This window comes from Salvia hispanica, chromosome 2 (assembly GCF_029641045.1).
Source record: "Salvia hispanica isolate PSC_SH4W2 chromosome 2, Shi_PSC_v1, whole genome shotgun sequence".
Classification (NCBI taxonomy): Eukaryota; Viridiplantae; Streptophyta; class Magnoliopsida; order Lamiales; family Lamiaceae; genus Salvia; species Salvia hispanica.
In genome coordinates, this window is record NC_142693.1 from 44,903,742 (window position 1) to 44,975,830 (window position 72,089).

The 72,089-nt window shown below is 36.6% G+C and overlaps 2 protein-coding genes, 1 long non-coding RNA gene and 2 pseudogenes across 8 annotated transcripts; 2 read left to right on the forward strand and 3 right to left on the reverse strand.

Annotated features, from left to right (window-relative positions):
• The first annotated feature begins 20,483 nt into the window (after nt 1–20,483).
• On the forward strand, nt 20,484–26,586 carry LOC125200786 (rab escort protein 1-like; annotated as a pseudogene). The gene is made up of 9 exons (XR_016135679.1): nt 20,484–21,243; nt 21,689–21,811; nt 23,142–23,241; nt 24,112–24,150; nt 24,276–24,514; nt 24,597–24,672; nt 24,869–25,064; nt 25,766–25,852; nt 26,019–26,586. The product of XR_016135679.1 is annotated as a rab escort protein 1-like (transcript).
• A 3,151-nt stretch (nt 26,587–29,737) lies between these two features.
• Nucleotides 29,738–30,962, forward strand: LOC125202673 (dehydrodolichyl diphosphate synthase 6 pseudogene; annotated as a pseudogene). The gene is made up of 2 exons (XR_016135653.1): nt 29,738–29,863; nt 30,003–30,962. The product of XR_016135653.1 is annotated as a dehydrodolichyl diphosphate synthase 6 pseudogene (transcript).
• LOC148932502 (phosphoinositide phosphatase SAC6-like) lies at nt 30,426–32,595 on the reverse strand. Of its 2 annotated transcripts, none has more exons than XM_089065448.1 (5): nt 32,491–32,595; nt 32,001–32,094; nt 31,535–31,627; nt 31,401–31,467; nt 30,426–31,154 (listed from the first exon to the last, which is right to left on the reverse strand). In XM_089065448.1, the coding sequence occupies exons 1-5, from the start codon at nt 32,499–32,501 to the stop codon at nt 31,024–31,026; spliced, it is 396 nt and encodes a 131-aa protein (XP_088921574.1). In that variant the 5' UTR covers nt 32,502–32,595; the 3' UTR covers nt 30,426–31,023. The 2 variants fall into 2 exon arrangements, with proteins under 2 accessions (XP_088921574.1, XP_088921575.1); XM_089065449.1 differs by lacking the exon at nt 32,491–32,595 and adding an exon at nt 32,182–32,201.
• An 18,322-nt stretch (nt 32,596–50,917) lies between these two features.
• On the reverse strand, nt 50,918–54,960 carry LOC125196023 (phosphoinositide phosphatase SAC7-like). 3 transcript variants are annotated; one of them, XM_089065445.1, is made up of 12 exons: nt 54,697–54,960; nt 54,353–54,521; nt 53,946–54,274; nt 53,131–53,258; nt 52,959–53,050; nt 52,635–52,692; nt 52,448–52,504; nt 52,311–52,343; nt 52,127–52,207; nt 51,559–51,665; nt 51,197–51,283; nt 50,918–51,106 (listed from the first exon to the last, which is right to left on the reverse strand). In XM_089065445.1, exons 3-9 carry the CDS (start codon nt 53,980–53,982, stop codon nt 52,154–52,156), a joined length of 459 nt encoding a protein of 152 aa, XP_088921571.1. In that variant the 5' UTR covers nt 53,983–54,274; nt 54,353–54,521; nt 54,697–54,960; the 3' UTR covers nt 50,918–51,106; nt 51,197–51,283; nt 51,559–51,665; nt 52,127–52,153. The 3 variants fall into 3 exon arrangements, with proteins under 3 accessions (XP_088921571.1, XP_088921572.1, XP_088921573.1); XM_089065446.1 differs by having other exon boundaries at nt 50,918–51,101; nt 54,353–54,960; XM_089065447.1 differs by having other exon boundaries at nt 52,423–52,504; nt 54,353–54,960.
• A 9,944-nt stretch (nt 54,961–64,904) lies between these two features.
• On the reverse strand, nt 64,905–66,757 carry LOC125202214 (uncharacterized). The gene is made up of 2 exons (XR_007173060.2): nt 65,307–66,757; nt 64,905–65,229 (listed from the first exon to the last, which is right to left on the reverse strand). It is a non-coding gene; the product is annotated as an uncharacterized LOC125202214 (long non-coding RNA).
• Between the last annotated feature and the right edge of the window lie 5,332 nt (nt 66,758–72,089).

The window sequence follows — 72,089 nt, forward strand, 5'->3', positions numbered from 1 at the left end:
CTCCCTCGGGCTCCGATACTCCAGTTGTAGGTAGATCTGATTCCTCTAAAAGCTTTTCTGGGGTTTCCCCCTCACCAACCAACATTGGGGTTGCCCCCTCAATATAAATGGGGTTCTCCCCCCTGACATCTCCTGGGGTTGCCCCCTCTTCCACGAACTCAGGGGTCGCACCCCTGAAATCAACCGGGGTCTCATCCCCCGTCTCCATAGGGGTTTCCCCCTCTGCAACCTTTTATGAAATAGGGGTTTCCCCCTCAGCAACCTTTTCAAACACAAGGGTTTCCCCCTCCGCAACTTTTTCTAACACAGGGGTTTCCCCCTCAACCACATTATCCACAATAGGGGTTACCCCCTCCGCAACTTCATCTAACACAGGAGTTTCCCCCTTACGAACTTCATCAAAAATAGGGGTTTCCCCCTCACAAACTTCCCTACCCTCAAGATTAGGGTTCTCAGTTTCTTGCCTTTCTGTCTCCACCATGGTCTCGTCGTGAGCCGGTTCATCACCCTCCGCCCGTTCGTGTGGTGCCCCCTCTTCCTCCGCTTTTTGTGAAGCGGTTTCTGCATGTGGAGATGTAGAATCTCGCGGTCCTTTTTCAGGAAGATTCGCCGGTTGTGCAGCCGAATCTGCCGGAATCGTCAGTGGTGGTGCGACCGGCGCAGACGGCATTAGGCTAGCGGCGAATAGGGCATACACCTCCTTTGCTTTCTCAACGCTCCCCACCTTCTGCGTCAACTCTGCCAGCAAGGTCGGGTCGTACACAGCGCTTTGGGTAGAATCCATCGGTGTAGATCTGAAAAATGAGAGAAAAACTGGTCGAATTTGGTTAGGGTTTAGTTTTTTAGAGAGAGAACGAAATTAGAGAGAAGGGAGAGTAAATCAGATTTTCGTCGATTTGGGGATAATTGGAAAGAGAAGGACAATGGTTGCTATTCTGGTGAAAAGATGGTGCGGTTTGCAGGCATGATGTAAGCAACCGTACAACTTCCATAATTATCGGCCAGAATTTGAAATTCAAAATATCTTTTTCCCTCCTCGACTCTTTCCTCCAGCCCTTGACTTCTTCCCTCAGGTTCTTCTCTAGCTAATTCCCTCGACCATGTCCTACAAAACAAATAAATGAAGGCTCCAGACTCCTAGGTCAAGGTTAGAGCATAAAATATCGGTTCCCTTTGGAGTCTGGTGCTTCGAAAATATTTTTAGATTTTCTAAGTTCAAAAAGCAATTAAACTATTTACACACTTTTTGTATTTCCGAGATTCCCTAGTTCAGTTTGTATTTTCAAAATTGTTAACTTACTCCTTGACCCAGGAATTCATCGGAAATTTCCCCCATCCGTGTTAGGCGATAGTAGGGAGTGCATGTAGTGGAACTTCGTCCACAACACACAACTCGGAATTATCCCTATAGACTTTCACTCTATGACCGTTAACAAGGAAAGGAATAGAGTTTGGAGCACTTCCCTGGATCTCCACTGCTCCATTTGCTCGGATGCCGATGATGGTATATGGACCGATCCATTTAGACTTCAGTTTCCCTGGCATTAGCTTGAGCCGAGACTAAAAAAGGAGCACCTTCTGTCCCACATGAAGTTCCTAGACCCGGAGATTTTTATCATGCCATAACTTCGTTCTTTCTTTGTACCACATGGCAGACTCAAACGACTTCAGCCGAAGTTCCTCCAATTCTTGCAATTGTAACTTCCTTTCTTCTTCGCAAGCTATCGGCTTCATGTTCATTTCTTTCACTGCCCAGTACGCCTTGTGCTCAATACCAACAGGTAAGTGACACGTCTTGCCAAACACAAGTCTGTAAGGCGACATTCCAATAGGCGTTTTAAAAGCAGTTCTGTAAGCCCACAATGCGTCCCCGAGTATCTTGCTCCAGTCCTTCCTTGACGGATTAACTGTTTTCTCCAATATCGCCTTGATCTCGTGATTAGAAATCTCTGCCTGGCCATTAGACTGAGGATGGTAAGGAGTCGACACTCTATGGTGAACACCACATTTCTTCATCAAAGCCTCGATGGTGCGATTACAGAAATGAGTCCCTTGATCCGAGACAATGGCCCGAGGAACTCCATATCTGTTAAAAATATTGGCCTTCAAAAATTTTGCCACCTCCTTCGATTCACATGTTATGGTGGCCTTATCTTCTATCCATTTAGACACATATTCTACTGCAACCAATATATATGTATTCCCACAAGACGATGGGAACGGTCCCATAAAGTCCATTCCCCACACATCAAAAATTTCACACACTATCACTGGGACCTGAGGCATCTCGTCTATTCTCGAAATTCCCCCCGTCTGCTGGCACCTCTCGCGACATTGGCAGAAATCAAAAGCATCCCTATTCAGCGTCGGCCAATAAAAACCGCTGTCTAAGACCTTCCTCGCTGTCTTCCTTGGTCCAAAGTGACCTCCACATGCTAACGTGTGGCAATGAATCAACACATCTCTTTGTTCCCATTCGGGAATGCAGCGTCTAATCACTTGATCTGAGCACATTTTCCACAGGTAAGGATCGTCCCAAAAGTAATATTTAGCTTCGCTTCTAATCTTCATCCTCTGGGCCCGGGAAATCTCGTCTGAACTTGGCATCTCTCCCGTGACTAAGTAGTTGGCTAAATCGGCAAACCATGATTCTGCATTCAGTGTGCGCTTCCCTTTATCTGATTCTCCTAGACCGGTCAAAGCCAAAACTGCTTCCCAGTTAGGTGGTCTAGGAAATTTCTCCAGAAGGTACAAATGCTCCTCGGGGAAGGCATCGGGTATGGCCTCTTCTGTTTCCCCCTGATGTATTCTGCTCAAGTGATCAGTCACTCTATTTTCCGTTCCCTTCTTGTCTCTTACTTCCCAATCAAACTCCTGCAAGAGTAACACCCAACGGATTAATCTCGGCTTAGACTCTCTCTTAGCCAGCAAGTACTTAATCGCCGCGTGATTCGTGAAGACTATAACTCTCGACCCAAGGAGATAGGGTCGGAATTTTTCAAACGCATATACGACAGCCAACATTTCCTTCTCCATGGTGTCATAATTTTTCTGAGCCTGATTCAGCGTCTTGGAAGCATAGAAGATCACATAACTTTTTCCATCAATTTTCTGTCCTAGGACAGCTCCCACAGCGAAATCGCCCGCATCACACATTATCTCGAAAGGATGGCTCCAGTCTGGTGCCCTGATAATTGGCGCTGATATTAACCTATCTTTAAGCAACTGGAACGCCCTTTCGCATCCTTCGTCAAAGACGAACTCCACATCATTATGTAATAACCGAGTGAGTGGCTGCGCGATTTTTGCAAAATCCTTGATGAACCTCCTATAGAACCCTGCATGGCCTAGGAAACCTCTCACCTCTTTTTGATTCGTAGGGTATGGTAATTTTGATATCACATCCACCTTTGCTTTGTCTACCTGAATACCCCTCTCAGAAACCACGTGACCCAGGACAATGCCTTCAGTCACCATGAAGTGGCACTTCTCGAAGTTCAATACTAAATGCTTCTCCTGGCATCTCTATAACACTAGATCAAGGCTAGCTAAACAAGTATCAAATGAGTTCTCATATATAGTGAAATCGTCCATGAATATCTCAATGCATACTTCCAACAGATCCGAGAAAATGCTCATCATACACCGTTGGAAAGTTCCCGGTGCATTACACAATCCAAACGGCATTCTTCGGTATGCATATGTACCAAAGGGGCACGTGAATGTGGTTTTCCCTTGGTCCTCTGGGTTAACGTAGATTTGGAAGTAGCCGCTGTATCCATCAAGGAACAAAAGTACTGTTTGCCTGCCAGTCTTTCCAGCATCTGATCAATGAAAGGTAAGGGAAAATGATCTTTCTTTGTGGCTTCGTTCAACTTCCTGTAGTTGATGCACATCCTCCATCCTGTCACTAATCTGGTGGGTACCAACTCATTCTTCTCATTCTTGACAACCTGTATTCCTGATTTTTTTGGTAACCCACTCGCTGTCAGGAATGGAGTAAATGATCCCTAGAGCAAGCAATTTTAATACCTCCTTCAGGACCTCCTCTCGCATATTCGGGTTCAGCTTCCGTTGTGCATCTCGATGAGCCTTTGCACTTTCTTCTAAACAAATGTGGTGCATACAAAGATCCGGACTTATTCCCACCAAATCTGAGAGAGTCCATCCTATTGCTTTCTTGTTTCTTTCGATGACTTCCAATAACTCCTTCTCTTGCCCCTTGGCCAAGTTGCTGTTGACTATTACCGGAAATGTCTCATCCTCCTCCAAGTAAGCGTACTTGCGGCCCGGTGGAAGTGTCTTCAGCTCTTTTTTTGTTCCATTCGTCTCCTGGGGCAAGGGATTTTTGTCTGTAATTTCTGGTAAAGTCTCCTTCCCAGACCCAGGAGATTTTTCCAGACTAGCCACATAAGCTGATCCCTTAGATCTAGCTGATTCAGGGCTTCTGCAGAATTCCATAATAGCCTTTGTGAGTTCTTCATCTGTTAATTCTGCTGTGTTCATTGCTGCACACCATCCCACAACTTCTTTGTCAATCGAATGGCTCAACTTCGAGTTGTCGATTTGTTCCTGCATCAATTCCGTCTCAAGATATTCTTGGACCAAAGGGTTAATAACATCGATAGCATAGAGATTCTCAACATCTAAAGGCCTTTTCATCCCCTCATCTATGCTAAAGGTATACTTTTCCCCATTATATTCCAACCAAATTGTTCCATCAAAAACATCGATAATGGTCTTAGCAGTACGCAAAAATGGTCTCCCTAAAAGTACCCCACTGGACTCAGCAGACTCATTATCATTCATCTTGATCACATAAAAATCAGCAGGATATAGAAAATCATGCACCTTGACTATAACATTTTCCAACACTCCTTCAGGGCAAATGCAAGTTCTATATGCTAATTGGATCACTACTTTGGTAGCAACCATTCTCACCCCAGTCAACTTCTTATAGATCGAAAGTGGTAAAACATTTATTGACGCCCCTAGATCACACATAGCATGCTCAACCTTGATATCCCCAAGAGAGATGGGTAATGTGAACATACCTGGGTCGGTGCATTTTGAGGGCATCCTTCTTTTTTGTATCACAGCAGACACAGTCTCCCCGATCACAATCTTCTCATCTGGCTTGGTCTTCCCTGTAATAAACTCCTTGATAAACTTACTGAAGGCGGGCATTTTCAAGGCTTGCAAGAATGGCATGTTGATTTCCAACTTGCTGAAAATCTCCATGAGATCCTCTGTATCATCCTTTTTCTTCTTCGCCTCCCCACGATATGGAAATGGTTTTGCTCGCTTTACTGCAATTGTGGAAGTCCCAGCCTGGGTTTCATCAACTCCCTTGTTTCCTTCCTTACTCACTTCCTCAAGTTCGGGGTCTGGGAAGAACGGGTCCCTCGATCGAGGTAGGGATCCCCCTAAATCTCCCTTCTGGAGGTCTCTCTGATCAAGGATCTCCCTCGGTCTAGCGCCTTCCTCTTGGTGTTGCTGACTCTGTTTCCCTTCACTCGCTTGCATAGGCACTTCCTCATCAATTTCCAACGTCGGCCCTTCATAACCCCGCCCAGACCTCAAGGTGATTTGACTAATGTTTGCTCGGTCCGACGGTTTGACGGTGGCAGGAAGTTTGCCTTCATTCCCTCGCATCTCATTCAAGGAAACTGCGATTTGGGAAAGTTGTTTTGCCATCATGTCCATGGCAGCTTTATGTTCAGACTGAGCATCTTGTAACTTGTGCACCATGTCATTGTTGGAGTGTAGGTTACCTTGCATGAACTGCTGTGAATTCACTAGATCATGGACCATGTCATCCAAACTCCGCTGTGGTCTGGAGTTGAATTGACCCGAATTTGGTCCTTGACCTTGGTTCTGACGATAGTTGCCTTGATGATTGTTGTATTGGTTATTCGACCCTTGATTTCCCTCATGGTTATTGTACTGGCTACCAGACCCTTGATTCCCTTGATGATTTAGTTGGGAATTCTGGTAGTGTCCTTGATTATTTCTCTGATGAGGTGGCACATAGGAACTCCCTGGATTGTTCTTATTTCGGTTTCCCCAATTAGTCTGGTCCTGATTCCTGTACCCCAGCTGCAATTGTCCCTCTTGACCTTTCCCTGACCAGTTGGACTGCCTCTCCGGAGGGTGTGCATAATTCGTGAGCTGAAGTGGAGGTGGCTGGCCTTGATCATGGTCAGTCCATCTGAAGTTTGGGTGAGTCCTCCATGGAGCGTCCCTCTGTCTTCCTTGATTCCAACTTCCATCGGGATTCCAACTTCCCATCGAATTTGCTTGAGCTTGACACTCCCCTTCGCAGGGCTGACTGTAGTATGGTTGAAGTTGCCTTTCCTCTTGACCAGGGGGTTTCTCAATTTCCACTGGAGCATGCGGATTGTATTTCTAAATTGCATTTAGCAAGGCCTTTTCCAGTTTATCGATCCTATCTTCCACCTTCTTGTCTTCTTGATCTATCACTGCATTAGCTGATCCTCTCCTCAATATGCTTCGCGGGTTATCATAGGCCTTCTTTGCCTCGATCAGTCTCCCCAAGGTTTCCAGAGCTTCACTTGCCTTATTCTTGGTAAAATTTCCCCCGCTCGAGGAGTTCATCAAGTCCTTTGATTCAGGGTTTGCACCTTCGTAGAACAGATAGAAAGTCTCCGCTTCTATCATCCTGTGGTTCGGACAAGCATCCAGCAGCCCCTTGAAACGGGACCAATAAGAACTCAGAGACTCATCGTATTCTTGTTTGCACTCCTGAATCTCCTCAAGAAATTCCAGTTTAAAATCTTTCCACGTGTTAATCGAGTCCGGTGGAACCCTTAGCACCCAAGTGTTCGCCTCCCCTTTGAGAGCAAACGGAATTGCTCGAAGACGGTAGTCCTCCTCTGTTGCCTCGTTGGATCGCTTTTGAATGCTGCATAGTTTACTGAACTCGTTCAAAAATTCATAGGGGCATTCGTTCCTACGCCCAGAGAAAGTAGGCAGAACTCCAAGTACATTTGTCTTGATATCGATCGACCTCCGTCGTTGGTTCGAGACTATAGCATGAGCGGGTTCACCGTCAAGATGTGCGGTGAGCGATCCTATTTCCGGATCGGGATCTAGCAGATGAGCCATATCTGGGTCCTTCTCCTCCTCGGTCTCGGAATGCTCTGGTTCTGTTGATGACCCTGGGTTCTCCTCTGTCGACGAATTCCACTCCTTTTCACTTTCTGACTCGAACGGGAATGGATCCTCCGTCCTCAATCCTGATCTGGTGGTGATGGTAGATGTAGATTCCTTGACTCGCCACTTGTATTGGCCACTCCCTGATCCAGATGAGCTTGCCCAACTTCCAGATTGGAAGCCTGCTTTCATAAACTGTCAAGGAGAAAGAAAATAACAGAAATTAAAATATTTACTCCAAATCCTTAAATGAAATAACAACAAACGCCATCCATTCCCGGCAACGGCGCCATTTGAAAGGTCTCTCTTGTGCGTACAGTGTGTTCAAAAGGAAATAACAGGTTCCCTAGGTCCAGCAAATCCACTAGATCACGCGGTCTAGGAACTCGTTGGTCGCAGGAAATCCCGATCGTCGGACACACAGAGCACTTCTTTCAAAAACCCTCAACCACTTTACTAAACCTAGTATAGGGAAGTAGGGATCGATCCCACAGAGAAGGATGCGTAATACTCATGTTCAAGGATTTGGGTGTGTTTTTAGTGTTGGCTGCTGCCACGCATTTTTTGGGTTGAGGAAAACAAATTAAACTTGACTTGGGAATCTTTAAAACTCCTAAGCTAACAGCTAGACCTAGGCGGAATTATAAGAGAACGTTGCAAAGGAAATTAACTGCTCAACACTTGATCTAAGAGACTACTTCACCACTAGACCTAAGAAACAAACCGACTGTGGGGACCATGACTGAAAAAGCAGAATTCGTACAAAAAGCTGGCAGAATAACTAACTCTAGTACTAACTAACAGCGACATCGTCTTCTACAACCAAATTGCATAAAACTCATAAGAAATTCAACATGAACAAAATCAAACAGAGCAAACTAATATTAAATCAAATTTATGCATAAACAACGAAGAACTAAACAGATCTGCAGACACTAGACGAAGCAAAACAGAAAACAAGAAGAAAACTCGAATCCATCTAACAACTTTCTTTTCTCACGTCGAATCCAACCACAGACGCTAAATCCACTCCGGATCCAAGCGTCCAACTTGAACTCCAACCAACAGAAACACTTCATCACTTCAGATTCGAAAAAAAAAAACTCCAAACAGTCAATAAACACAGATCTATCACTAAATTCCCATATCAAACACCACAATATCAAAATAAAATAGAGATTGACATAATACTTGTAAAAATAAACTTCCAACAGAGAGATCTACGTGAATCGACTTGAAATTCAACATCTAAATGCAAATCAACAATAGCGAAAAGACAATAAGTATCATCAACAACCAGGTCGACTCCCAAAAGTGATGTTCGACAACAAAAACGAGCAAAACGACTGAAATTAAAAGGAATTGTATCTTCGTCTACACTCGGACGGTGTTGCCAACCACGAAACTTCTAAAGAAAGTAACCTTCCGTACCCAACTACCCCAGATCTCCCATTCCCAAGTGTGTGTAATGTGTGTGAGCTAAGAAGAGAGTGAAAAAAGTGATATGATGTGCGTTGCATGCTCTTCTATATATAGGCGTTGGAGTGGGGCCCAGCGAGGTATAGATAAGACTTTGTTGCCCTCAGCTATTGACTCCTCTGTCACGCCTTCTTTTCTTTTAAATTCTGCTCACTTCGTTTCTTTCCTTCGCTAGACCATCTCCTTCAGCACTTCCTTGATCTAGCGATTTTTCTTCACACACCTGGCTTAGGAAACGTGTTAGACCCAGCAAATTATAACATTTTTCACATATAACCGATGCATGAAATTAGCCTTATCAGTGTGGCTGACTAAGGAACTGCTGGAGTCAATGAGGCACTTCGACGATCAGAAACGGGCCACAACGTATAAAGAGAGATGCAGTGCTGGAAAGATGGCTAAGTCTGGCAAGCAGTACAGCTCCGAAGAACTTATGACGATTGCATGTGATGAAGACTTCCGCGCATGTATCTACGCAATCGGATTTGAGTGGTTACTGAGGCACATCCAGGAGAAGGTGCCTGTAGATTTAGCCCGGGAGTTTTTCTCAACGTTCCAACTAAAGAACACTTCTGACCTCGACGCGGATTCCATCACATTCAGGCTTTTCAATGAAGAACATGAAATGAGCATCAGAGAATGGTCATTAAGGATGTGGTTGTTTACCAAGGCTGAAGATGACGAAGGTATCTGGAACGAGAGGATGGTCGGCGTACTGAAGAACACGCCAGGATTTAAAGTGCAGGCCGCATGGGAGCTGGTTACCCACTCCAAGGCGGGGGCGTTCAAGTCCGGCTACTCCAAGGCCTCTCACATTGAAGACCGCATCCTCCGATTCGCCCAGACGTTTATCAGCTACAACCTAATGGGAACTGCGAATTCAGCTCTGACAACGACCGACCTCTACTTCACTTGGTGCATGGCGAAAGGTGTAAAGGTGCATCTAGGCTACTGGTTGGCTCAAGCATGTCATCAAATGACAAGCAACCCTGCTCGACATATTATACATGCCATCTCCTAGGCGCCTACCTCCAGCGGAATATTGACATAAAGATAGCCAAAACCGCTCCTTTGGTCGAGATGTGCGAGCCCCCGGAGACTTTCAGTGTTGAATACTTTTTCAACAAAGGGTTGCTCCAAGCTCACGGCAAACAGACTTTCTTCTACGAGGTAGGATACAAGGTGAAAACGGAGACGGGGGCGGTGGAGCCTGTGCCCAGTGAAGAGGTCGAGGAGCTGAGGAAGGATGTGCAGGAGATGAGGAAGGAAATGCAAGTGATGAGAAAGGAGATGGTGAGAGAGCTCGGAGGGATAAGGAAATAATTGAGCGGGAACCGTGAAGAGGTGAAGACACTGCGGGGGAACATTGCAGACTTGGCGGTGAAGTCCTCCAAGCAGAATGAACGGATGACGGTGGCTGTGGAGCTGATAATGAAAATGTTGAAATGGTTGGAAAAGACACTCCCCTTGACCCAGTCGAAGGTGCTTCCTGGGTCCAGCAGCGAGGTCAAGCAACCCGTCCAAGGCAGTTCTTCCCTCCAGCAACCCCCACACAAGCTCAAACAAGTGGTTACCCCATCCGCGTCTAAGCCAGTGTTATTCCCATCCAAATCAAAGTCCCTGATGTTAAAGACACCAGTATCTGTTCAGCAAGAGAAGGAAGAAGAGGAGCCCGAGCTGCCGGCGAAAAAGAAAGTGAAGATAACTCGACCCAGAATCCCACCCCATTCTGGCTCTCGAGGGAGCCAGACCCAGAAGTGAATCACCCCCATGACCAAGTAACTTTTATTTTCTGCTTTACGTTAATTTTGTTTTTTTATGTCTTTGTTATTGTCTGTGTCTCTGCTAATAATTGCTATATGTGTTTACCTTCTCCCACTTAGCCCAATGCTTGGTCTAAGTTTATGTTTTCTGTTTTATTGTGTCTTCTCCCACTTAGCCCGATGCTCGGTCTAAGTGTGAGAAGTTTTATATGGTTATTATTTGTTTCTTGTGTGTGGAATTGACTACCCTATTTCCCCCCTTCACGGCGATGGCTTGAGGACAAGCTTGAGTGAAGTGGGAGGGGGAGGGGAGTCAATGCGTGTATTTGTTCAGCATGTTAGGAGTCGTAAGTCTAGGTTTTGTTTGTGTCGCATGAGCTGGTGAATATAATACGGCATGATCTCCTTAGTGAGAGTAATTGAAGATAGGATGTATTTCAACTTAGAAGCCTTTTCCCTTAATAAGCCGAGGTCAATCTGGATGAAGTAAGAATGATAGAAGATGCCTTAGCTGACTTAGTTGTGAAGCCCCACTATAAGAGCGAGTTACAAGCCTAAAACAATTTTGAGCTAACACATGTAAATGGGGCCGCCACTGAATGCTTAGGGAGAAGAGTCATGAAGGAGAAAAATAGGGAAATTGGGTTATGAAGGTATAAGCTGGACGAAGTCCAGGTAAAGGAGTTATAAGCTGGACAAAGTCCAGAGAAAAAAATAAAATGGAGGAATAAGCTGGACAAAGTCCAGAGAGGAAAAAAAGAAAAAAATGAATGAAAAAGAGGAGATATAAGCTGGACGAAGTCCAGGAGAAAAATGTCTAAGGGCAGGAAGCAATAGTAACCTGACCCAATAAAAAAGGGGGGAACGAAGTGTAGAAAGGAGAAAACTTTCATAACACGACGCTTCAGTGGTATGGCAATAACTTATGAGAGAATCGATCCTAACATCCCTGGTGAGGAATGAGTGATCGAGTGATTCCAATAATTAGGGAAGTAAAGGCTATCTTGACGAACTGACAGATTGGTTAGGTAGAAGAGGGGAAGGGGTCAATTTGGAGAAGTGCAGCCTATTGGATTGACCTTAATCTTGTAGGGACGGTTGCCTAAAGGTTGAAGCTAGCTCATGCATATGTGTCTATGTGTTTTCATTTATTTTAAGTGTTTGTTATTTGTGCGTCAGTTATGTCTAGGTCTAGGAGTCTGTGTTAAGTTAGAATCTAGGGAGTCGGTCAGGGGATAACCATGCGTTGAAATTCGCCTTATTCCTTTTTCTTGTCTTTATACTTGAGGACAAGTATGGTTTAAGTGTGAGCAGTTTGATAAGGCTAATTTCATGCATCGGTTATGTGGTGAAAAATCACCTTTTTACTGGGTCTAACACAATTTTTAAGCCAGGTGGCTAATTTCATGCATCGGTTATGTGGTGAAAAATCACCTTTTTACTGGGTCTAACACAATTTTTAAGCCAGGTGTGTGAAGGAAATCGCTAGGTCCAGGAAGAGCTCAATGCAGTGGACCGGCGAAGGAAAGCGAAGGGAAGTGAGCAGAATTTAAGAGAAAAAAAAAGGGCTAGATGAAGGAAGTCCAAGCTAAGGGTAACGAAGACTATTCACACCCTGCTAGACCTACTTTCATGCCTATATAAAGAGGAGCATGCAGCGCACGAAATATACATGATTTTGCTCTCAGCTCACACACTCATACACACTTGGGGAAAATGGGAATTCTGGGGTAGTTAGGGGTTTCATCTTCGGAAAAAGTCAGTGGTAACACCGTCCTCATGGAAGGCGAAGATACAATCAGTTTACATTCAGTTTTTGCACTGTTATTCCGTCGAACTTCAACGTTTCTGAAGTCGATTGGTTGTTTGCTACTTACCGTTATCTATACATTTAGTTTACGTCATGATGGTGTTTATTTTGTGTTGATTTACGTTGATTCTGTGTTTTTGAGGTTTTATTTCAGAAGTTGAATGTTATTCTCTGTTTTGGATGTTTTTGTGCTTGATCTGGGAAATAGGTTGTGGATCTGTGCTGTTGTTGTTGATCTATGGTGGATCGGCGAATCTTTAGTTATGGATATAATTTTGGTCGGAGTTTGTTTCGGATGCTTGGATCCGAAGTGGATTTAGCATCTGAAGTGTGGATCTGAACAAGGGAAACCGAGTTGTGCATGGATTTTGAACTTTCTGCTCTCTTTAAATTTTACTTCGTCTGGTAGCCGTAGAGATGCCTTAGTTTTAACTGTTCTTCGTTTTATTGCTTTAAATTCAGCCTGCTTCGTTTCGATTCACGTCCTACCTCTGTTTTTACTGTTTTCTTTTATGCAAATTGTTGGAGAAGATGATGTCGCTGTTAGTTAGTACTTTAGTTAGTTGTTTTCCAGCTTTTCATTCGTACTTTACCTTTTCAGCAAATGGTCCCCACCGTCAGTTGTTTTCCCAGGTCTAGGTAAATTTAGGAAGTAGTTCTTTCGATCCAGTTGCCAGAATAGCATATCTCAGTTACCAAGTCTAGTTTAATTTCCTCAACCCAAATTGCATGGCAGCAGCCAACCTAAAAATAGTTTCCGAGTCCTTGAACATGTTTATTGCGCATTCATCTCTGTGGGATCGATCCCTACTTCCCTGTGCTAATTTTAGTATATGTGGTTGAGGGTTTTGAAGAGGTATTTTGGTGTCCGACGACTGAGATCTTCCAACGTTCCGTGAGTTCCTAGACCCCGTGATCTAGTGGATTCGCTGGACCCAGAAAGCTTGTTATTCCTTACTGTGCACACAGTCTAACCAGAAAGCACACTTCACACATCTTAATCTTCTTCATACCAATGAATAGATGTTTGTTAGAAGGCTGCAAGACCATCTTAGTCCTACAGCTAACCAAGAACGATCCTCTACCACAACAGCTCAAGAACTATGCCACGGGTGAACTATGCCACGGGTGCTTCCACACTAATGAAAGTATCATTTAAGATCATATTTCACCATCTTTAATTTTATTTTTCTTTTATTTTATCTATCTTTTACAGGGAGTGGATCCCCTGCTGTGGTGGGAACACAACAAGGGATGTTGTGCTATTAAACGGCAGCATCTTACTAATCTAAAGTGACAGTTTGGTGAAAAGACAATTTTATCCTTTTTGGAGGGAAAATGTGAAGCTATTTTGTATATCCTTTTGGTCATTTTGAGAAATGATAACCATTGGATAGAAAAAAGGCAGCTCCTATTGAGCAATAGTGGCTTCTCAAATAAGAATAAACAGTAATATATACCCACACCATTAATTGAATCTCCATTTTAGAAGACTAATTGTCTGGTTTTTTTATTGCAGTCGGCGACAGCTCCAAGTCGCAACTATCATCGCCGGCGTCAAAGCAAACGGCAGTCGTGGTTGTGGCGTAAAAAGAGAGAGAGAGATGAGGGAGAAAGGTGAGAAGAGAGGAAAGAGATAGAGCAAGCGCCGGCGTCGCTCGCCGACGACGCTACTGTGCAGGCTAGGGAGGAAGGCAGCGAGCGAGAGACGGGTGTTTAGTGGGTATGCGGAACTGAGGTGGTGTCCGGCGGCGGCGTTCAGCTATTCCACCGATTAGAGGGAAGAGAAAAGGAAATGAGGGAAGGAGGGAAAGGAGGGAAGCGCCGAGATCACTTGCCGGCGACGCGGCTGTGCAGGCGGGTGAGGGGAGGCGGCGAGAGAGAAGGAAATGAAATAAGGAATCCGGTTAAAACCATAGTCATTTATTAGGGTTTGATGAGTATTGGTTTTTGTTGCTATTTGGGCTATTGGGCTTATGTTAGATTCTATGATTTAGATTTTAGTAGTATATAATTTTGGAAATTTGATAATCTTTCAATCGAATAGAGTTTAATTTCAGTGCTATATTTTATATATCATAAAATTATAATTTAGTAGAGTTACGAGAGAGAGGGGCTGATGACCAGCGACGTCGGTTGGGTAGCGTGGAGGAGTCCTCAAGCCGGTGGCCGAGAGGTGGAACCGCGAGAAGAAGAGAAAGAGATATGATAGGCGGCCGACAACGCCATTGCCAGCGGAAAACAGTGAGACCAATAGTGACAGAGGCGCCGCTGCCCTATCTAATCTTAAACGTGATTTTGAAATAATAGGTTTTCACGCCTATTTAGTTGTTGGGCTCATTGTTTGGGCTATAAATTATTTAATTGTTTTACTTCTGTTTAGACATTTAGGAAGCATACTCATACGAATTCGTTCTGCATGTCCAAGTACAAATACTAACTAATTTATAACCCATATTTTATTTAATTAAAAATAAATAACTAAGAAAAATATATTGCAAAAGGTTAGATACAAAAAAATTATAATGTGTCTCACTCCATTTAATTGTTCTATACTTAGATTGTATAGGAATCTAAATCATAGTGTAATTATATTAAGTGTTGTATAGATTGAATTGTTTTTTATTTACTCATATTTCTATTCTTTTTACTTCTCATAATTTTGAAATATGTTTATATTGAATTCAAATGTGGCTAAATTAAGTAATTATGAAACACCAACAAATAATGATATCAAATGAAACTAAATTAATATCATTATCAAACAAAGAACAATATTGCATAACATTAATTGTTGTTGCGTATAGTAATATACAATTTTATATATAATATATTAGTTTAATTAAATATGTTGAAATTACTTATAAATGTATATTTATATTCAAGATATATAATTTATAAATATATTTATATTCAATATATATAATTTATAAATATATTTATATTTGAATTACTAGAAGTACACATAGTTATAATTGAGTTGATTTTGTTAATCGAAACTGGTGAACTATTTATTCGTTCAAATAGTTTGCTTTTTTTTATTCTTTTGTAAATAGTGGTATTACATTTTTCTTTATTTGTATGACTTATTCTATTTCATCCACACATCTCCTCTTTTGTTATTTCTTTTATTTTATACTACACTCATATCAAATATTAAAATAAAATACAATTAATGGTGTGATAATATGAAATGTTTCATTGAGAATGGCTTGAGAGAAGTACAATTGTACAAATATTTTTTTGTTGTTGTTTATAATATTACAAATACTTATTTTGATTAGTCCTAAATATATTTTTATACTTATTTACTCCATATTTTTTATTTAAATTAATATATCTTCATAATTTAAAAATCTTTTACCCTATCTTTTATATCTTGTGCATAGCACAGGTGTTAACGCTAGTTTTACCTCAATTGCCACTTCACTTATTTTATTCTTTAAGCTATTACCACTTGTAAACGTTAAGTATCCATGACTTATTTGCTACTTCCCCTTATTTAATTACTTAAGCTAGCATTTTGTCTCAACATCTTAAAAACTTACAAATCTTTTGTATAGGTTTATACTAGCTCTGCTCCGTTAAGCAGTTAACTAATCCGTACTTTAAGTGATTAATGTTGAATCAGGTTTTATTCAAATAACAAATTCATTAAATTTATGGATTATTTATTTAGTTATTAACCTTTCATACTTTTATAGTATTCACTTGTATGCTTATTTCAATTTTATGTATTTAATTACTAATATTCGGTCTGATAATTCCTTATTTCAATTTTATGTATTTAATTATTAATATTCGGTTTGATAATTCCTGACGCGATAATCCAACTTAAATTCCTAGGTAATTAATAAGTTTAGCTCAAGCTTTATTAAGTTTGGGTCATAACCTGACGAGTTGCATCGGATTAAGTTTGGGTTACCCTATAAGAAACAACATTATTCTTTTAATTATTTTATTAATTAAAAATATTACTCCCCCGTCCTATAAATTTGTCACACTTTAATCGGACACAAATTTTAAGAAATGTAATGAAAAGTGAGTTGAAAAACTTAGTAGAATATGAGTCTTACTTTTATATAGTCCATCCGTCCTTGAAAATTTTGCCCTTATTTCCATTTTCGTCTATTCCTAAAAATTTGTCACCTCTCACTACTTTTGATTGTGGACCCCACATTCCACTAACTCATTCACACTCACATTTTATTATAAAACTAATTTATAAAAGTAAGACCCACACTAACTTTTTCAACCCGCTTTCTATTACATTTTTTAAAATTCGTGCCGGGTTAAATGATGAAAAATTATAAGGAACGGAGAGAGTTTTAGTTTTATTAATAAAATGTTAGTGAGAATGAGTTAGTGGAATATAGAGTTCAACTTTCAATAGTAAAAATTGAAATGTGATAAATTTTATTGGACAGACAAAAATGGATAAACGTGACAAATTTTATAGGAGAACGGAGTATACTTTAATGAGGAATGTTCCGTTGAGCGCTCAAAATGAGCGCAAGCATGAGCGCCCCCGTAATCATTTATTTTTTCTTCTGTTTATATAATATGGGTAAAGCTATGCAGCCACATTATGGCTGGCCATAATAGGGTATTATGGTCTTTATATGTAATAAATAGATCAGAAATTAAGTAACACTATTTAATGTTTATGTACTTTTACTAAACAACCCTTTACCAATATTAAAATTCTTTAATATACTTTTTGGAAATGGCGTGAAATACTGAAACGGCAAAATGAAGATATAAAGTTAGTTTTACTTAAAGTTTTAATTTATCATAATTTATTTATTTTAGATACTTTCATACTAGCATTTAAAATCTTTGCAATATACAATATTTAATTCACGCAATATAAAACAAATTACTAAAAGTCAAAAAACATAAACGCATTATTCCAATCTCTATTGGCATATTAACTAAAACAAAAACAAAACTTCAAGAAAACCACACTTTCCTCTTATTTATCTCTCTTGGTAAGTAGTTTTGTTTTAAGCAAAAATATATGCCAAAATATTAGAGCTTACAATGTACTGTACTTCATATATTTGATGCTTTTATTCGGTGCTTTTATTTAAAAAACTTATTTTAAATTTAACATTAAGTTTTTATCTACTTCAGATGTTTTTTAAATTATATGTATGTGGAGTATGATAGTACATTGTTTCGTGATAATATTTTTTTTAATGTTTTACTGTAATATTTAGTTTTTAAAATTAATTAAATGAATTTATTAATTCAATTTAAGATTAATTGAAACATTCAATTTTTTTCAAAACATTATTTGAAACGTGTAATTCCAAAATTTTCAGTTAAATATAATATTAAATAATAAAATTAATAATTCCAAATTTATTCAATGAAAGATCAATCGGAAACAATAATGACAATGCAATTATTTTTGTAAGGAGAGATAACATTACTATGCTAGTAGTATACTACTATCTTATGCGAGTATCACCCGTGAACACCATTCTCATTTAGTCTATCTTAAAATTAGTCGTTCTTTTATTTTTATTCTTTTAAATCATCATTAACTCATTAATTTTACAAGTTACTTAAAGATCAAAATTTAATTCCCTATTATTTTAAAAAAAATAAATAGCAATAAAAGAAATACATTTTTTAAATTGTAGCATTACATTTCCTTATTACTTATTAGTAAGCATGCTGTGATACAATGCCAAGGTTAAATGGAGTATAAATTCCTTATTTAAATTGTAGCATTACATTTCCTGAAAAAATAATTTTCCCTTCACTTTTTCAATGACTTTTTAGTGTGACATATACTCAAAAATGAATTTGACCTTTGGAGATGCCTTTATAGATTTTAATTTTCAAGTTGTGTAATTTTTGTTTAATAAATGATAGTACTGTGTATATATATTAATAAGTAAATTTCATTATATTATTTAATTTTGTATACATTATTGATAAAGTCTTGTGAAATCAAAGATTTTAATACTCCTATATTTTAGAAATAATAATTAATTTTATGTTCCAGAACATGTGGGAAGGCTGTGATATAGTAACACCAAGGTTAAATATATATTATATTTAAAATTAGTTATAAAATTCAAAATATACTCTAGTAAATAATTAAATTTGAATTATATTGACAAATTATTATTATTACTATTATATTATAGTATCAATTTCACTATAATTAAACAGTAAATTAATCTGTAGTATAACATTTGAATTGTTTTTTATTCACAAGTTACTTTAATAATAGGATAAGTTATAGTATAAATTAAATTAGTTTAAATTAAATAAGTGGAGCTAAACATAAGTAATCACTAATAATAGATTTGAAATATCAAGAGCATATTTTATTATGACTTCAAAATTAATTATACAATATATAGTATTAAATAATCTGAATAACTTTTATTGCCTCGTTTTGCAAATTAAAATATGTACGTGCTTGCTTACAAATAAGTGCATGTTAATTACTAAATAATTTTATAATAATTAAAGATTAGTATAGTTAAAATTGATCAAAATTATTAAATTACGTAACTAAAGCGTATGGTTCAATGTTTTTTTAAATATAGGCATTGGAAAATAACTAGGAAAAAGTATTTTTTTTTTTCATTAGAGTTGGATTTATTGATTTTAAAGTGCCTTAGAATTGGATTTATTGATTTTCCAATCTCAAGAATGAAGAATGGAATTTGAAGTCCAAATTGCCGTATTATTGGTTGAATACAAATATACGAGTACTACTTATATAAGATACAAATACAATATATTCTACTACACAAGTAAATATATTCTACTAGTATTACTCCACTATTGTATTTGAGGATATATTAGTCTTTAAAAAATTGTTACTCTCCAGAGGCATAGATTTCAACAATTGAGCATTAACTACACAGAATTTTAATAATATTTTAAAATTATGGCCGGTCATAATGTGACCATCACTCTTATAATATTCTCGCTTTCCTTCTTCAATTCTCTACACTACCCTTCTTTTTTTCTTTCTACAATTCTCTATGCCTCACTCTCCAATTATCTATGCCCACCTTCGGTTTTTTTTCTTCTCCAATCTAATCCATTCTCTCTTTTTCTTTTCCTCTCTTTCTGCAATTCCCTCTTCCAATTTTGTGCCTAAATTTTCTTGCTCAATTCTTGTTTTCAATTGCCAATTACAGACAACCTTGAATGCCCTAGTTAGATTAGTTCTCAAATTTTGAATCTCCATTTTTGGAAATCATTATCCCCAAATCTGAATTTGATATTCCACCTAGATTTGTATTTGGAGAGAAAAACGTTGGGGAATTTCAATTTTTCTGGGTGTGATTTACATTTCTCTGCAAAATATGAGATTATTGATATTAGAAGTGAGAAATTACAATATGAGATGCGTAGTGGAATTTGATTTTGGAAAAAAAATGTTATGGAATCTCAATTTGGAGAAATTATTGATAGAAAGAGTGAAGTGAATTAATTGAGCAGATGAAATTGGGATAAAAAAAAACTGTGCGTATGGTTTTTGACTTAATATGATCTGTGTAGAAAAATGAATTAATTCACAATGTAAAAGGAATTTAAAATAATTTAAAACTAAAAAAATCCAAAGAAAAAATGAAAAAAAGAATGAAAGAAACCGTCGCTCATGCCGGCGCTCGTTCTGAGCGCTCAACATAGCATTCCTCTACTTTAATTTTATTATTTAAATTTAAATGATGATAAAGTTTTAATCATATTATAACAAGCTTTAACTGTGGAGTGTCATATTTAAAATAATTTTGAAGGATAAATTTTAGTTAACAAAGTTAATAGTGTTTAACAAACATTATTACTATCTCCGTCTCCCAAATATTGACACCCTTTGACCCGATACAAGTTTTAAGAAATATAATGGAAAGTGAGTTGAAAAAGTTGGTGAGATGTAAATCTTATTTTTAAAGTATTAGTTTTATAATAAAATGTGAATAGGAATGAATTGGTGGAATATGAGATCCACTATCAAAAATAATAAAAAAATGAAATGTATCAAATTTTTAGAGACCGACTAAAATGGTAAACTGTGTCAAATTTTCAGGGGCGGAGGTAGTAATATTTAAGTAAATTCCCTTTTCAACCACGGAATAAATAATTCTGATTTGATATGTGTGGAGTGTAGATAGATTAGTGCAGTAAATAAATACACTGTATTAACCAAGATTATACTATAATAAAATAAGGGAAGTGGCAATTGATGCGGAACGCTGCCGTTTAATAGCACAACATGTGCTGCTGTGTTCCCACCATAAAGAAGAAATTCGTCCTACAAACTGGCAGGCGTGTTTTTAGCTTGCTGAGGCAAATTCTCAACTCAACCTCACTTATGGACGAAACTATGTTGTATCCGCTTATCGAACCCTCCAATTTCGACCTTATTGTTGTCGACACCAGCCTCCCGGAGTCCATCATCGCCGCCGCTGCCTCCGCCGCCGGAAAGACTGTCCTCCACCTCGATCCCAATCCCTTCTACGGCACTCACTCGGCTTCGCTCCCCCTCGATGACTTCATCTCCTTCCTCCGATCCCAATCCCAATCTCCATCTCAACCACCTCTTCAAACCTCCGATGATGACGCTTCTGTCCCTCTTGGAACTCGCCGCCTCTACTCCGACCTCGAAATCAAATCACTCTCCTCCGAGCCACTCGACAATTCCAGAAAATTCAGCGTCGACTTGGTTGCCCCTCGCGCATTCCTCTGCGCTGATTCCATGATCGAATTGATTTTAAAGACGGGAATCAATCAGTACATGGAGTTCAAGAGCGTGGATACGAGCTTCGTCAGCAGCGGAGAGGGAAAATTGGAGAGTGTGCCTGATTCCCGGAGCGCAATTTTTAAGAGTCGGAGCTTGCTGGGGCCGGAGAAGTATCAGTTGATGAACTTCTTTAAGCATGTGCAGGGAATTTTCGCGAACGGGTCCGAGGAGGATTTGGAGATTCCATTTGTGGTGTTCTTAACCAAAAGGGGTTTGTCGCAGAAACTCAAATCGTATACATCAATTCCTCAGTTATCTCTTTATTTTTCCTCTTTTACTGATAGATTCTCTGTTTATGGTCAAGTTTTTGAAATTATATGGTGTACTTGTTTTCTTATTGTGTATGTTTATTTTGATTGCTCTGATTATAGGCAAAATTGAATCCTCAATTAACTGCCCGAATTTGCTTTCGATATTCTCACCTCTTTCTAGATCGTTATGTTTTACAGCATTGCTTGATATAGGTAGCGGATTGTACTCTCCAGTCTCCATGTGACAAGAAAGTTCTGCTTTATTAGTTCAACCAAATCCAAAACATTACGTAGTGGTTAAATTTAATTGTGATTGTTTTGCTTAAAAACAGGATAGTTTGATAAGTCTTTATCAGCCGTTCAGAATTCCCTCTGTTGGCTACTGAATTGGTTTGTAGTCTTCTTAACTTGCCATAACTTTGTCCAGGATTATATTGTACACTATAGCCTGGGCTGATCATGATCAGGAAAACTTGGAGTTGTGTAAAGATGTTATCAGTACTAAGAGTGGGATAAATCGGCTCGCTCTTTACCACTCATCCATTGGAAGGTCAGTTCTTGCCTTTTCGCTTAGGGCTTTCAAGAGCAATCTTGCAATCATTGAAGAACAGTTCATATTCCAGAAAGCTAATTCTCGTGTATAAACTCTTTTTCTTACCTCATGACATAATCATTTAATCTGAATACGATCTATAAAGCATACCTCAAAGTAAGACAAAGAGTTAGTGCTTGACATCTTATCTGCAAAATATTTTTTTGTTTACCTCTTTGTGCTTTTGCCTTTTTGTAGGAATTTAGTGTGCAAGCAGTTTAAAGTGCAACAGTTGTATTAATGGCATGGTAGATGATCCAGCTAGTTTTCACTTAACCTGTCATTCATTGTCAAGTTGTAGATAAGTGTCTGATATTTGGTCTTATTAACTCAGCCTAAGATTCGGGATGTTTAGTATGAGAAATTTGTTTCTTTAGAAGGCTGTAAATTCCCTAGTGGACCTTGTAATCATACCCATATTGTTCAAGCAGATTCCATATTCCTAAATTATAATTTATGAACTTGTCTTTTGTTATCCAGTTGTAGGCATTGCCAATTAGATAGAGGGAAAATCCAAGGTAGCTATTTTCAATCTGCAGCGCACTTCCAGATGTTTTTCCATATGAAAATTCTGAAATGTAGAGAAAGTGGGGTCTGTAGAGTGCAGACTATAATAAACTATATAGTCAAGTCCTCAAGATATAAACAGGCTAACTTGCTTGTCGTGCATTCCTGAGAACATATGTAAATGATCTTTTCCCATGACACAAACCCTTTGCATGTGGGATAACTATTGTTTTAAGGCTAATGTCTCCTTTAAAAATTGCAATTTGACATTGTTTAGAGTTCTTGTTTAGCATCCGTCAAGTAGTTGTTTGAACTGCTTTGAAATAGAACTTGATACTTGATAGTAAGACAAGCCCTTTTTATGCGAGACCTCGTGTTCGTTTTACAGTGTCTTTGGCTGCATTGTTGTTTTGCATTTAACTTCATGCCCAAAGAAGACCTGATTTCCACCTCTCCATATGCTATATTCTTATTTCATTGCCCTGTCTGCCCCTCTTTATTATCATTCTTTTTCCAATTCGCTGTGTAGTTCTTTGCTTTCTGACGTCTTGTCATCATTCAATAAACAACCAGATAGCGTAATTAACGAATTAATTGGTAGTCAGTAGTCACTATATATGCTCATTATTTGTACTGAGGGAGTTAGGGTGCGTCTTTACCAATATAAGCTAACTATTAGGTTACTTTGCAACTTCAGATGATATAGTTAAAATAAGCATTAGCTCAAAGAATCAAAGGATGTGAAGGCCTTAATTAGACAGTTTTTGCTCGACCTTTTTAGGTTTCCTAATGCAAATGGTGCCATAATATACCCCATTTATGGCCAAGGGGAACTTTCTCAAGCTTTTTGTCGTTGTGCTGCTGTCAAGGGGTGCATTTATGTAAGTATAGTTACCTCTGTTTGTCATAGTTGATTGTTGCCATTTGGTATGCGTTTTCTTCGGTTGCTTGCTGATATTTTCTATGTGCTGCAGACTGTCTCTATTGCCGTATTTTCTGATTCTGTTATTTGCAGCAAAATCTTTTGTGCACTAGCTAGTCTAGCTTTTATTTGGTGCATTTTTTATTAAGTTTCATGATATTGGATACTTCAATACTTTCTCTGCTCATTTGGTGGTGTACAAAGGTAGAAGACTAACACGCATAAGAGTTTGTCGAATTGGTAATGTCGGATAGTATTGATGGAGCGGTAAAAGTTAATCTAAGTTACATGTGATTTATCAATAATAAGTATCTATAAAGTTATTTTGTACTCTTAAGTTTCCTTCAAAGGCTTGACAAACAATGACACAGTTTTTGGCTTTTAGACATCTTAATATTTTTTCTCCACGCATCTGTTATTCTCAGCTTAGCTGTCCTCAAGCTAATTTTAGGTCCTCTGATTGCCAATTTATGAGCCATGTTTCCGTGAGATTCTTCGTTCACTGCAGTGTAGTTTGAATTTTCTAAATCAAGTGTGTTCTGTGATGCTGCTATTTACTGAAATTTTACTAAAACATCTATCTGTATATTGCCATTTTCTTTTTTGGCATATTTCCCTTAATCTTCAGAAGGTTTTGTTATTTTATTTTCAAGACCCCCATTTTACTTTTATCAGGATTTATGTTGAAGTTGAAGTTAAAATTGCAATTCATGAACAATTCCTTTATTTGCTTACACTATTGAGTCAGCGACCAATGTTAGACCTTTTATTTATTTTGCACTTTTTAGATAGCCTAATTTTTTTTCCATCTCTTTAATTTATTGTACAGGTTTTAAGGATGCCTGTAATTGCTCTGCTCATGGATAAGGTTCGATTGATATCTGTTTGGTTTAATATGTGAAAATCAGAATTTTCACTGATGGGCAATTCCATATTATGATATTATGAGCACATGTATGTTTATTCCCTTTTAGTAATGTGATTCTTTAACAGGATGGGCGTACCTATCAAGGTGTTAGATTAGCATCTGGCCAGGAGCTAACCAGTCCTCAGCTGATTCTTGCTCCTTCTTTCGCGATTCCAACAACTTCACCTCGTGTTGTAGAGGTGAAAATTTCTAATGATAAAAGCCCCTCAGATGCCGAAGGGAAGGTTGCCCGGGGAATTTGCATTGCCAAGAAATTCTATAAAGCCAGAAGCTGCTAATTGCCTGGTGTTCTTTCCTCCAAGATGTGAGCTTATTATATTCAGTTGCGCTGACAATTGTCATTGTCAAACGAAACATGTCATGAGCTAATTTTTTTTAATGTGTAGCTCTGTACCCAGAACAGATAACATCAGTCCGTGTATTGCAGCTGAGCAGTAATGTGGGATATGAAAAAATGACCCAGTCCCGAACATAATATGCTGTTATTCTCGATTGACTCAGAGTTACTTTCTTCTCACTTAGTCATGAAAATCTTAATTTACGACGGTCTTTTGAGATCAGCTTTTTTAGTGCTGCATTTGTTTTCTTTTGACTTAAATAAATTTGTTTAAACTGAAAACTAGAGCATCTTCCACGTGTTATTGTGTCTGAATTCCAGGTTTGTGACGTACCTGTCAGCTGTATGTGATGATGCTGTGGAAGGGAAGAAATTACTAAATGCAGCCATAAATGCTCTGTTCTCTATGGCTGTATCTTCATCACCTGAGAACAATGACAGAGATAATTTATGTGAGCACACAGAAGAAAAACCTTGTTTGCTTTGGAGCGCCTTGTACATTCAAGATCTGACTAAGGTTTCGTCTCTTGTACTTCACTTTTTTTTCTTCGTAAAGTTTAATTCCCTTCTACAATTGTCTGCATTTGCTCCCAGTGAGATTTTGAAGTAATAGGCTTTTTGAGTTTCCTACACGGTGCTCTAAATTTCAGGATAATTGACTTTTATGATATGTATTATCAGAGTGGATAGGTCGTCAATTGTTACAAGTAGTGAACAATGGGAACAAGTGTAGTCTTTAGGCAAAGAAACACTTCCATTAGAATGATCATTACATGTAATGTCTTCACTTGTGTTGGGTGAAAATATTTGTTCCGTCAAACATATAGTAGCACATACTCCCTCCGTCCCAAGATAGGTGACCTACTTCTTTTAGGCACGAGATTTATGGATTGGTATTTAAATAAATTAAAGTGGAGAGAGTAAAGTGTAAGAGAGGGAAAAGTAGAGGAGATAAGGGAGAATAGAGTAGGTGGAGAATAAAGTAAGAGAGGTGACTTTTTGCTAAAAATAGAAATAGGTCACTTATAGTGGGACACCCCAAAAAGTAATACAAGTCACTTATCTTGGGACGGAGGGAGTATAATGTAATGAATCGCATGTAAGGTCACCTTTCTGTTAGGTGATCCACGACACTTTCAGATTGAGACATTGAGTACGCAAACTTTGAGAACTATGTTCCTTTAATCTTCATCTAATATGATTATTCATTGATTGCAGTTTCACGGTGTTTATGACTCCATCAGGTTCACTCCGATGCCAGATGAGCATCTGCATTATGATGACATCCTAGACGCAACAGAAAAGGTAATTTGTTCTCGAGCTCAATAAATGCCAAGGTTTGTAATTTGTGAAATGTACTTCACTGTTGTCTGTTGTTAAAAACAAGTCCCTTGAGTAGCAAACCAATAATTTTTGTTACCTTGCATTTCTCTTTAATTCTTGTCGGCCATTTGGCTGGTTCCTTTTGCAGCTGTTTAAAGAATTATTTCCGAACGAAGACTTTTTCGCAGTGACAAGCGAATCTGAGGAGCATCCTGATGATGGGAACACTGAGTTGGATCCATAGAGAAATATACTTGAAAGCTTAAGGAGTGTTATCATTAAAACCGCTTGACAGTGAAGGGTGAACTTACAAGCTGCCAAGCCCCGGTCCAGAGAGAAATACCCCGTGTCTGAAGTCAATCACCGATGTTCATCAATCACCAATGTTCTGAATCTTGTCCGTTGCCTCAAGTGGGTATACTGTCAACGGCGCAGTGATGACCGGAAAGTACTTCAGTGGTGAAATTGAGGGGATGTATGCGATGCTGGATATGTGGTCATTGGGGAAACCAAAGCTGAATGCATTTGCTACTTTATTCCAAATTACGTGTTAAAATTTTTCATGTTTAGTTTTCGTTTTTGTTTCTTCTTATTTATTTAGCATAAAAGTGACGCTTACAAGTTTTGATCATATTAGCTAAACGAATAATTTAGAAGAACTAGACGAAACAGTATATCACGAATTCTTTTGGCAATCTGACAAGGTTTGAGGGAAATGAGCACTGTGTTTGGTTACGAGGTACTACTTAATCATCGTAAAATTTACTTTGTCCATGAAATATTGTCCACATTTGACTCGACGTGAGTTTTAAGAAACATGAAGAAAAAGTGATTGGAAAAAGTTAGTGGAATATATAAGTTTTATATAGAATGTGAGTGTACTAAAAATAAAAAAAAGTTAAGTGGATAATATTTTTCGGACGAGTAAAATTGGACAACATTTCATGAACGGAAGGAGTATAAGAAAGTTCTTTGGTAAAGGAAAGGGTTTGGTTTGACTCCTCGATACATTAACATATAAAACGAGGTCAATAATGATTCTAGTGATTTGTCAAATTCCTTACCATATTCATAACGACTGCAAAAATTTGTTTCAAATTCTAGCTGATTAAATGTGATTATTGGATAGAACATGTGATTTTTTTCCCTGCAGCATTAACTCAAAATTAATAAACTCTAATCAACGTCACTAACATTCTTCCTCACAGTTAAATTTGTCATTTCGACCACATATCACTTTCATTTTGTGGATTAATTACTCATTCACACAAACTAAACTAAACATTTGCATACCCAATTCATTTGATACATAGAAAATTCATACTTCGTCTATTTTATTTTAAAATGGGCTTGTAGGCTAATTTTTACCTGAATAGATATATTATACCATGAGGAATGATATATTACATATGTTATATGAGCTCCTTATATGGGCATCACTCTTGTTTGACTCATGTTCAACATTTATATATTTAAGTTTGTAATGTTATTGAAAATTTTAATTTCACAAAATTCATAAAAATCAAAACTTAATTTTTTATTTTATTAATTTGTTTGAAATTATATAGAAAATGAGCAAATCGAGATTTGATTTGTATGAACTTTGTGAATTTGAAAATTTTTCAGCAACAATTTTTAATGTATTAGAATAAACTAATATAAATCAAAACAAACAATATTAAACGTGCGTCAAACAAGACTGATGCTCACATGAGGTATGTAGCATATCATTTTTCGTTATACCATATATAATTGGAGGCTATCTTATGGTGAATTGAGTTACGTTGAACATGTTTAATTGGAAATAATCACAGAATTGCCCTTCAAAAACTGTATATTATTGCATGTTTGTATACAATTTTATTGCAAAATTGTATGTAAGCATTGAGGCCAATCATACTCATTTATGGCGTCATTATGTTGCCCCATTTTATCTGTCCATGTTGTTGAGGGGGTCACGTTTGAAGTTGGGCCAATAGTAGGAGCTAGTCTTTATTATTTTCCCTGCGTGTTTAAGGGTCTAATCAAGGAGGATGAAGATTAAGAAAAAAAATTGTGAAGTGAGTTAAGTAACGAAGAATAAAGTATGAAACGAAAATTTAGATAGATGAAAAAGAAATAAAGTAGTAAGAGAAAGTACAGTACGTTGAAAAGAAATATGTTGACTTATGCTAAAAAAGAAAATGACTCAACTATTATAGAATTTGGAACGGAGAGAGAGTATATAACTTGAACGAATATGCTAATTGTCTTATTTTCGACACGTACGTAGGAAACACTTGGTTAATCTGCATGTTTCGGATAGTATTTATCGAAACTTTAAGGCCTCAAACATTTTTCTTGATGGGGTAAGATTTGTTTAGTATCTCCAATATTTCCTTCTCTTTCTTTATTCTGTTCAACTATTTCAAATGAAATAATGGTACAAGGTTTCAATGCAAAAAAAAAATCAGATTTTGGGGTTATATATATTTCTTTCATTATAAAGAAATTATTTGTAATCACACAAAAATTGAGATGCAATTATTTCCGTTGAAATTTTTTTTAAAAAAAACAATAATATAGGACGTAAAAGAAAACGTTCCTAGTTTAAGGGGAAATTAACATAATCTTTTACTTTTTTTTAGGACGCTTTCATTTCCGTCCTTAATTTTAGTTGGAGCACCGACAATAAGGATGTTTTTTGATGTGCTGGTGATATATTTAGAAACACAATAATTTTTTTGTTGTAGTGTTTTTAATCCTCCAGTTACTTATTGACGAAAATATATTAAACGTTTTTTGGAGTAGTTTAGATTTGGCTGTAGTCATTTTTTTTTCGAAAATATCATGAAGTTTTTGGCTGATATTGAATATTTTTAGTCATAAAATCATCTATTCAGGTATTTGTGTGAAATTCCCACGATGCCGGTTTCCAACAAAATAAAAAATGACGTGGCCAAATTTAACTTAGATGGACATTTTCAAAAAACAACAACATCATTTTAGTAGTAATAAAAAGATTTAAAAATCAAAATAATATTAAGCGCACGAAATTTTTGTGGCTGCAATTATTGATTGAAATGGAAGATGCTATATTGTACTATATCTCAAAATTGTCTGCCTTGAATTAATTATATTATATTTTCATTATAGTAATTTTTTTTCAATGCTATTTAAATTTAAAAATCAAACTTTCAATATAAACGACAGCGAGCGGTCGCTTCTAGAGGTATAGTAACGACACACTCAGATTCTTTAAAATGAATACTTCATCAAAACTTGGAAAATTTTGTGACCTACCTCTTCCCAACTATAATTTTCATTATGATGGATACACCAACTTTTCAACATGCTAGGCCAACAAAATTGTGTTGATCCTATAAATTTTATTGCACATTATTTATTTACACACACAATATATATATATATATATATATATATATATATTATCAAAATCAAACACAAAGAATGTAACGTTAGTGGTTGTTCGAGTTCCTCCTTTATCTCTTACTAATATATTTTTATTGGTGTTTGACACATGTATACGTTCTTCATCTTAACTTCTTTTAATCTACATATATATACATCAATAAAAATGTGGACGAACAATATTGAGCGACGAAATTTAACTAAATTAATTTTATACTCTCTCCCTCACATAAAAATATGAACATTTGAAATAGCACGAGAATTAATACACAATTGGTAAAGTAAGAGAAAAGAAGAAAATGATAGTTAAAATAGTAGTACCGGATAATATGACCCACATTATTATTATTAGTGCTTAATGAGTTGTGATAGTGGACCATAGTTATATAAGTTGTAAATAAATTGATATACATAGGGTAATGAGTTAGGGACAACTTTTCATAAATGGAAATTACCATTTTTTATGGGGCAGAACGAGTATATACAATAAAATCTTGTCTACATATATGCACGTTTATGTATATATATATACATACATACTTGTTGATTTCAAAATTAACAAAGGAAATTTTCATAAACGTGGTATGCAACTAGATCTTGCTCAGAAAATATTTTGATTTTACATTTTGTTAAGATAATCTGGTTTGCTGCAGGTTTTCTCTCTTGTGTTTCCAGGTAATTATGAATATATCATCATCTTATGAATATTGTTGATATGTAGGTTGACAACAATAACAATTAATTAGAGATGGAGAGGAACACCAACAGCAGCAACATTATTGTGCGCTTGTTTGGGAGTTGGGTGAGCTACATGAGAAAATGCCTTTTCCAAGTGTTGTCAGTGGGGCCGGTCCCAAGCCACCTCGCGTTCATCCTGGATGGAAACAGGAGGTACGCGAGGAAGTGGGGGTTGGGGGAGGGGATGGGGCACAGGGCCGGATTCCTCTCCCTCATGACCCTGATGAAGTACTGCTACGAGCTTGGAGTGAAGTACATCACCGTGTACGCGTTCAGCATAGACAACTTCAAGAGGAAGCCGGACGAGGTGCAGGGCGTGATGGACCTCATGCTGGAGAAGATCGAAGGGCTGGTCAAGGAGGAGAGCATTGTGAACCAGTACGGAGTGAGGGTCGAGTTTGTTGGGAATTTGAAGCTCTTGAGTGAACCTGTGAGAAATGCTGCGGAGAAGGCCATGCGAATCACTGCTCACAATAACAGAGCCATTCTTCTCATTGCGGTTGCATACACTTCCACCGATGAAATCGCCCACGCTGCTCATCAGTCCTGCCTTGACAGGAAGGAGGGTGTGATAAGGCTGTCTGATGTGGAGAGGCATATGTATATGGGGGTGGCGCCTGATCCCGAGATACTGGTGAGGACTTCAGGGGAGACGCGTCTTAGTAACTTCCTACTGTGGCAGACATCCAGCTCCCTGCTGTCTTCACCCAAGGCGCTGTGGCCAGAGATGGGCCTGCGCCACCTTGTATGGCTCGTGTTGAATTTTCAGAGGGTTCAGCCTTACCTAGACACGACGAAGAAGAAGCTTCTGTGACTCTGATTTCTTCTTTACCTCCACCTATATCTTTGTACTCAGTTATAAGCATTTTCATTCGAATTGCCAGTTTAAAGCTTAATTATATGTATATTGATCAGCTAAATAAAATGTGTGACAATGAAAGCATACAGGTAGGTTATAAATTAACAATAGTAGCAGTATGGCTAATGAAGCTAAAATCCCAGAATCAACGTCTAGGTTGATGCAGACGAGGGCGGTTGCAGAAGATGCGGCGGTTGGCCTTTAGAAATACTGCTATAGTCAAACTCATGCTTGCCCACATGAAGGTAAATAGTAAATTCCATAGATCGTGTCGAACTACAAAACAACAAGGTATTTAATCAGTAGTACTCAATGCTAGATTGTGAGTCCTAATCTAGTTAGGTTCAGAAGAGTTAATACGCATTCGAATTCGATAGAATAATATCATATACTGAAAATCCCAATAACAAGCATGGCCTCACATGTTTGTAAGTTTACTACAAACAATGGCAAAGGGAACAAGTGGAATAATTTTAATACAGAACTTGAAGCCACAGCAATCGACAAGAAGTGCATCCTTACCTCGTCTAAGTGACAGCAACGCGAAGAACAAGCCAATCAGAATCACTCCTAAAGCCAATGGAAAGGACTGAAGAAGTGCAAAAAAAACAATATAAGTCATGCTTCGAGAAAGCAGGTATTTACGGATTACTTACTGCCACTGCCTCAATACCGCCTTTCAGTGCTGAAGGAGTCATGCTTCGAGAAACAGAAACAATATAATGTCCTTGTACTGGATCAACAGCATCCTTCAAAATGGAATCAAAGGTTAAATTACGCAGCTAATATATTAACTAGATAAGCAGATTTTGTTTACGTCCATGAAGCCAATTTTCTAGAGACTTACACACAGGCATACATATGCTACAAAATATTTATAGGTAATAGTTTGCTCATTACTAAATGAAAATTTGCAAAACTTTAGTGTTTATGGAGGAGTTGTTGTGGGATAAACTACTACACAATGAAGTGACAAAAAAATTAGATCTATCAGAGCTATGATCCTAAGTAGACAACACTAGATCAGCTGATGATGATACAAAATTCTATGAAGATATGTTTTAGAACTTCTGTATTCAACAAACTATGCAAGCCAGTTAAAATGAGGGAAAGCATGCCAACCTGTTTTGTACCATCAACGAAGTTGTTCAAGTAGTATCGCATGACAGCATTAAAGCCATCGTTCAGAATACCCTGAATCGTTCTCTTGCCACATCTGTTTATAAAGGAAAAACAATTTAAAATTAAAAAAATATCAAATCTTGCGAGTTTATATCCAAGTTAACTTGAAGGAGAAAATTACTTTTAGTATGATAATTAAATTAATTAGAAGCATAAAGAGAGACTGGTAACATAAGAAGCTCCAGTAACAGCAGGAAAACAAACACTGGATGCATCAAAACAATGTCATGCTGCCAAAAAAAAAAATCAACAATCTCAAAATTTCTTTGATGCATGAATACAGGCTCTATCACCTACAATCAATAACATAGTTGAATGCTTTATAAGTTCTGGTCACATTGCATTAGTATTGACCTTCAACAAGTCAAGGAGATGAAGTTGACTGATAATTTGACAAGAAACTATGCATCTTTAAGAAAACAAAATGTACCTGAGTGACATTTGTACGATCCAAGCAGTCTATGCAATTGGTCCTCACAACTCCTCCTTGAGTTTCAACTTTTTCTCTCTTCTCATTTAACAAAAAGTACCTATAGTATTAATAAAGCAGTAAGGAACTGAAATCTCTAACACAAACACAGAGAGTGATACAGAACAAGATTTTATATGGTTGATATGCATACTTATTTTTAGGATTTGATTAGATTTTATTTATTAATTTACTTAGGCATCTTGGGGAACGGTAACCATGGCCTCCTACGTGAAGATTATTTTCTTGTATTTCATTCTGTTAGGGCATTCAGTTATTTTCAGTTCGTGTTATTTCAATCTCTTGAGCAAGTGTGGCATCGGTCTGATAATTGATCATCGTTCACCCCACCAAGTTGCTAGGAGTAAAGTTGGAGACGAACAAGAACATAAACTGGAAATAAAAGATTGAAAGTGAATTAACCTAAGAGAATGAATTACAAGAAAATAATCTTCTGCCAATCCTCACGCACGAGCCACCGTCTAAATACTGTTCTATCTCAGATCTTTTCCCAAGATGCCTCTTAATAACAAGACTCATCCTTATATAGGAAATTATGATGAATAGATCAGTAATCCTAATCCTAATCCTAATCCTAATAAAAACAATTAATAATATTTGAAACAGATAAGATAAAATCAAATCAAATACTAACTAATTAAATAAAAAAGTAAATTAATAAACAAAATCTAATCTAATCCTAAAAATAACTAGATAAGTATTCCTGCAATGTGCATATCAACATATCAAATCTTGTTCTGTATCAGAGAGTAAAGGCTCTAAACTACATAGTCAAATAATTGGGTTGACCCCAATGATTATGACCAAAAAAGACATGCTGTGTGTTTAAATAATAAACTCAAATTCCAAAGTCAGAGAGAAGTGCAGTTTTAAATGATAGACTCATCAAATCTGAACAAGATTGATATGTGTAAAGATAGAAACACCCATGCAATATCTCCAATTATGCTTACCTCACTTCAGACTGAGATCAACAAAAGGATAGAAACAGTATGTTTTTAGATCAAATTGGTAAGTGTTTAAGATTACAGGAATTTTGTTCAGATGTACCATACAAAATTAAAACACTACGTCAATCAAATTTAACATATACAAACCATAATTTATCACAAACATGTAAAACTGATTTCCTGCTCGCTTAACTTCAGGAGCAGAATATGGAAAAAATAAGCAAATTAGGATTAACTATAAGCTATTGACAGAAAATTCAAAGCTAAGTGTCCCAGAAGCTGTTTCTATTTTTTTCTTTACAAATGCTTTTCATGCTCATTCCATAATTTTATCAATGCTTTTTGGATATTAACCATCTGGAAGCCCGCTTTTGTTCAACTTTTGAGAGCTTGCTGTCTTAAAATGGACCAGGAAACAAAGTTTTAACAGTGAATCTCTTTTATCCCTACCCGAGAGAGAAGAAATCAACTTTGAACAGTTAACGTTATAAAGCATATTCATTTGACCTCAACTATCATCACTTGACACATGAACAGAAAAGATGGAACAGTTTCATAGACAATGCAAACGATGAAATGCGTAAAGCAAGCAGTTCTAAGTAGAAACTAAACAGAATCATGCAAGAAAACTTTAAGCACGTCCAAAAAGTAACTGCACCTGCTTTTAATGAGAAAATCCTCAAGTTGTTCATAATGAATGGCTAAGCGCTCAAAGTGGACATGCCCACAAATCTTGTGAAAATCAAAGTGCAGATATCTGAAAATGGTGTAGTCGAGGATATAGCAAGTTCACATCCAAGTGATTCATGTATAGCTGCAAAATAATAAGACTGAAACACGACCTACCTCACATCATCACTAACAATAGGTTCCACTGCCTGGCAAAACTTTTCAGACAAGCGCCCCTCGTCTCCATGCTGTTAGAAATTTCAAAGAAATAGGGTGGGAAGCCAAGTCTACCAACAGGAGATTGTGCATAACATATAAGTAGTCATTTCACACAAGCAAAGTGATCCAGAATTCACTGAAAGAGAAGTTCTATATTGAATTTGGCAACCCTCATTCACTTATATGATTTAATACCAATTTGATCTCAGCGTAGAGTTCTATTATTTGTAAAAGTCCTAGGAGTTTTCAACCTATGTGTTCATATGATCCCTTCAAATGATGAGAACTATTTTTCAAACTATGTAAAGGTGAATATAAACCTTTTTAAGCACCCAACTTACAGCCTCTTCGGTTTCTAAAATAGAAAGCACTTTTGCTAATTTTCTTTTATAAAAGAAAATTCTAAGTAGAGACTGTTGTAGACTATATCCCACATAGTTATGTGTCCTAGTCCAGCTTAGTCTTTTGTACGTATAAGTTCTTTGTAAAGTAATTAAGATACCTACTACTTTTCTCTAATATGTTTCTATACTTTTCCACATGTATCTATATTTTATTGTTCTACATGGTATCAGAGCGGATTCAAATCCGTCTCTAATTTTACTCATGTCACTCTTGGTCAATTCTGCTGCCCGTTCTACAACTCATGTTGATCTGCTTAGGGTTTGCTCCATGCTATATTTTTTTTTCTCTTTTTTGATAATTCAGCCATGTCTACTCGCGGTCGGGGTTTGTATGGTGGATGTGTCCCTGGCCGAGGTCGAGACCATGGGTTTCATGATGACATTGTGATTATTTAGGTCGTTCGAATCATGAGTCTGATAAGTGTTGGGAGAAGTTTGGCAAACCTGATGGGCCAACATGACGTCTACTGCGCCAAATTCTTCATTAACTACTTATTGTCAAACTAAACTAATCAACCAGTTCGTTCCTACTCCTTTACTTGTCCAAACATTATCTCTTGGCCAAAGGGTACTCACAAACTTATGATATTCACTACTTTGAGATATTTTCATTCACGGCTCGTAGAACATGAACTCGGTCTGAATCGTGTTTCTTTAGTTGTCAATCTTCCTCAGCTTGATGTAAAGAATGCTTTCATATATGGTAATTTTTATGGAGCAACCTTTCAGGGTAGGTTTATCAGGGGATGCTAATAAGGTTTGTTGTCTCAAAAAGACAATTTATGGTGTTAAACAAAGTCCGAAGGTGTGGTTTGATAAGTTCAGCAGTGTTCTTCGAACTTTAAGTTTTTTAGCAGTGTTCTTGGAACTTTTAGTTTTTGAGATTTATGCATTACCAAGTCTGACATTCGTTTTTTGTGCGACATCAAGCGTAAGGTATTGTCATTCTCTTTGTATATATTGTTGATATACTCATGTATGGAAGTGATGTTTGTGGAATTGAGGAGATTAAGAAATTCTTGCAGCCACATTTTGTTATCAAGGATTTCAGCATCCTTAGTATTCCTTGTGTTCCTTGTTAACCGAGGCACTTCTTTTCAGCACGAAGATTAAAAAATAGATGTTTAGTATGTTAATTGGTGGGAGAACAAAGTAAGAGAGAGATGAAGAGAGAATAAAGTAGAAGAAAGTATTACTCCCTCCGTTCCTTGTTAACTGAGACATTTCTTTTTGACACGGAGGTTAAGAATAGTATTTTGAATGGATGGTGAATATAGTAAGAGAGGATAAAGTAATAGTGGTGAAAAGAGAATAAATAAAGTAAAACTGAAAGTTACTTTTTGCCAAAAATAGAAATGGCTCAATTTTCTTGGAACTTCCCACGGTAGAAAAATGACTCTATTAACATGGAACGGAGAGAGTACTTTTTTTTTACCAAAAATAGAAACGATTCAATTATCTTGGAACTTCCCGAAATAAAAAAGTGTCTCAATTAACAAGGAATGGAGGGAGTGTTTATTAAGAATTGAAATTGCACACAACATATCTGGAGTTTGTTTCTCTATCTCAACAAAAGTATGCTGAAAGAAGTAGGATTACTTGGAGCAAAGCATGTTGTTACTCCTACGAAGGTTGACCGAAGTGTTTGGGATAATATTGGAGAGCCGGAGGATAAAGCTAAGTCTAGACGTTTAGTTGGAAAACTTATCTAATTATGATAGAAAGTCTACTTCTAGATATTGCATCTACCACATGGAAGAATATAGACGAAGTAAGAAACTACTTTATGTTGTTCTTTCGAGACCGAGTATAGAGTTGTATCATTATGCTACTGAGATGACCAGAGTTAAGAGGGTTCACTTTTATTGAACTTGTACCCTATGCATTGTGATAACCAAGTTGTTTACTACATTGCAGATAATCTAATTCTGATACAAAATATACTTCTGGATATTGCACCTACTACATGGAAGAAAACTGACGAAGTAAGAAACTACATATTGTTGTGTGATCATCTTTCGAAACCGAGTATAGAGTTGTGGCTCATTATGCAAATGAGATGACCAGAGTTAAGAATCTACAATGGTTCACTTTCATTGAAGTTGTACCCTATGCATTGTGATAATCAAGTTGTTTATCTACATTGCAAATAATCCAATTTTCTATGAAAGGACTAAACATATTGAAGTTAATTGTCATTTCATTCAAGAGTGTATTTTGAATAAGACTATTACTACTCATTTCTTTCGCGTCCAACCAGATTGTTAATATCTCACAAAACCATTGCTGTGAAACGTTTCTCAAGACTTTGTACCAAGCTGAACATGATCGATATATATACTCCAAGGAGGAGTGTTGTAGAATAAGTATCCATATTGGTTATGTGTCCTTTTCTAGATTAGTCTGTTGTAATATATATATATATATATATATATATATATATATATATAGAGTCCCATTATTCACAAATCCACTCTTAAAGACCGAACTAGAGACCAAATTTGGGCCCTTAGATCTTAAATTTGATGGATGAGATTAGATCATTAAGGGTTATTTTTCGTAGTTCATTATATAAATAATTTACTTCAACGCGGGGGTATTTAGGTCCTTTCGCATTGGAGATAAAAAATTTAGGGTTAAACCCATCCTAAAAATTTTACTCATTTCATATTCCCGCCTCTGCTCCTGCGCTACTTCTTCTTCTCCAAATCTCCAAATCTCCAAATCTCCAAATCGATTCATCTCACTCCAATCGATTCATCATCAACTGAAATCGATTCAACAACTTCATCTCAGTAATCGATTCAACATCTTCATGACAGTTGAAATCGATTGTACCAACGATTCAGCATCTCGAGTCGCCGAGTTCAACATCTACAGCCAACGAGTTCAAATCCGATGACGATTCAAAAATGACTCTAACACTCAACTCTACTACATCAGGTAATACACTGTTTTGAAGCTTTGCGTAGTTCAAAAGTTTAATTTACTTCATCTATTTGTAAACTGGTTTATGATTTTTGTCTTATAAGTTTATCAAGTAGAGCCAAGGAAGGTCAACATAAGCTTCAAATATACTCATAGGCCGATGGACAAATCACAACTGGTCGAGAAAGCAAATCCTGAGGAAAGTTTCTCTACTGGTCGGTCGGAAGCAAATATTGCAAGTCAAATCCCTCCACCAAAAGGTAAATGAAGTGATAAGTTGTTATGAAGTAGTAAATTCATAGAATGAAGTTAGCTGTGTTTTATGAATTTGTTAACTGTACTGTATGAACAACTTAACCTATTTGATGAAGTTATAACCTCACGTACTGAAGTAATGTAAATCGATTACTTCACAATACTTTTGATATTTGGGAGAAAAGGTATAAAAAAAATGTGGCTGTGTAAATCGATTTAGTCCATTTCATGAGGATGTTACTTCATTTCACAAGGCTACTTCATTTGATGAGGCTATGAGTTTGGTGCTTGAATCATTTGAAATATGTGGCAAAAACTAATATGCATCTTCTTAATGTGATTTATTACTTCATAATTTGGAGATCAAATCGCAAAGGAAAGTTCGTCTGATGTTCGTATAAATTTTATTAAATGTGTTGTATGCATATTTTTGCTAGAAAATAACATTGAATGAACTAACTAACCTATTTGATGAAGTAGTATTCAGAGGATGAAGTAACTGTGTTGTATGCATATTTTGTGAAGAAATAACAGTTGAATGAACCAATTTAGCTATTTGATGAAGTAATAACCTCATGGAATGAAGTAATATAAACTGACCTATTTTGTATGTACATTTAGTTGTGAATTATACCTTTAATGAACTAAAGAACCTAAATCATGAAGTTCCGAACTATTTTAATGATGTAACATAAACTATGTTTCAAATGTTGAATTGTTGTTATGTGTTTCTTGTATATAGGTGAAGAAAACAGTGGGGTCCTCTAACTCACAGTTGGGTGAGAAATCAAATTTGAGGAGCGAGATAAAGAGTTTCGGGAGATGTAGTTGAGTCATGGTAACATGCTGATGAGGACATTTGTGCAGTCCGTTCCCACGCCTAACAAATGGGTGGTGCCCAGAATCACGGCTCAGCCGATTGAGATGTGCTTGTGTGTCAATTTTGGATGATTTCTTGTATTGGACAAGTTTGTGTTTTTTCCTTTTTTTTTGTAATGGAGAGTTTGTATTGGTTATGGGGTTTATATAGTGAGGATGATTTGGTTTACAACTTTCACATATTGTTTAAACGGTTTTTACCTTCCCTTTTATTAACTCTGTTTGAAGTAATATTTCAGTATGATGAAGTAACTATCGTACTGAATGAACTATTTTTTACCTTGCCTTTTATTAACTCTGTTTGAAGTAATATTTCAGTATGATGAAGTAACTATCGTACTGAATGAACAATTTTTTACCTTGGCTTTTATTAACTCTGTTTGAAGTAATATTTCAGTATGATGAAGTAACTATCGTACTGAATGTTGGTGCACGCAGCGGAAGAGCATGTAAATAAATCACATAATAATCAGATCTATTTAGCAGATTATTTAGACAAAATCTATTCGCGTAATTATCACATGTATCATGCTCATAACTTGAATTAATCATGCTTTAAGAATATTGAAAACCTAAAACATGCTTTTCTACGGAGTAGAATAATACCTAATTAATTCTCCAAAGAATTGAAGATGGCTAGCGACTTCTCCACGTGTAGCTTTAAGTACTAGACCACAAATCTTCTCTCTGGTTCCCGAACTGTACTCTAATATCAGTGTGGGCTGATCTTACTAGAATACTAGGACTTAAATAAAGAAGACAGAAGAAATCCTTTTTGGAATAGGACTCAAATTCGAAATCTCCTACAGCTGGGAGAGATCGAAATTTTCGAAAATTGCAATATGAGATATTGTGTATTTTCTGTCTCCTTTATTCTCCTATTTATATTAAGTTCCTTTTGGGCCCAGACAGGGATCTATGGAAGGCTTTGGATATGGGCTCATCCAATTTACTTTTTACTAATTAAATTGAACCCACAATTTAATATAAGTTATAATTGGAATATTACGAGCAGCCACTACAGAAGTAATATTGAACTCTCCCCATCCAAATCCGAAATTATAAGTAATCCGGGTTTCCGTTTATCTTTCATTTCCCGTGCTTAAGATTAATATGTCCATTAATTAATTAATGTCTGCTATTGACTTAATTAATTAACTTCTTATTAATTCCAAGAGTGGACTTAGCATGAAACACTCATTTATTATTCATAGAGTAATCATACTCCAACTAGCTAGGTTCCGAATAATAAAACTTAGTTTCGCGCTCCTCTTGAGGACATTATCAAACGAGACTCACCTCGTGCACGATTCAATATAATAGCAATCCTAGCACCGCTAGATATCGATCACCACTGCCCAATATATCAGGATAATTGGGCTACGAAAAACCCGCACCATTTGATAAGTCAAAGCAATGCATAATCAATACCGTATGCTCAATGCTAACCTACATTGATTAAGAAATAAATATTTATCAAGACCTCGCCTTTCAGTAGATAGCCCAAGGCAAGTCTTGCTGTTAGATCCGTTCAATGCTATACCACACCAATGTCATCTTATTTCAGTAAGGCTTAGAAATATACGGACTGACATTGCAACCTTTCTCGATGGGTAGTCTAATTCCATCTAGGTTGTGAAATTCATATTTTTCTTTGTTTAGAACTGACCGTATTACCTTAAAGTGGACGACGCCCACAACCGGTCTACTAAAACAAAGACTTAGACTTTGTTAAGTTAACTTATACATTTAAACATGCATTAACATCCATTAAATGTAAAACATAACAACATTATGACAAAAATAATCTGTTTTATTCATTGGAAAATAAAATAAGAGTTTTACAGTATTCAATCACTCGAAACGTGATTTCTAGTATACAAACTCTAACAATCTCCCACTTATACTCAAAACACTTTCGAGTATACAAAATGTGCTAACGTCTAAATCTCCCACTTATACTGAAAGCGGATTGAGGTCTTGAATTAGTCGAACTCCCATTCCTTCAACATGGCTTTCATACGGCTTTACCGCTAACGCCTTCGTGAAAGGATCTGCCAGGTTGTTTTCTGACTCAATCTTGACCACTTGTATGTCTCCTCTCTGCACTATATCTCGAATGATATGATACTTCCTCTCTATGTGCTTGCTCGCCTTATGAGCCCGTGGTTCCCTCGAATTTGCCACAGCACCAGAGTTATCACAATAAACGGTGATGCGCTTGGGCATATTCGTAACCACACCTAAGTCCAGAAGGAAGTTCTTAAGCCATACAGCCTCCTTTGCAGCCTCCGAAGCGGCTACATACTCGGCTTCCATGGTAGAGTCTGCAATGCATTTCTGCTTTACACTCTTCCAAACTATAGCTCCACCTCCTAAGGTAAACACATATCCGGAAGTTGATTTTCTCGAATCCAGATCAGCCTGAAAGTCTGAATCTGTATATCCTAAAGGACAGAGCTCGGCTGCATTGTAAACTAGAACATAGTCCTTAGTCCGATTAAGGTACTTGAGTATGTTCTTTACGGCAGTCCAATGTCCTTGGCCGGGATTTGATTGATATCTTGCTACCATGCCAACAGCAAAGCAGATATCGGGTCTAGTACAAAGCATAGCATACATGAGACTACCAACTGCCGAGGCATATGGTATTCTTCTCATCTCTGCTATCTCAGATGCTGTCTTAGGACACATCTCTTGAGACAACTGGATGCCATGTCTAAAAGGTAGGAAACCTTTCTTGGCATCTTGCATGCTAAAGCGTCTAAGTACCGTTTCGATGTAAGATTCTTGGGATAAGCACAACATTTTCTTACCTCGGTTCCTAAGAACCTTGATACCGAGAATGTGTCCCGCATCACCCATATCTTTCATCTCGAACTGGCTGGACAACCAAGTTCGCACTGATGACAACATTTTTTTTTATTGTTTCCAATTAGAAGAATGTCATCTACATACAAAACTAAGAACACAACATTTCCTTTTTCAACCTTCTTATACACGCAGCTTTCATTAGGGCATTTTTCGAATCCAAACTTTTGAACAGTTTGATCGAAACACTGGTTCCATGATCTAGATGCTTGCTTGAGACCATAAATGGCCTTCTTAAGCTTCCAAACCATGTGTTCCTTGCCCTTCACTACATAGCCTTCGGGTTGTTCCATGTAGATGGTCTCCTCAAGACTCCCGTTTAGAAACGCAGTCTTAACGTCCATCTGCCATACTTCCCAATCCATGTAAGCTGCTATAGACAAAAGTATACGGATCGATTTGAGCATGGCCACTGGGGAGAAGGTCTCATCGTAATCGATACCTTCCTTTTGGGTATACCCCTTAGCCACTAGTCTTGCCTTGAAGACTTTAACTCGTCCATCGGGTCCACGTTTACGTTTGTATATCCACTTGCTCCCAATGGCAGTACAGCCTTCGGGTAGGACAGACAAATCGTAGACGTCTTTGTCTAACATAGATTGTAGTTCCGAATCCATTGCTTTCACCCATTCGCAATGATCGACATCAGCCTGCGCCTCTGCAAAATTCCAGGGATCCAGTACATTGCTGTCCGAGGAGTGATCCATACACTCACCCAAACCAATGTATCTATCGGGCTCATGAGAGACCCTCCCACTGCGGCGCGGCACTACAATATCTGGAGTATTAGTTGAAGTTTCTGGAATTGTTGTTACACTTGGTAATTGTTCTTGGTTAATGGAAGTTGAAACTTGAGTTAGCTCTTCTAGAGCAATCTCACTGCTGGACTTATGATTCATTACATAGTCTTCCTCTAAGAATGTGGCATGAGTGCTCACAATCACTTTCTGATCTCTGAGACTATAGAATTCATAAGCTTTCGTTCCTCTAGGGTATCCTATAAACACGCAAACCTCAGTCCTAGATTCCAGCTTAGTTGGATCCTTTTCCAATACATGAGCCGGACACCCCCATACTCTGAGATGTTCCAGATTGGGCTTACGCCCATTCCACAACTCATATGGGGTAGTAGGAACTGATTTAGAAGGTAAGTTGTCTAAAAGATAGTTTGCTGAAAGCAAAGCGTGACCCCAAAACGAAACAGGTAACCGTGCATAACTCATCATCGATCTGACCATATTTAATAAGGTCCTATTCCTTCTTTCAGCCACGCCATTCTGCTGGGGTGTGCCCGGCGCAGTCGTTTGGGATTCAATCCCAGCTACCGATAAATAGTCCAAAAACTCGGCACTTAGGTATTCGCCTCCGCGATCAGATCGCAGGCATTTGATACTCTTACCATGTTGCGTCTCTACTTTAGCCTTAAACTCCTTGAACTTGTCAAAAGTTTCAGACTTGTAGCGCATCAAATAGATGTATCCGATTTTCGAGTAGTCATCTGTAAAGGTGACGAAATATCGAAAACCGCCCCTTGCCTCGGTTGACATTGGTCCACACACATCAGTATGAATGAGCTCAAGTACTTCTTTGGCCCTATTCCCCTTTGATCTAAAAGATCTCTTAGTCATCTTGCCTTCGAGACAGGACTCACACTTCGAAAACGGTTCCTTCTCAAGACCTTTAATAAGATCTTGATCAACCATCGCATGAATCCTTCTTTCGTTGGCATGACCAAGTCTAAGGTGCCATAAGTACGTTTCATTCATTGAAGTTGAAGGTTCTTTTCTTTTCTTAGAAATTTTCGATGTAGCATTGAGTTCTGATTTACGTTGATTAAATTGTGTAGAAGTGATCGTGTACAGATTGTTTTCCATGATACCACGACAGATATAAGAGCCATCTTTCTTAATAACGCAATTGTCATCAAAAGAAATCGAATATCCATCAAAAGACAATTTAGAAACTGAAATTAAATTTCTTCTAAAAGAAGGTATCAACAAAACATTCTTCAAAATCAAAAATCTATCACTAGAAAAACGTAAATAAACGTCTCCCACTGCAACGGCCGCCACTTTCGTAGCGTCGCCCAGCTGGACTTCGATCTCACGATCATGTAGCCGTCTTGTCACCTGCATTAAGTCAGGATCAAAACATATATGATCAGTTGCTCCAGTATCAATAACCCAAGTATGAGTAGATGTCAAAGCCAAACATGACTCGACTACTAGAGCATGGTGCATACCTGTAGCCTTGCCCTTTTTAGGACAATCTGGCTTCCAATGACCTTTCTCTCCACACTTGAAGCATTTTCCAGTTTGCTTCTTGTCACCCCGCTGTTTCTTCTTTCCCTTAGCATTGTTGACTGCTACTTGGTTCGGTGCCTTTTTCTTTCCTCTTCTAGCCTTAGAGCCAGAGGAATTAGGCGCGATACTCATCATAGCTACTTTAGCTTGAACCATAAGGTCCTCCGCCGACTGAAGTTCAGTCAGCAACTCTGCTAAAGTATAATTCCGTTTGTTCATCTCAAAGTTGAGCTTGAACTGCTGGAAGCTAGGGGGAAGACTCTGAAGGATTATAGTAACCTGGGACTCGGGATCGATCGTCCCTCCCAATACCTCAATCTGGTTGAGGTGACTCATCATCTCGAGGACGTGTTGCCTCACAGACGAGCCTTCCTTCATAGACTTCGTCATGATACTCCGAAAGGCTTGAGACTTAGCCGTTCGATTCTGAGTACCAAAAAGATTTGCGAGATTTGTCATGATCTCGGCGGCAGTTTCCATGGCAGAATGCTGATGCTTGAGTACTGATGACATAGAAGCCAACATGTAGCACTTAGCCATCTCATTCGCCTTATGCCACCGTCTATGCGCATCTCGCAATGCTTGGCTGGCACTAGCAGCCGGGACAGCTGGGCGTGGAGTAGTGAGTACGAACTTGTACTCTTCTGCTGTGAGAACGATATCCAAGTTTTGTTTCCATTCGATGTAATTTTGGCCTTCGAGTTTGTTTTCTTTGAGAATGGCAGAAAGAGGATTAAAAGACATCTTGACGAATTTTATTGCACTGCAAACAGAAGATTTTACTATTTGTCATAAACTTATGTAAGGAAATTGAGTAGATTAACCATAAAACTTTTCAAAATCTTACAACAGCCAAATTAATAAATTGTATCCTCCTCTGGAGGTTAATACGCATTAAAATTTTGACAATTTACTGGTCACAACACCGACATATCAATACCTTCCTCCTCTGGAGGTCGACATATCTAATGCTGCCTAAGCACGACCATCAGGTTTAGCATTACAGAATTTTATTTCTACAACACACTCCCATAACAATGTTCATGTGTTGATAACAAAACCAAGCTATCTCATAAATTCTGATTGAACCCTGAAACTCGCAGTTCCTTAGGATTATTGTCCCTACTCTGTAGGTGGCGATAATATTAGGAACCACTTTCTAGTTCATTCTATTTATTATTTGAGAAGTCCGCCCTTATGAACTTACTGTTTTCGTAGGATTATTGTCCCTACTCTGTAGGTGGCGATAATATTAGAAAATCAGCTTCACAAAATGTGGCAGTCCAACCGATGGAGACCATATATAAACTATAAGTTCATAATTATCGCTTAGACATTTGGGTTATGGTTTTAATTAATTATCCTTTAGCCTTAAGGCAGATTAAGACTAATTAAATTCTGTTGGTATTTAATTTACTGGATAATTAAATCTTTTATTATCTTTAATATCTTAGTTTAGGAATTATTGTTCTAGAATTTAATTCTTATTCACGTCATTCTATAAGATATATCTAAAATAAAGTACATTATTTATAATCTTAATTAGACATGAAAAATTAAATTCATATAATTTCCAAGTTCAAGATTAGGAAGAAAATTAAAATATATTATTTAATGTAATCTTATATATATCTTATCTTATTATAGATTCTAGATATATTATATTTAGGAAACTATTAAATTATTCTTATCTATATCATCTAGGATATAAAATATTCATAGATATAGAAAATAATCCAAATATTCCTAAAATCTAGGGAAATCTTCCCAAAATATTTTATTTCATTAAATAATATTATTTTTAATGATTTCTATTAATTTAGGAATTAAATAATCATTAAAATAATCTTTCGTCATTATCTTGCGATTCGAGGTTTGCACGAATCAACACGACGAAGATTTGAAGACTCCTCCCGGAGATGCTCGCCGGAGCGGCGTGTTCGCCGCCCGACCACCGCCGACAGTTCGCACCGATGGCGCGCTGCTTCCTTCTCCCTTCCGCGGCATCGCCGCATCTCCCTCCGTCAACGTCAAGCCAGAAAGCACAGCCGGAGCCGCGACTTTCCGGCGATCTCCCACTGCCCAACGAGCTCGCGCGCTCCAGCAGACGCCGCCTGCCGGCGTTGCTGCTCTCGGTTGCGCCTCGTTAGGGCTGGGTCGACTAGGATTCTAGGGTTAGGGTTAGGGTTTCGTCGGATTCTTGGCGCCTCGGCAGCTCTCGGACGAGCCACCACGCCGTTTTCCTTTGCACGACGTCGCAGGCTGCCGGCCAAGGATCGTGGTCTCGACCGGCGACGCGCACGAGCCCATGCTCGTCGGCGTGTCGCCGCGTGATCGCGTCCTTCGGCTCCCTAATTTACGTCGGCGATAGTCGAGTTTTGGTCGGGGCCGGCTAGGGTTTTGCGGGTTCGGCCGGTGGCGCGCGCGAGTCCAATCTCGCCGGCGCGTCGCCCCTTGCCCGTGACTCTCGGCTCCCACTCAATTCGACAACCCTACTTCGATCGAACATAGTGTGATTCGTCCCGGCGCAAGCGCCGACGAATCACACATCTAGTACGTTCGAATAATTCAAGTTCTATGATTCGAAAGTTCTTGAGTTCATCATGCATAATCAAAAATAACAAAAACACAAGAACATGCTTCGTAATCAAATAAGACATGCATACATGAATTTCGCGAAATTTAAATCCAAATAATCAGAGCCAAAGACTGGCTCTGATACCAGTTGTTGGTGCACGCAGCGGAAGAGCATGTAAATAAATCACATAATAATCAGATCTATTTAGCAGATTATTTAGACAAAATCTATTCGCGTAATTATCACATGTATCATGCTCATAACTTGAATTAATCATGCTTTAAGAATATTGAAAACCTAAAACATGCTTTTCTACGGAGTAGAATAATACCTAATTAATTCTCCAAAGAATTGAAGATGGCTAGCGACTTCTCCACGTGTAGCTTTAAGTACTAGACCACAAATCTTCTCTCTGGTTCCCGAACTGTACTCTAATATCAGTGTGGGCTGATCTTACTAGAATACTAGGACTTAAATAAAGAAGACAGAAGAAATCCTTTTTGGAATAGGACTCAAATTCGAAATCTCCTACAGCTGGGAGAGATCGAAATTTTCGAAAATTGCAATATGAGATATTGTGTATTTTCTGTCTCCTTTATTCTCCTATTTATATTAAGTTCCTTTTGGGCCCAGACAGGGATCTATGGAAGGCTTTGGATATGGGCTCATCCAATTTACTTTTTACTAATTAAATTGAACCCACAATTTAATATAAGTTATAATTGGAATATTACGAGCAGCCACTACAGAAGTAATATTGAACTCTCCCCATCCAAATCCGAAATTATAAGTAATCCGGGTTTCCGTTTATCTTTCATTTCCCGTGCTTAAGATTAATATGTCCATTAATTAATTAATGTCTGCTATTGACTTAATTAATTAACTTCTTATTAATTCCAAGAGTGGACTTAGCATGAAACACTCATTTATTATTCATAGAGTAATCATACTCCAACTAGCTAGGTTCCGAATAATAAAACTTAGTTTCGCGCTCCTCTTGAGGACATTATCAAACGAGACTCACCTCGTGCACGATTCAATATAATAGCAATCCTAGCACCGCTAGATATCGATCACCACTGCCCAATATATCAGGATAATTGGGCTACGAAAAACCCGCACCATTTGATAAGTCAAAGCAATGCATAATCAATACCGTATGCTCAATGCTAACCTACATTGATTAAGAAATAAATATTTATCAAGACCTCGCCTTTCAGTAGATAGCCCAAGGCAAGTCTTGCTGTTAGATCCGTTCAATGCTATACCACACCAATGTCATCTTATTTCAGTAAGGCTTAGAAATATACGGACTGACATTGCAACCTTTCTCGATGGGTAGTCTAATTCCATCTAGGTTGTGAAATTCATATTTTTCTTTGTTTAGAACTGACCGTATTACCTTAAAGTGGACGACGCCCACAACCGGTCTACTAAAACAAAGACTTAGACTTTGTTAAGTTAACTTATACATTTAAACATGCATTAACATCCATTAAATGTAAAACATAACAACATTATGACAAAAATAATCTGTTTTATTCATTGGAAAATAAAATAAGAGTTTTACAGTATTCAATCACTCGAAACGTGATTTCTAGTATACAAACTCTAACACTGAATGCACTATTTATTAACTCTGTTTGAAGTAATATTTCCGTATAATGAAGTAACTATCGTACTGAATGAACTATCTTTTACCTTGTCTTTTATTAACTATGTTTGAAGTAATATTTCAGTATGATGAAGTAACTATCGTACTGAATGAACTATTTTTTACCTTGGCTTTTATTAACTCTGTTTGAAGTAATATTTCAGTATGATGAAGTAACTATCGTACTGAATGCACTATTTATTAACTCTGTTTGAAGTAATATTTAAGTATAATGAAGTAACTATCGTACTGAATGAACTATCTTTTACCTTGTCTTTTATTAACTCTGTTTGAAGTAATATTTCAGCATGATGAAGTAACTATCGTACTGAATGAACTATTTTTTACCTTGCCTTTTATAGACTCTGTTTGAAGTAATATTTCAGTACGATGAAGTAACTATCTTACTGAATGAACTATTTTTTATATAATACTACTGGCAGGGTCTTCATGTACAAATGGCAGATGTTACATCGTCATCAAACTTCAGTGTTGACGCAGGTCTTATGGAAAACTTAAAAGCTAATATAATGGAGAAGGTAAAATCAGAATTTTCAGAAGTATACAGCTCAAACAATGAAATAGCTTGTCCTTGTAATGAATCATTTTCTAAATCAATATCAGGATTTGAATACACTATGTGTTGTTCAACATGGATCAAATGTGAGATCGCATATAGATAATGAGCCAAAGGATGATGGAACCAAGGTATAAATCTAAATTACATGACTAAAAATCTTTATCACCCTACTACACACAACATACAACCATGTGACATGATCCCTTTACTTGTTTGATCCATGTTTACAATGTCAAACCTAACAAGCACTGAATACTTTTTACTTCATTATATTTATAATTTGGTTCATTATGTAGAAGATCCAGTTCGCAAATATGAGTTGCGAACTCCAATTGCACCAATCCGTTCACAATCTTCAATGACAAAATATGAGCTGCTTCACCACCCCCTTCTCTGTGAAAAACACAATGCCATCTTTCTTCTCTCACTAGTCTCTGTCGACAACCTCTATATACTCTTTTTTGCTTCTATCCGATTGTATCCAGATTCACGACAATGCTGCCGTTGCCGCACCACCGCCTTCTCATGCCGCTGCTCGCCGCGGCGGCGGCGCTGGCGCTTATATTTGTATCCGTCGTCCTCTACCGGAAGATCACCCGCAAGAGGACCGTTCCGGCTGATCTGATGAAGCCTCCGTTTCCGCCACAACGCTTCTCTTAATCGCTCCTCCGCACCTCCAAATCGATCGAGAATTTGATGAAGATCGCGATTGTCCGGCGATGCAGATCGTGGATTGATGAAATTGCAAAACGATCGTGAATTGAGGAAGCAAAATTGTCCGGCGATGGAGATAAATGAAGATTTAAGTAGATTACAGGAAGAAGATCGATGAAAATCGATGGAGATCGACGAAGATTGAAGAAAACCGCGATCGAAGATTTGAGGGAGAGATGAAACACGTATTTTATTTTAAGAGAGTTAATAAATTGATTTCCTAAAATACCCCTCAACAAGGTTTTTTTAAATAAAATAATTAAATAATGGTAAATTAATCCTAACCACAAGATAAAAAAAATGGAGGGCCATAATTAAGTCTCTAGTTCGGCCCTTAAGAATGGTTCGACATTGATCACAACTCTAGAGTTGTGATCAATGTCGAACCAATTTTAAAGACCGAACTAGAGACCAAATCTGGGCCATTAGATCTAGTTTTTTTGATGAGATGTGCTGCTGCGAAATTTTTTTCTTCTTCATTACTAGCCCATGTTACTTCATTGTATATGTTTATTACTTCATTCTGTACTTCAAATGCTTCTTCTACACATACTTCATTCCAACAATTTATTACATTATTCAATGTGTTTATTAAACCATATTAGCGTCATGGCGTTGGTGATAGATATTGTAGAGAGAAAGACCGACAAGCATTAGATCTAGTTTTTTTGATGAGATGTGCTGCTGCGAAATTTTTTTCTTTTTCATTACTAGCCCATGTTACTTCATTATATATGTTTATTACTTCATTCTGTACTTCAAATGCTTCTACACATACTTCATTCCAACAATTTATTACATTATTCAATGTGTTTATTAAACCATATTAGCGCCATGTCGTTGGTGATAGATATTGTAGAGAGAAAGACCGACACGCAACGGCGAAACCACATTTACGTACTGAAATGAAGTAAAAACCTACTGGAATGAAGTAAAACTCACTAGAATGAAGTAAAAACCTACTAGAATGAAGTAATACATTCTGGAACGAAGTTAAATCTTCGTAACATGTTAGTATGACTTATTTACCTTCGGATGAATTAAAATAGGCTCGTGATGAAGGCGAAAATAATTTATAAATTTCTGTATTTTATCCATAAAAAACTAGATCTAAAAGCCCTAATTTGGTAGGGTTCGGTGGTTCGGTCTTTAAGAGTGGATTTGTGGATAATAGGACTCTCAATATATATATATATGTATTTTGTAAAGTAATGAAGATACTTTTCTCTCATATGTCTCTATACTTTACACGTGTGTCTATTTTATTGTTCTACAAAGACCAAATTTTATTATACATCTTTAGAGTAAAATATTTATGTCTTTTAATGCTAGAATGATTTAACTATGAAAAGAAGACTTGTCATGAAAGGTTTCAAATAAGGTAGTACATTATTGTTGAGAAAGAGACAGGTAAAGTGCAACCATGATGAAGATGGCAATCTACCCTTTGCAAAAAAAATATGGTTCCATGTACCTTGTTCACTAAATCAACCGCAAGAACGTTGCCATATTTCTTTCTTAGATCTAAAAAATGTCTTTCAGCCACTCTATGCTGCACAAATGTGTAGAGGGAACAAGTCAGCAAACCAGATGTCTATGTTAGGACAGAACATAATCTGATGAAAAAGACAAACAAACATACTGCTTCCTCAGGTCTCACGATTTCAAACTTTGGCTTATATGTCAAATCAACAATCTGATCCCAAAGAAATGGCATCGACCCTCGCACCTGAAAAAGGAAATTAGTTTATCGTGTAATAACAGCGAGGTACCGTAAACTAACAATTAGACATAGATACATATCAAGTAACAAGATACATTATGCAAATAAAGGGACGACATGGTTAATTTCAGTTTACCAAATCAAATTAAATGGTATACATCCATTTGAAAGAAGGATTCTAAAGCATTTCATTGGAGTAGAGAGTTCTATCTCAATGCATTACCATAGAAAACATTGTAGTACCACATACAAATCTTATTGTATCCCTATGAGTATTTTACCTGAATAAAGGACACAGTGTGCCCATTAATTTGTATGATTTGTTCACTCTCCACGAAATTTGCTACAAAACCATCAGAATCAGCTCCTCGTCTCCACATTCGTGTGCCTACAGAAAATCTTAAAATAAAATTACAAGTCGAATAAAAAGATGTTTGTTCGTTCTCCCACATCATAGAAATGGTTCTTACTGGAATAGGGCAGATCCTTGATCAGAGTCCTATCTTTTTAGAGAAAAAAGAAGAGGAGGAAGAGGAAGACGACAAAGAAAGTGAAAGTTTTGTGTGTTATACAATATTTCTGGAAATCAATGGCTTGGAGTTGGTGGTATTTCTCGGTGAATGACTTTTGAGTTTTGAGATAACTAGCTCTATCACCAACCAAAAGTATAATGTAATATCGATATTGATTACTCAAATGTTCATAGACATAAGCGAAGGTTCTGAAAAATATATACAAGAAACTTATAGCCTTGAGACAAATGATGTTGGAAGGCAGAAACAAATCGAAAATAGAGATGGAATCCTGGAAGAAGTAGTAGGATAAGGATTTTAACAATAACAAGATTACCTGTTCTTCTCGTGCATCTTCGTGCAATTAGTGCAACATCAAGGATATCCTTCCCAATGGCAGCTTGAATGTTTTGAAAGCCTAATGACTTGTCAAGGCATCACTTAATGTAAAATTATGATATGCTTATGCCAACCATAACATGGCATGAGGTACTGAAACTTCAGGACATTTAAAAGGATACTGCCTTGAATGACAGGGAGGAGGAATGGTCAAGCTGCATGAGGATGATATCTAAGTCAGTTACTACTATTACTATATAAAAAGGGGAACTTCCTAGGGAAAATTTGAATTACTTATATGATTCATCCAGATCTTGACCTTGTTGTCTACAAGCACTTCCAGCATATAGTTGTTCCAAAGAAATCGAGGGTCAGCCTGAAGAATGTGCAGACAGTAAATTAGTGTTAGGATTATAGACCAAGAAGATTAATCTGTTAAAGAAGTAGAAGATGCAATCTAAAATCTATTAGTTTCAGCAGACCATTAATCATCTAGAAAAACTCACTTGTCTCCAAAGGGGCAGCGATTTTGATTCATCACCCAAATCATGCAACCTCTGAGCACTGCAAGAAAATATACAAGTCTGGATTGCAGCAATTGCTAGAAGTACCAAACATTTTGGACTTGCAAAGAGTGTACACATAAATGCTATTTCAATTTAAATTTTAATTGATGTCCTAGTTTTGGAATTATGCTGAGCACTTCATGTTACAAATGGGCAATTAAGAAGCTCTGCCAATGAGTCTAATGCACAACACACTAACAAGAGAAAATAATTACAAGACTGAACCAAAAATACAAACAAACACAGAGTTTGAGTAACATTCACCTCAGCGTCATATTCACATCATAGGAGAAATATAGACCTGGAGTCCTCTCTGCAACATTTAGCAAGCGAGAAAACTCACGCTCCATCTTTTTCTGTTGAACAGAGGTATATATTAAATTGAATTGGATACAGTAATTTATTCCAATTGTAAGATGATGGACTTTGTCACTACCTGTTCTTCAGGAAAATTCTTGAGTGAATGATCACATGGAAAAACCTTCAACGATGTCACTTTGTAAATGGAGTGGCCCAAATAAGATCCAACGCATTCACGTCCAGTTATCACTAATAAATATGACCCTAAAGTAAACAATATGAAATATCAATATCGTGAAGAAACCTTGATGGAACTAAGGATTTAGAAGAAATCTAGGACAACCATATTACTAGACAATCCTTATTCAACTAGAGAAAACATATTTTTCAAGCAAGAGAATGGGAGTCAATTGAACGTAAAAGAATGAGCAACTGGACTGTGCCTAATCTCTACTATACAGGCTGCATTCCATCTTCTTTCCAAAAGTCCTCTTTCCGCCCATTGAATTTCTCCCTATTACAGTATTTGTTTCATCGTTTTTAACTTGTTAGAGCCAGTACATAAAAGAACTTCTCAGTGGATACAGAATCATCTCCAGGTGCAGACAGGAGCTATATCACTTCTCACATGGACTTTTGTGAAGATACATGGGTCCCACCTCTTAGAGGGCAAAATATCCTAGAACAGAAAGTCATAATTTTAAGGGTGGGGGTCAGACCAAAATGAAAATACTAGTTGCTATTTTTAACAAAAGCATACTGTTAAAATAAATGCATGGAAATTAGAAGCTTGAGTTTCTTTGAAACGATTGCAAACTTGAAAAAATGCACATGTAGCTCACTTGTTGAGCAACAAGTTGATTCCTACTCTCTATATTCACAATTAGAGGAACTTTCTTCTCAATATCATGAGGGTAAACTGAAACTTGCTTTTTTGTTTCTTTATTATACCTTTGATGGAGTAATATTTGAACGTCACAATGTGCATTGTGTACTTTGACCAAGATCACAATTCACTAGTAACCAAACGTTGGTAGAACATCAATATGAACTATATCCTGGCACCAGTTGTTAGTCAAGATGACAAAAAAAAATGCATGACATATAGCGATACAGTAAATATCTAAAGGTAAACTGAAGCAGCAGATCACTGATTGCAACTATACTCGGGTAACCATTAGCAACGCAAAACTTGCCTGCCAAAAGCTTGAGCGTCCCGACCACACCATAGATCGTCTGAATTTTAGGAACTCGAAGCTTGCTGCTTTGAGGTATTTCATCTATACACCAGGAGGGAATATTAAAAACACATTTCCCACAACACGAGAAGAAAAAAAAATGTTGAGGAATGAAATTACCAACAAGATTCATGGAGCCATCAAGGCGGCTAACAGCGAGCAAGGAGGCGGAGGATCCGTCAGTCGGCTCCACCACGTACTGATCCGGGAATTCCCACAGCCGCATTTTGGCATACAGCTTCTGCGCAGGATCCGTCATCATGAAATTTCCACTCAGTTGTATTTCATCCTAACATGAACCGATCAGCGAGACATTCTCACAGATTGAAGCAGAAAAATGTCGGAACGGAAGCAAAACGCGATTGATTTAAGGCGTCTACGGAGTGGAATTGTTCAAATGAAGGCAGATGTACGGACAAAATAAAAAACTGAATTAACTGAAAATGCCGCGTAAGTAGTCATACCCGATTTCCAAACTAATCACTTTAATATTGATATACTATATACACAATTACACACTATTTGGATCCAAATCCACAGCACCTCTTACAATGGGATTCAGGAAATGTGTCCCATTGGATCAGACACGGAGAAAAATTAATACTTCCTCCATCCCATTACAAGTGACACATTTCTTTGGGCACACGTTTTTAGGTATTTAGTGTTTAGTTGTTAAATGAAGACATAATAAAATATGAGTGAGAGAAAAAGTAGGAAAGGAGATGGAGTAAGAGAGACATGAAGTGTTGTTTTTTTTGTTATGAATGTCTCACTTATACTTAAAAATGAATACGCCTTACTTATAATAGGACGGAGGGAGTGATAAATACTACCTCCGTCCACAAAAAATAGACTAGTTTTAAACATTAAAATATTAACTTCACAATTCATTAACACTATTTTTCTCTTAGGACTTATTGGTTCAAAAACTTAGATATAACAAGATAGTTATGATAAGATAGAGTTTTCGGACTGGAATGAAGATTTAGTAAGATAGTGGAGAAAGTATGATTTTAGTTGTACTGTTTGGTAATTGGTAAGTATATTAGAAATCTTCTAGCTTGTGTCTACTGTCTAGATAGGTGGAAAGACATAATTGCCCTTACATATAATTAGGGTGAAATGGGATGAATTGAGACAGTATTTTGTAAGTACATAATTATCTTGAATATATTAACCAATTCTTTATTATTTTCTGATTGCCTGGAAGAGACAAAAGAAAGATCTTGTTGTTTCTTCAACAATTTCTGATCTCTAGTGGACCTTTCAGTAGGATTCGAATCCAGACAAAGTTCTGACCATCTATCAGAGAAAAAAGAACGAATCGATCTTGTAGGATTCCCAAAAAGTTCTTGGATTTCTTCCGGAAGCAGCCATCTGCTTCTCACGTTCCATGAATAGCCGAGTATTAAACTATTAAAGCATTAATTAATTTTGTAATTTTAAGAATGATTTATTAAAAATCATAAAAGCATCTCCAAGAGGAGAGATAAATGATAAATGGAGAGATAAAGTCATATAACTACTATATTTACCTTTTTTTTCTATGAAAAATCATTCTTCAGGAGAAGAGATATTTGAGAATGTATTATACATTTTTCCATTTTGAAGAGATATCTTTACCTCTCCATCAATGGAGGTAACATCTTATAACCACCATATTTGTATTCTTTTCATAAAAACCATTCTCCAAGGAGAAGGTAATTAAAAAGATATTACATTTTATGTTTTTTAATACATTTTATAGTATTATTTTATATTTTTTAAAAATGATTTATCTTTTGATATACTTTTTTCCTTTGAAATATGCTACTTTATATATCACTTTTTGAGAAGATAAATAAATTATATACTTCTTTGATTAGTGACAATTTTAGGCAGTTATTAGCAAATTCTATTTATATGTTTTGATTAAATTAATAATTTCGAATTTTTAATCTTGAAAACGTGCAATCAAAGGAAAGCAGGCAAGACAAATTAAGCAAAACTGCAAGAGAATGGCGAGAACAAAGATTCCTCTGCTGCTCTCTACTTCTTTGACCGGTGGTTGTCGCTGTTCATGGAGTCAGGCCATCTCTGCGCGGTTCTATGGTGCATGAGCCTCTGATATTTATTTTCCAGCTTATTTGTAGAACAAGAGGTTACCTGCAACATGAGCCATGGGGAGCTGAACCAGATTCTGTTAACCAGGCGTCGACGCGGCGGTAATAATGAATTATGACTCTTATTTATGGACGAACCAAAATGAAAAAACGGGACTCTTATTCGCTGACACTGAAGGAGTAAGTTGTAACTTTCTTGCATTACTTCTCTTATTTGAGTGACCCTGACCCATTGACTTGAATCGACTCTCATCAATTGAGAAAAATGATATGATCCCTTTCTTGATAGATTTACCATATTTGGAACCAATGGTAGTCGGTAGATGTATGAGTTCAGGTTTAAATCATACCCACAGCTGCAGAGCACGCAGCCAACTATCTCTCTCTCTCTCTCGGCAGTAATTTAAAGATACCAATCTCGTTCAGATTCATTCTCAACAAAGAGAGATATCCCTCCATCTCATGGAGGTGATGTAAGACATGGAAGATGCCAGCCAAGAGATTATCTTCACGAGTTATCACACTTGTCGGAATGGGCGGTATTGGAAAAACTATACTTATACTATTGCAATGTGATACAGGTATGAGATTCATTGTATTTTGACTAACACTTATGACTTTTGAAGCATATTTCTGGAATATATGCATTAGTAATTTTGTTATTAGAATTAGATTAGGAGGTGAATATTGAATTGAATATTGGACATGGCACACTACAAAAAAAGTGTGAATTAGCTGCTGCCGAAAATGTTTCAACAGTATTTGCAGCACAACTCCGGTAGCCCATCATTAGGGGATCTTGACGGCAATATTTGCCCCTACATTGTCGTCGAATTTATCCATTAGTTCATTTTTGCCTAGGATATTCATGCTTTCTAAAAAGCAAAGTTTAATTTTGGATCTAGCTTTGTTGCATACTGATATGGAAGAAATGACTGAAGTTGAAATTATTCCAATTGAGTATTGGATTAAAATTGATGAGATTAGTTTTACTCTGCAATCTTTTCCATGCTCTCTTCTTTCTTCCTTTTTTATGCTTAGAGTGTGTTTTGCATGATATAAGTATGTACTTTATTCTACCAAACAACTATGCTTTTATTATAAACTAAATTGAATAAATTTTTAATGTCTTTTGTTTTATAGGGGACAAGAATTCAAGGAACATTCCTTAATAACATTATGCAGAAAATGGCATCTCCACTTGGGGAAGGTGGTGTCTTTTTTATTAAAAATTTCTTTGTGAAGGGTAACACTCTTAGAAACAAAGCAACAAGTCACCAATATAGGCTGGTAATGAATAGAAATGTTTGAGGTTAAAGATTTGAGTTTTCCCAGAATAATGATTTCTTTCAAGCCCTTCCCTGAAATTTCACAACTTCAAAACTATGATGAATCGTCTTTTTTGGTAAGGATTTAAATTCTATGTTGTAATCTGTCTGTTTTAATACACATTACATAGGCATTTTCTGATTAATTATTTTATATTGGTGTCATCATTGGACCAGGAAGTGTTGTCTCTCAATCAAAGTATAGGCTTATTGAGATTGAAATTAGTGATGAACAGTAAGTTGTTTCAAGAGTTTTAAATAAAATTCTTTGTTTATTTATCTGAAATTTATCACTTTTTTGTGTGTACAGGCATATTAAAATCTTTTGTACAATTTGAAATTCAAATGTTGATTCACATGTCTCTGATTTGAAAAAGAGTGGAACCATATCAATTGTTATTGTTCAGATCTGCAAGCCTAATTTATTTAGAGGTTATATTTCTCTAATATTTTTTTTTCTTCATGGCTTATCTTACTAATCTAAAGTGACAATTCGATGAAAAGATAGATTTACCCTTTTTGGCGGGAAAAGATAACAGTATGTGAGAGGGTACTTTCGGTAAATCCAGTTGGCCCAATTTGGAGCTATTAGAGGGGGAGAGACCGAGGAGAGAGAGAGGAGGCAGCTAATTAAATAGTACTACAAAAAACACTCCTGCTAATTAATACTCCTTCCGTTCCGGATAATTCGTCCCAATTTTCCATTTTGGTCCATCCCACATAATTTGTCTCATTTCACTTTTACCATTTTTGGTAGTGGACCTCATATTCCACTAACTCATTTCTACTCACATTTTATTATGAAACTAATATATAAAGATAGGACCCACATCCCACTCACTTTTTCAACCTACTTTTCATTACAATTCTTAAAACCCGTGTCCGGTCAAAGTGACCCGAATTATCCGGGACGGAGGGAGTACTATCTGATTTTTTTGGTATGTATCAAGACACAATTTATAGGAAAGGGAGCCTATATTTGTTAGGTTGGCAGTCTTTACTAAAAATATTTATTCTATTACAACATGTATATCTATTTTATTCTTTCAAAGATGCTGATCCATTAATTAATTTCCACTGCCTTTATCCCTGAAAAAAATTTATCGATATATTAGTTATTATATTTAAAATTACTTTCAAGACTAAACACGAAGAATCTACAAGCAAATCTAGAAAAAAGTGTGACAGCCTGCCTATAAAATATAAGCTTTTTTTATTTAAGTAAAATATATTCAGTCAGTCCGTATGACATATTATATCTACCAAAAATAATGAATATCCCCTAATTCAGTTATCAGCCCACGTAAATTTTCATTTGGCAATGCAAACATTTGATAGGCTGTCACACTATTAAATAAAACAAGCATAAGATAAAGATTTTTGCAGAACAAATAAGAAATCCACTTTGTATAGTAATTTGGAGAAAGGGGTACAGCCCACTAAATATTAGTAGTATCATCTTACCTTGGAAATATTATGCAATTTATATCTGCAAAAAAAATTGTTGAGATGTTAGAGCATCTTCAATGCAAATAGGCCAGCCATAGGCCAGCCACTCTCTCTCACCTGATTTTTTTGGTATGTATCAAGACACAATTTATAGGAAAGGGAGCATATATTTGTGTAACACCCCGAATTTCTGAACCCTAATTTTAGAGCCCTAAAATTTATTATTGATGACGTGTGAGATGTGAATTATTTGATAAATGAATTTATTGCATGAGTTTCTTTGACCGGGAAGTTTGAAAAGTCAAAATTGTTGACTATGTGATGTGGCATGTGATTTATTAAATTATGAGATTATGTGGTTAATTATTTGTTTAAGGGTGAGTGAGAATATTAGGAAAAATTTCCATAAATATTATGACCCTATTTTTCCTTGTTGAAATTTTCGAACCTTTCACCCTTTGAAGAGGGAATTCTATTTTTCCGGATTTAATTTAGTCCTTGGGATATTTATCCAAATTAAATCCAAGACCCAATTATTCCTTATTTTAAAGAGGGAAAAATCGGCACCCCCTTTGTTCCTAGTGATTTTCAAAAACCACCAATATAAGGAAGGGAGTAATATTTTTATTATTTAATTGATCCCTTATTTGATTTTCCTTCCATACATGTGATTTGAATATTCTACCAAATCTTTCCATACTTCAAGAGATCTTGTCATACCCTATTTTAGTTAATAATCAAAAATTCATGCCTTATTTAAAAGGCATAGAGACGCCTCTTTCCTTGCTCCAATGGGAGGATCTTTATTTTTATTTTGCTCCATGATATTTTATTCTACTCCGGAAAAATACCAAACAAAATCTTGGCTATTTAAAAAGCCATAATTTTCGAAAATCATGGAATATGGCCTTAGAGTCTATTTTTGTTAATTCTTCTTCCCTACTCCATAATATTGTTTTATTTAATTGTGGAGAATAAAATCTTACCAAATATTCTAAAGATCTTATTGGACTCTATAAATAAGAGCCAAAACCCCTAACCCTAGCCCCCACCCAAATTTTCGTCCCCTCTCTCCCTCAATTTTCTTCTACTTTACTCCATTAATCCTTCATCCTTTGAGAAGAAATTGAAGTTTGATCCAAGAATTTTCGAAGAACCAAGTCTTTACTTACTTTCTACACACGAGCCACCGCCCCACTCTACTCCTCACTAATTTATTAAAAAAATACATTAAAAAATGTTAGTATACCTTGAATCTGTTATAGTTTGCCGCTAACCGAACGGGGGTCTCGCTGCTGTTGTCCATCGCTAGATGTTGCTCTTGTACAGAAATTTAGAGATAGAGAAAATCGCGTTTATATAGTTTTTCAAAAATTAAAAAAAAAAAGAATTAAAAAAAATATTAAAAAATAGCGCTAGCCGATCGCTGGCCGATTGGCACGCCACAATGGCGGCCAGCGCATCGGCCAGCGCCACGCGATCGGCTAGCCCACGCCGCTTTTTTCACCGATTTCGGGCTAGCCTGCTGCAATGGTTCGGCTAGCCGACCGGCTAGCGGCGCGAATCGGCTAGCCGGCATTGGAGATGCTCTTAGGCAATCAAGAGAGAGATTCATATTTCCAGAAGTTTCCAAGAGAGAGAAATTGAGTTAACAACCGTGCTTCATATTTTCAGCAATTTCCAAGAGAGAGAGAAATTGAGTTAAATTCATATTTGTTGTTGTTTCCAATGCAAGTATCTAAACGGTCTCTAATGTTATGTTTTTATGGGGAAGATGCATCTTTCTAACCAGCATGCTAAAGATGGGAGTCCTATAAATACCTCCTATCTTAACACTCCCACTGTCACTTACTTTCTCTCTGAATCGGAATCATCAAACTCATTGGTAACCTTCTTGCAATTGCTTTTGCTTATCTTATTCCATCCCTCTGTACCCCTTTGATCGATTTTCTTCATCTCATTCCATCTACTTCTCTGCAATCTGCAACATTGTTTTAGTTGTTGTTTAATCTTTGAATCTGTTTATGCAGAAAGAGATATTAAAAGAACTCAACAATGCCTCAGTGTTGCACCTTGATTGATAATTTGCATCCTTCGATTACTTCTTCTGTGATAGAAGTGTGTTGCATCCGTGTCTTTGATGTTGCAGTGCCTGGGAATAAGGAGTAAATCATTAGCTTAGATTGTGTGTTTCATAATCGAGAGGTATAATTTAGTACTATAAGACAGATTCATAATCTACCTATCTGTTTCTATAAATCTGGAAATCTGCCATGTTTAAATGCATCTACTTTATCTAACATTTCAGAGTGAGAATTCAAGCAACGTTTCCAAGGAATTTGATTGAGAAGTTTCGTCCTATTCTTTTCAACTAATTAACTCTGAAATCCAAATTGATAAATATCACCTATTTATTATGTAAGCTGATATAGAAAGGGCATTAAGTTAGTTACTGCACAGAATTTGTGTATTATCTTTGGATGTGTTACCTTTCAATGTGCACTGTTTTCTGCACTTCTTTTATCTTCTAGTGTAGACTTGAAGAATCTCTCATGGATGAATCACTCCTCTGCACTTCTGCAATCTCTATGTTAATCTTTTTGTCTCTATTAACCTTTTGTATTTTCTTCCTCTTATTTTGGAAATTTTGTTCACTCATTTTGTCACCGGTAAAGAATCAATAATCTTATTAGTGTGGATCAAAAATGGAAAACATTGCAATAAGCTCTAATTATTCATATTTAGAGAAACTTCTGTAACTCACTAAATTGTTTAAGTTCTCTATTTTGATTAGAACATGACTCAGATACGATTTTTTACAATCTTTGAAGCCTGCTATGTTTAATTTTTAAACATGCTTTGAAAAAACCATGGGTTTATGTCTGTTGTGAATTCTTTCGGGTTGTAAAAGCTCAACCCTAACCCTAAAAGTTCGGGTTTCAGCTAGCCCATTGGATTGCTACTGATAAGATTAACATGATATCAATCCAATAAATAATGATAAAAATTAGTTACATTCGTAAAATATAAAATAAATAATTATGATAAATTTGAGATATATGCTCAAACTCTATCATTAACATATGATCAAATACTAATATGTCTAAGATATTTCGTGAAATTTTAATATATGTTTTAAAAATTTAAATATTTTTTTAGTAAATTTGAAGTTTTATTTTATTTATCAATTATTATATTAATAAAAATTCAATATATAATATTTATATTTAATATAAAATTGAAAGTTATATTTTTAGTTATCTATATTATAAAATTAATCAATGAAGTGTCGAATTAAGAGTAAAAAATAGAACAATAGATATTTTATCGGGTTTCAGGTCAGGCCTCAATGGGTCGCGGGTTAATCGGGTGCGGGCTAATCGGGTTTTGATTTTATCGGGCTAGAAATTTTTAGTCCTAACCCTATAAATTTGGCAGGCTATTCGGGCCAGCCCACGGGCTACGGGCTATATTGACATCCCTAAGTTATACTATATTCTTTATTTTAATGTGTATTTGTATATTATAATTATATCTTGAATCATATTATATTGTATTTGAACTTACTAATTTTATTACATTTTTGTATAGCTAATGTTGGTGTATCCGTTCAAAGTTCAATAGCTACGAGTGATGATCTACTTGATCAACCTAATTCGTGTATTGTGAATGATAGTATCATTTGTTCGTCTATCTTAAACAAAACTTATGAACTATTGGTTGGTTTGTTGTTGTTTTTCTCTTTAATCTCTACTGACACATATTTTCTTTATTCATCTTAATCTAACTAACTCATAATTTTTTATCATTAGTCACACATCTCTTATTTGTCATTTATTTTACTCCACTTATATCATAAATTAAAATTGTATAAAATCGATTACCGAATTTGAAATGTTTTATTTATTAGGGAGGAGTAAATTCTTCATTTAAAGTGGGACAAGATAATCTCATTATGTTTTTGTAAATCTTTATATTATTTTTAATTCTTATTTTTTATATTTCATTAGGATTTGTGTTCATTATTTGAAAATTTCATGTCCCGTGCATAGCTCGGGTGTTAATACTAGTCTGTCAAACTGACAGTTAACATTTGTGTCTATATTTATTAGGTGTGATGAGAATATCTACACATTTTCAATCATCAAAGGTTCTAATTAATGCTTACTTAGATGAAGTTATAGATTTTAGGAAAAGGTACAAGTTATTTGTTGTAATAAATTTCTTATAGTTATTGTTTTCAAATTAATTTTACAGCTTTATAGTCATTTTATCATTTTATTGTCGACTGATTTGGATGATATTTATATAAAATTGAAGGTGATGAGAGATTTATTCAACAAGGTTCTTTGGGTCAAATTGTGAGTAAAAATTTAGTGGTCAATCCTCACCAAGATGTCAATCCTATTTTGTATGCCCTACTAATAGAGATTTGACAAGTGGAAAATACATATAGTCATGTTTCCAACTAGATATATAAACAATGGAAACATTAAATTATATGGAAAGTTTCTTTAGATTCCATGAATAATAAATAAGTACACTACATATGAAAGAGATATTTATTATTCTATTTATTTAAATAAATAATCATCATCACAATTATTGTCAAGTCATTTTATATGTAAATATACATAACCTAGACAATAATCATGAAAATTGATTAAATATTGAAATATATAGTAGTGTTAACATACATACAGAAAACGATCACATCACCATTTTAGATTTTAGGTGATTACTTTTTTTCTCTTTATTTATATATACAAAAGTTTAGATAAATAAAATATGTAATTATAACTGCAAGTTTATTAGCATTAAATACTTATAAATTAAATTAAAATATAAAGAATTATGAAATGTATAATTTAAATTAATTATATGACTAATTATATAACATAGTTTTTGTTTAATATTTTCATTGCACACATTGATGGTATGAATATTATATACAGAATGCTATGTTAAATTTATAAAAATAGTTATATAATAATAAGATGATCTAAAAACTAATACTAGTACATTTTATCCTTTTCAATATACAATCAAAAAATTCCATAACAAAAATTCCATAAATAACATTTAAATTTAAAATTATAAAAAACTAAAACTACTATAATAAAAGTGATAGTGATCCCCAATTAAAAAATTTAATCTTATCAAAGTTAATTGATAATAGTTAATACATGAAATATCACCATGGTTTCATAATAAAATAAAACAAATAATGTTCTAATATAAAGCTACCATTTTTGTATATTTACGTATAAAATGACTTGACAATAATTGTGATGATGATTAATTATTTAAATAAATAGAATAATGAATATCTCTTTCATATGTAGTGTACTTATTTATTATACATGGAATCCAAAGAAACTTTCCATATAATTTAATGTTTCCATTGTTTATATATCTAGTTGGAAACATGACTATATGTATTTTCCACTTGTCAAATCTCTATTAGTAGGGCATACCAAATAGGATTGACACATTGGTGAGGATTGACTACTAAAATTTTACTGGTCAAGTTGGACCCGATCAACAATACTACCACAACAACCCACATGTTGTGCTATGTCTATCGAGAAGTATAAAAACACGAAGCTGAACATTGTGCTATGTCTATCGAGGAGTATCGATGTAATACCCGCATCATATTTTCTTTCCTTCGTTTTGTTTTAGAACGAACTAAGGATGTGTAGTTCTTCGTTCATGAAAAGTTATTGGAACTCGAGCCCTTGTTATGAGATTCAATTCTTTTAATTACAAGTAAAAGCTAAAGTAATCAAATGAACTAAACATTTGAACTTTACATTGTAAAATGTCACGAATTTTCGAATAGAAATTTGCGAAAACAATAAGCGAACAACTAATTTTCAAATACTACAAACTTGGGAACAAAGCTTAATTAATGAACAACTAATAAAATAGATTACACGGATTAAGTCCCCAAAGAAAGATAAACAAGGAAAGGAAAATGAAAAAAATATGGAGTGCATTTCGGGCCTTTTCTCCAGGCCCAATTTAGGGCCCGTTTCGAGCAGCCGTCGGCCCAGACATCAACTCCAGGCCCGCTCGCGGTGCAGCCAGGTAGCAGCCGAGATTTCTCTCTCACCTGCAAGTTAAAAACAAGTTTTAAGGGCCATGAGACAAGAGTAATTAATGGAATACTTATAGAGGGGAAGAAACAACCTTCTTTCCCTATGAAGACCAAGGACTTACCCAAAAAGGGGCAAGTCCAGCCTGCAAGCCCTCACCGATGCAGCACCTGTTCTCACAGCCACATCAAACAAGTAACAATTAATATCCATGTACAAAGTACTCAAATAAAGCCATCTCTCAAGTGTATCCTACTGCAGAATCATAGACAAAGGAGATCCTCTGCAAGATGGGAACAAAATAGAGTAACAACCCCAATTAATCCCCCCCATAGTACATCAAGAGTTCAGCCATAAAAAGCCCCCCCCACACCACCTTTGAACACCCTCCTACACATCACAAATTTCAGCAAAACTCTAGTGAAAACTAAGAACAAGCAGTAGCAAGCTTGAGAGGGAGGAAAACCGAGACCAAAAGCATAGTTCTCGAAGCAGCCGTGATACCGAGAGGTAAGCACCTCCACCCCCCCCCCCCCCCCTTCCCTCTCAATCATTTTCATGCCATCATATAGAACAACCACATGATCAATTCTAGAACTTAGAATCACAAATGTAGGATCACTTAGGAAGTCATAGGAACAACACCAATAGCCAAGGATATGATCTTCATGAGCCAATGCCTTAGCCAAACTATTACAGTCAGGAAGGAGTAGTGTAGCATATCTATGTAAAGATTTATTCCAGTTTAACTAAATTTTTCTGCCAAGAACCAACATAAAGCCTCTGCTACAAACCAATTTAATGGACAATAATCGAACTCTCACAATATCAAGCTTGAACATCACTAATAGTCATGAATCATTTCTACCTAGCCTTGCCAAATAAAAACCGCGAATCAAGATAAGTAATAGAAGTCAGAAAGCTTAGCTTAGAACGAGGTTGTCCGTCGGTGGCGCGACGTCAACGGAAGGCGTGAGAAGGAGGCAGCGGCGGATGACGACAGGCGGCGGTGGGTCTGCCGTCGAGCAGCCGGAGACGAGGAAGGAGGCGCTGCTCCTCGGTTTCATCGGTATGGGGAATTACCGATTTGGGAATAGGAGAGAGATAGATGGAGGGCCGCGACGGCGAGCCACCGCGCGAGCAGCAGCGGCGGCGGAGTGAGCAAGACAGAGAGGGACGCCGCCGGAGGCGGATGGCGGCGTTGGATAGAGGCGCCGTTTCCGGAACCTCGTGCGACGGCGAGACTCGCTAGCACCAACGATCGGCGACTCCATGCCGCCGAGGAGCTGAAGCCGGCGGCGATCCGGCGACCTGGTGAGGCGGCGGCACCGCCGAGGGAGAAGAGAAAATTTGAAATAGGGTTTGAGTTGGGTTGCGAAGATGAGGTAGAGACAGAGAGAAGAGGGGAAAGTGACGGAGTCTCCGGCGACGCACGGGAGGGACGCTGATCGGAGCAGCCGGCGGAGGTAGACGAGGAGGCGCCGCCGAGCTCTCTCTCGATTTAGGGCTTGAATGTGGAATTTGAGAATGGGGAGGTGAGGAAGGGAGGGCCGATGGATGTAGGAGGGTTTTGGGCCTTCCCTCATCTTTTCTTTAGTTGATTGGGCCTCCCTTAGTTTTTATTTGGTTGGGCCTTTTTAGTAATAGTTTGGGCCACCAATTAATTAAAGTATGGACTAAGAATTTATTTAAATCATGGGCTTTCATATGTTATGGATTAATTAATAGTCCGCAAATTAATTCCACGAAGATAAGTCTAATTTTTCCGGAAATTAGCAAGAGTGCTCAAATGATTAATTTTAAGAAATTTCGATACGCTAACGAGTATTTAGACCTCGAGCCAAAATTTTTAGTATGTTTAAATAAATGGCATGGGAGGTAGCACCCTCTAGTTAAGTGAATAATTTTGCTAATTTAATTAAATCTACTGATTTAATTAATATTCAAAAATTCTAGGACTCTTCTAGAAAATTTAAAGGAAGAATAAAATGATCATCGCACTTAGGATGCATTCATGTCTAAGCTTAATGGATATCTCAAAAATCTAATTAAGTATCTTTTTATTTCCTAAAGGGACGTCTTCGAACGTCATCTAAGACCAAGTTAAGGAAATTCCGGAAGGAGCTTTAGCTTTTGAGGTGGGCATTCTTTTAAAATGTGTTTTTAGTATGAAAATGTGATTCTTTGCTCAAGTATGTTGTCATGCCATGTTTTGTTTTATGATTACCTATCTGCTTGGCTATGCCAATTTAAGTTAAATCGAATTCGGGTCCCAATAGGGCCGCAAACCCTACTCGGACTAGTGTACACATAAGGGGACCGTGAGCTAACAAAAGGGGTTGGCCGGTCCAGTGACCGTCGTGGAATGTGGCCACATTCCCGGTTCACACAAAGTTCAGATATGGTATATCTATGTTACGTGATTGCGCAATCAAAAATCTTTATGAAAGGAAAAGTATTTAGAGACTCGGCCCCTTTTAAATAAAAACCCCGTGATCTCTCAACTGTGGCTTGACAATTAAAAATCAAAACTGTTTTTGGCAATGTGCTCACTGAGTATATCAAATACTCAGCCCTGCATGTTATTTTTAAATGTGCAGGTTGAACGTGGACGGGCAGGCGATGGTGTTGGGTATGAATTCTCGAATAAGTCAATAGGTAGCCCAGGGTAGTATGTCTCCATACATACTGCCTTGTCTTGGACGTTTCCGCTGTAATAGAATTCTATGTTAGAAGGATTGTGAATCTAGACCACACTCTGACTTGATGTTGTCCCATTTCATTTTCACCTGCGAGACTTTTGTCCTAGGGTTCATCTTATAAATCATGTTTATTTTTCATCCCTTGATTCCAAGGTGCTATTGAATCACATTTAGATGCAGTCACTATCATTAGGAAGTTAGTGGTCGTGACAATCGAAACACAGAGCTGGACTTTGTGCTATGTCTATCGAGGAGTATTGAAACACAAAGATGGACATTGTGCTATGTCTATCGAGGAGTATAAAATGGCAATTTGCTAGTATTATCACTCGTGCTATGTATAGGGCATAAGATTTTCAAATAATGAAGATGAATTCTACGGTAAGTAGATTAAAAAAAAGATAAGGAGAATATAATGATGTTTATAGTTAAGATTAGTGTTAATTAAAATAAGTATTCATAACATTATAAATAATTAAAAATTATATAAAAAATAATAAAAAGAGAAATGTACTTCTCTGAACTCACTATAAATGAAATATTTCAATTCGACAATTGATTATATATAGTTTTAATTTCTGACATGAGTAGAATAAAATAAAATAAAACAAAATGACAAAGAGGAGATGTGTGATTAAGATAAAGAGTATGAGTTATTTATAATAAGATATACACATAAATAGGGGTGAGAAAAAAATACCAAAATACCATACTCACCGCACCAAAAGAATACCGAAAATACCGATTTTTCGCATACCGCAACTTTTGGTACAATAACAGTATCAATTTTTATATGCCGTGGTATACCGAATGTTGGTACATACCGTAGATTCGGTATACCGCGGTATACCGAATTCTTGGTGCATATCGAAATTTCGATGTATGTTTAAATATTATATAAATATTATGTTGTATTTAATATAATAACAAATAAAATAGAATTAAAAGGAAAAAATCTCCGAAAATCCTACTGTTAAACATTTTGTGTGTAGATTTTTTTGCATAATGCCCTATAGCAAACAAGTATCTGTTGGGACTACCGCAGCGGAAGACACGGAAACCAAACAGGTCCTAGAACGGATCTATTTAGGTGATTATGCATTCGACTCCAATTTCATGCAATTAACATAGATCTATAGATATAACATCAAATAAACACATAATCATGCATATTCGATGTAGATTTGATTGTTACCTCATAATCCATCATTGGATTGACGTTGCTAGCTGCACCACCCGGAGATCCTTGGTTTATCGACCACGAATCTTCCGTACTATTCCCTCGTCCTTGGTTCTCCATCCGTGTGGGCGGATCTTAGAAAACCAATTAAATAACTTTGAATGGATCTAGGAAAACCCAATACAAACACCAAATTGTCTAGATCTAATCCTATGAATTAGGATAGATCAAGAACAATAATCAAAACCCTAATTCTCCCACAACTATGGCTCGAAAATCGAGACCAAGAGGAAGAGGAAGGAGGCGCCGATTTCTAGGCACTAGGGTTAGGGTTTTGTGTTGTCTTGGATTGTGTGCTAGGGTTTCCCTTTCATTCATTATTTATAGTGGACCTTATTGGGCTAGTAAGGGGATCCATGGAATGACTTAAGTGTTGGGCTCACCCATTAGATAAATTACTAATTAAATCAAATGACCCATGATTTAATATATTATCAATGGAATATTATTTTATTCCACTAAAGAATAATATTGCACTCCCACTTAAATCACCAAATTACAAATAACTTGGGTCCATTTTATTTTATAATATTTTCCGCGTTTAAGATTATCTTGATCCATCAATTTAATTCTTTTGTCTGCTATGTGACTAGAATTAAATTAATTCTCCAAAGAGTTTTTCTAGTTTGAAACTTTATTTATTATTCGTGGAATAAATTCCAACTGCGCAGTTTTCTGAATAATAAATTCCTCTTTCAAACACCTCTTGGGGATCACCCCTTAGGGATTTAATCATACCACACTGGGCACGCGAATTCTATGAAATAATATTCCAATACCTTCATGTTATTCAATTACTACCACCCAAGATATCATGAACTTGAGTTACGTACAAACTCTCACATATTGATAAGTCAAAGTGGCGTTTGATTGAATAAACAATATTGATATTAATATCATAGACTAGAAAATACTAAACTTTCTTGAAATATATTCTTTCAGTAGATAGCAATAAAGAATACATTTCGGATTAGATCCTTTAAGTGCTTTACCACACCGGTGTTACTAATCTCATCTTAGGTAAGAGAGAATTATCACAAACACCGCAACCGTTCCAATTGGTAGCCAAAGCCTATCTAGGTTGTGAATACGTTTTTCTTCTTACTAGATCTGGCCAAGTCCCCTACTGGAAAACTCATGAGGAGATTCATCGAATTTCCCTACTTGACCTTCTTAGTAAAAAGCCTCAGACTTGTTTATCATATTTCAATAATAAACCATTTATATTATATTATTTATTCTCATAAATAGGTAAACAAGTAGACGTGGCGTTTCTCGTATACATGCACAAGCTGACTGTACAAAGGCATGTACGCTCGAAGCATCTTTTAGTATACAAACCCCAACAGTATCCACCTTAAAAAAACAGGTACCCACCATCCAAAAACAGGTGAATTCTTCCTTTGTGTTAAACCGCAGCCCTACTTCCCATTTTAGATCGTTGAGCTCTGTGTCAGCCAACAAGAGATAATCGGTGGCGCCGGTGGTGTTCTCAGTCGGAATCGGACTTAAGGTTTTTATGGGTGTGTGTAGACGACGAGAAGAGAGAGAGAGAAGAGAGAGTTGCAGGAGTCGATTAAGTTTTCAAGTGTGGTGTGGAGGAATGATTTTGAATTAGAAATGGAAATGGGAAAGGAATTAAAAAAGACTAAAAAACATTTAAATAGAAAATTAATTAGATGACTAATAATCCGAGATTAAGCCTAGGCCTGCTTATTCGGCCGGTTCCGGTTCTAACCGGACCGGTTGACCGATTTTAAATTTTCATAGAACCGGAACCGATCGGTTCCGATTTGAAACCGGCCGGTTAAGAACCGGTCGATTCCGGTTCCGAATCGGAACCGATGTGTAATTTTAATCGGAATTTATTTATAATTTTAAATAGTTGAATACTAAAAAATTAATAATCCAACATCTAGAAGTATAACAAATAATACCTAAAAATTCAAATAAATACACAAAAAATACAAACTAACAATACAATAATATTGATATATGGATAAGAGTGATGCCAAGTGTAGTAGGAGTTCTAAACTTTAGCAAATTTTTTTAAAAATAAGTTTTAAAATTGAATTCCATTTTCACTTTTTTGGCTAAACAAATATTCATTGGAATTTCCAATACTAATTGATCTTGTTGTGAGTTTTTGATTTATAACAGAACATTTAATAAATTATTCACAAATAGGTTAAAATCGTATGTTAAATGAATTGTTACATAAATTTGTTATAAAGTTAAATTTATATCATTTGAAATGATATTGTATTTGTAAAAATTCTTTTGGAAATTAAAAACAAACTTATGATGTCCTACTCATTGTAGTTAGTTCATAAAAAATGGATTAGGGAAAGAATTGTAGATTCAAAGTATCACGGTTTAAACATTTTAAATACTTCAGAAAATAGAGCTCACAAATCTAACACTGTATAAATCTAAAAATCACTCAATGTTTCAAATTATTTTACTTTAATTCAAAATTAAGTCAATTAAATTAGCTTTATTAGTATATTAAATTATAAAAAAAATAAAATTGAATTAGAATCCGGTTCCCGGTTAGGAACCGATCGATTCTGGTTCCGAACCGGAACTGATTTTATTTAAAAATTTGGAACCGGTATCGGAACCGGAACCGGAACTGGATTTTCTGGTTCCGGTTCCTTAATTAACCGACCGGTTCCGGTCCGATTCCGGTTAACCAAGAACCGGAGAACTGTTTAAGCACTTCTAATTAAGCCTAATCGGGTCAAAATTTTGCTAATCATCGGTTGACATAAAAAGTTTACGGAACCGTAAAAAATGGACCGAATCGACATAAATTCCATTTGTTATGGACCTATTTTTTAAAAAATGAATGTTTTGGACCAAATTCATATATCGGCCATATATTTAGGACCAAAATTGACCTTTACTCTTAATAATGTTTCATTTTGTTTCT

Bases quoted from the DNA above. Each gene is read 5' to 3' on its own strand.
- LOC125196023 (XM_089065445.1), bottom strand. From the start codon at position 53,982: ATGCACATTGTGACGTTCAAATATTACTCCATCAAAG. The intron at 52,693-52,958 runs GTGAATGTTACT...ATTTTCTTGCAG, and splicing joins GATGTGAATATGACGCTGAG to TGCTCAGAGGTTGCATGATT. The intron at 52,505-52,634 runs GTGAGTTTTTCT...CACATTCTTCAG, and splicing joins CGCTGCCCCTTTGGAGACAA to GCTGACCCTCGATTTCTTTG.
- LOC148932502 (XM_089065448.1), bottom strand. The intron at 31,628-32,000 runs GTTGGCATGCTT...TCCATTTTGAAG, and splicing joins TCGTTGATGGTACAAAACAG to GATGCTGTTGATCCAGTACA. The intron at 31,468-31,534 runs GTAAGTAATCCG...GCACTTCTTCAG, and splicing joins GCGGTATTGAGGCAGTGGCA to TCCTTTCCATTGGCTTTAGG.